This window comes from Gymnoscopelus braueri (genome assembly GCF_963280865.1).
Source record: "Gymnoscopelus braueri genome assembly, chromosome: 14".
Lineage (NCBI taxonomy): Eukaryota > Metazoa > Chordata > Actinopteri > Myctophiformes > Myctophidae > Gymnoscopelus > Gymnoscopelus braueri.
In genome coordinates, this window is record NC_137619.1 from 52,347,942 (window position 1) to 52,405,599 (window position 57,658).

The 57,658-nt window shown below is 40.0% G+C and overlaps 2 protein-coding genes across 4 annotated transcripts; both read right to left on the reverse strand.

Annotated features, from left to right (window-relative positions):
• Positions 1 to 1,713: 1,713 nt before the first annotated feature.
• LOC308100257 (uncharacterized protein) lies at positions 1,714 to 49,762 on the reverse strand. 3 transcript variants are annotated; one of them, XR_013934426.1, is made up of 5 exons: positions 38,599 to 38,644; positions 38,337 to 38,407; positions 4,798 to 5,391; positions 2,698 to 4,241; positions 1,714 to 2,422 (listed from the first exon to the last, which is right to left on the reverse strand). XR_013934426.1 is itself a non-coding variant. In XM_080449230.1 (4 exons), exons 2-4 carry the CDS (start codon positions 38,380 to 38,382, stop codon positions 2,971 to 2,973), a joined length of 1,911 nt encoding a protein of 636 aa, XP_080305356.1. In that variant the 5' UTR covers positions 38,383 to 38,393; positions 49,736 to 49,762; the 3' UTR covers positions 2,449 to 2,970. The 3 variants fall into 3 exon arrangements, 2 of the variants coding, with proteins under 2 accessions (XP_080305356.1, XP_080305355.1); XM_080449230.1 differs by lacking the exons at positions 1,714 to 2,422; positions 38,599 to 38,644 and adding an exon at positions 49,736 to 49,762 and having other exon boundaries at positions 2,449 to 4,241; positions 38,337 to 38,393; XM_080449229.1 differs by lacking the exon at positions 1,714 to 2,422 and having other exon boundaries at positions 2,449 to 4,241.
• LOC308100010 (uncharacterized protein) lies at positions 11,135 to 15,930 on the reverse strand (the record flags this gene model as incomplete). Its single annotated transcript, XM_080448909.1, has 7 exons — positions 11,135 to 11,331; positions 11,913 to 12,100; positions 12,500 to 12,593; positions 12,957 to 13,150; positions 13,576 to 13,823; positions 14,953 to 15,246; positions 15,922 to 15,930. The coding sequence occupies 7 exons, from the start codon at positions 15,928 to 15,930 to the stop codon at positions 11,135 to 11,137; spliced, it is 1,224 nt and encodes a 407-aa protein (XP_080305035.1).
• Positions 49,763 to 57,658: the final 7,896 nt, after the last annotated feature.

Consider the following 57,658-nt stretch of genomic DNA (forward strand, 5'->3'; position numbering starts at 1 on the left):
TCTACCCGGCTACCATCAGAATGTTGACCAGGCCTGAACACAGCCTGCTCTCAGCCTGGAATGAAATACAACCACCCCAAGTATAGAAGTTATACTGTAAACATGCATTAAATGTTGCTTGATAAGTTTTTTTCACATTGATTAGAAACTGACAAAATATCGATTATAACATTGTTAAGTGATGGACAGGGTGGTCATTTGGTTCCATTTGTACACTCACAATAGCACTGTGGATTTCACAATGTAAAGTATAGGGTCCCAGAGATTATTATTATTAATAATAATAATGGTGGTGTGCTTGTGGAAATGTGTTAATTCTATAATTGTCATTTAGTATTCTGTGTGGATTGACATTTAGCAGGTATCATTGCAGAGGTCAGAGGTCAAATGTCTCACACAGAAATCACATTGAAATGCACAGACACCAGGCTGATGCAATGTGGTCTTGTTGCCAGTAGATGGCACTGTAACACTGCAGTTCTGTTCTATATGGCTGCATAGACTAACTGAGAGGCTGAAAGACATTTACAAATATGAGATCATATAGATATATAAAACACCTATTATCTTTAAACCCAATAATTCCCACCAGAAGACCTACGTAGTAGGGACAGCAGGGAAATGATTAATTTAACAGGAGAAATTCAAGAGTTTTATTGTTACATATCATATGAGGGGCGGCATATCATATAGGGCCGGCAGTGGCTCAGGGGTAGAGTGGCCAGGTAGAGTGAACTGGAAACCGCAAGGTTCCCAGTTTGATCCCCGGCTGGGGGGCTCCCAGAGTTAGTGTCGAAGTGTCCTTGAGCAAGACGTTGTACCCCTAATTGCTCCCGAAGAGCAGGTTGGTGCCTTGCATGTTTTCCTCCACCATCGGTGTGTGAATGGGTGAATGTAATGCACAATCTATGTAAAGCGCTTTGGATAAAAGCGCTATATAAATGCACCATTTACCATTTATGATAATATCATCTGTCAGGTGTAAACCTCATATGCACAAAACTGTTACTTTTCAGGATTCAAATTTAAAAATAGCAAAGGTAGCAGATCTACAAGCTCAACACGAGCTTGTAGATCTGCTACTTTTGATGCTTTTGTGTGACGCTGTAGTATGATCAAGTAGGGCGTTAATTTATGAAAAAACAAAAAGTAAAAAATATGGAGAGAAGAGGTTTCTGCCCGACAACAATGATATGTAACAATAAAAGATTCAAATTATGGTTTTCATATATCAGAGTAGCCTAAGCTGCACAATGAATAGAAAAAGGATTTGGTTTTGATTCTTCAACATTGTAGCAATAACCACAATAACAAAGATCATTTAGAATAACAATAGAAGGTAAAGAAAAACAATAATGTATATTATTCATATCACACTTTGAGGATCTTTTAGAAAATTGCAGATCAGCAAGCTCACAATGTGTCGCATCTGAGCTTGAGGATAGTAGAAATGTAGAGTTCAAGAAGTTAAAGTGATTTCGTATCAACTCATTTTGCTGGGGACCCACTGGTACCCCATCAAGGACCTCTGACATAAAGAATGGACTCCCTCCTTCCCAGTACCAAACATAGCCAGTCCACACCGGATAGCAGATCTACAAGCTCACATCCAGTCTACACCAGTTTAAAACCCAGAAGACAAGAACAAACTAATCCAGTCCACAGCAGTTAAAAACCCAGAAGACAAGAACAAACTAATCCAGTCCACAGCAGTTAAAAACCCAAAAGACAAGGATTTATTTTATATTTGTAACAAAGCAGGAGGACATTATTACCTCAGGGTGGGACCATGACCATAAACTATCAAATACAAAAAACGAAATCCTATTCTTACCTATCATGAAGAAAACTGAAAATACAAGTATCTTACCTAGAAAAAGCTGATAAAAACAGAACAAACTGGTAACAAATAAAAGGTCACCCACCCCTACACTACTAAGGCAGTAAGTAGTACATTATCCACAACTTTATCCATGGAAATTCTATCAAAATCAGAGACTGCTGGTGTTTGGAGGCATCACTACTGTATCTTACACATAGATAAGAAAGGACATAATTATGTTAATAATCAATAATACATAGATAAGAAAGGACATAGGCTATGTTAATAATCAATAATACATAGATAAGAAAGGACATAGGCTATGTTAATAATCAATAATACATAGATAAGAAAGGACATAGGCTATGTTAATAATCAATAATACATAGATAAGAAAGGACATAGGCTATGTTAATAATCAATAATACATAGATAAGAAAGGACATAGGCTATGTTAATAATCAATAATACATAGATAAGAAAGTACACAGGCTATGTTAATAATCAATAAAGATGTCAAAGTCAGGAGGAGAGATATCTGTTGACTGGTGATTCAGCTTCATGGTCGATGGAGTCAATCACCAGATAGCCTCGGAAGCCCTGTTTCAAAAGAAAAAAAGGCTGGGAGAACCTTGCAGGAACGCTGGTCTTAGGACCTTGTTATCTCCTAACCAATCAGAGTGCAGAGGGGCGTCGCTCTAAATTTGGTGACGTCAGCGTGCTCCGTGCACAGGGGGGGGGGGGGAGGGGAGGCGGGGACATAGATTGGTGAAGCAATAGGAAGCGGCGCTGGAATCCTGCGCCTGGGTTTGGATCCGCCCTTCAAGACCATCGATTGGGCTCGTTCTTTCAGTCTAATCACCAGATGAGTCCACCTAGTTAAATAGCAGATCTGCAAGTTGTTGTGAGCTTTACATAATCAATACAAAGTTTTACCACATAGTTCAAGATAAAGCTTTACTAATGAACCAGAATAGAGTTCACAGGGACATGGTGACCATCAAGTTACCATAAAAGCCATTGTAGACAGCAAAACAACTGTTAGTCATGGTTTGTACATTACATTTGACATCACTGACTGATGAGTATAATATAATCAGTCACACAGAATGTTGTTATGAATGCTTTTTAAATGTGTATTAATGATCTCAGAGGATGATGCATGTGTCTTTTAACTCCTTCTCGTGTTTTCCTTTGAATTCATTGAATTCCTCTTCCGCTTCTTTTCTGGCCTCGTCTTTGAATTTCTGCTCCAAGTTGGCCACCCACCCACTCAGTTTTCCAAGAAGTCCCGCTTCTTCTTCTTGTCTCTTTTGATCCTCTTCTCTTCTTTTCTTCTCGTGATTTTCCATTTCATTTTCAAACGCTTCCTGAAGGCTTTTTATTTTCATCTCTCTTTCTTCATCGTCCTGGCGTCTCTTATCCCACCATCCTTTTCTTTCGTTCTCCCAAGCCTCTTTTTGTTTTGTCATTTTTTCCTTTTCATCTCTCTCCAAGGTCTCAATTGTTTCTTTCCACTTGTTTCGTTTGATTTCGTCTTCCACCTTCCTTTTTTCGTTCTCCTCTTCTACTTTCTTCCGTTCTTTCTCTTTCTCTTCCAGCGCTTTCTTAAAGGAATCCTCTTTTTCCTTTATCTCTTTTTCAATGTCTTCTTTCTGATTTTCCATCCTTGTTTTCATTGCTTGCATTTCTTCTTCATGTTTTCTGTTCAGGTCCTCCACCTCTCTCTTCTTCTCGTCTTCTTTCTCTTTTAGGATCTTCTCCATTTGTTTTTTAATGGCTTCTTCAGCTTCCTGGAACATCTCAGTGGTGTAGCATCCCCCTCCGTTCTCCTTCACCATCTTCTGAACCTTCGCCAGCAGATCTCTGACTTGTTTTGGGTCGTCTTGAACGTGGTTGTTGAAGACGTGGTACCTTCCTCCACAGTCAGCAATCAGCTTCTTGAATGAATCATCACAACCCTTACTGATGTAGTCCTCAATGGACTGTTCGTCATGCTCTAAATTGTCTCCTCCTGAGAAAAGAATGATGGTGAAATTCTTGGAATTCTTTCCAAAGGCTTCCCGGATCAGCTTCAATGACTCTTCATCCTCTGATGTGAGTCGGCCAATTGGAACCACCAACAGGAACACATGAGGCCCTGGGGCCAGCATACTGATGCATTTTGTGATCTCCTGACAAACCTCTTCCTGGGACAGACTTGTATCAAACAAACCAGGTGTGTCGACCACAACAACGGGACGGCCGTCTACCTCGCCGTGTGCTTTTTCGCACCACTTGGTGACAGACTTTTGATAGCCTATCGATTTAAACATCTTCTTCTGACCCAGAATAGTGTTTCCTGAGGCACTTTTTCCATTGCCAGTCTTCCCCACCAGCACCATCCTGAGGCAGTCGCTGCTCTGATTGTCATCATCACCTGAAATTTCAAGAGATATTGAATTACTAGTACAATTGTTACATTGTTAAAAATGCTCAACTGAATTATGTATTTGTATGTGTCCTTTATTTTTTGCCAGGACAGTGCCATTTGATTCAAACCAAGAAAAGGTTAAAAGGAACAATGACAGGTTTTTTTTTTGGTGGTTTGTAAAACACCTTTACATTTATGCAAAGGTGATTCTTAAAGTAATGATACTCTGCAGCTCATTGTATGTTCAAGCTGCACAGACAGAGAAAGCAGTTTTGATCTAGCACAGAGTGTACCAGAGTTTACTTAGGATCCTTTTACTAGTGGTACTTGTACAGTAGTTGCTGGATAATCAGACTGACTGGAGAGGGAAGGTGCAAAACAATGCCTATTAAATAATGTGCATTTTTCTCATACGGTATCCAAGAGATTTGGATGTAGTGCAGTGGTCTCACTTTTTTTTTCTGTCTCACTTTTTAAAAGCAGATATTTTTTTTCAACAGAGTATTAATATGCACAAGAGATGCATGATGACACACAAAAGCCAAAAAAACGAAATACTCACTGGTGCTGCTTTTTTTAAACTTTTTAAGCTCGGTGATGAGTTTTATCTGGGCCTTAAACAACATTTCTGTTGTGAAGCAGGGTGGTCTATCCTCCTGGGGTCTCATATTTTCTACAGCATCCAACAACTTCCAAGGAACTTGTGTGCTGTTCTTAATGTTGAAGACAAAGGACTGGTTTCCACGGGTCTGAATGTCTGTGTCTTCAGCTTCTGGAGTGGCTGAATCAGACTCTACAGTATGCAGAACCATGGTGAAGTCATTGACCTCAGAGCCGACTACATCCTGGATGCTCTGTAACTCTGTCTTGTCTTCATCGGTGAGGGGACCCAGAGGAACGGCCAGAAGGAAGGCATGGACGCCCTCAGGATCACAGAGAGAGACACATCTCCATGCATTGTACATAAATGTGTCCATAGATGTTTCACACAAGGCAGGCAGGTCCACCAGGTTCACCCAGCGCCCACACACCTCCTCCTGTCTCTGCACACACTCTGTAGAGGGGCCAGACCCCGGGCTGTCTTTGGTTTGACCCAGAATGGCGTTGGCTGCGGAAGTCTTCTCAGCTCCTCGTCTGCCACACAGCACCAGGTTCACTGGGACAAATACAATGTTATGATTGGGAGGAAAATCATAGATTCAGGGAGCTTGTCCAGATTGGTCTGGACTAGCTCTGGTCCCTATAGCGTTAGAAGGAGTTCTCCTTAACGCAATGTGACTTTTTGGGCATTGCCCGCATACGCCCGGTAGCACAGCCTCTCGACTGTAGTAAAAATAGCGAACTTAGATAGCATGTTATGTACTAGACAGATGCCAGGTCATTGTTGACCTGGCACCCTATGGTGTGTATAGTTTCAATGTACAGGCTGATGATAGGTTCTTGGTTTACTTTTGTATTAGTTTATTATCAGATTCTTGGTTTACTTATGTATTTCTCTCTCTCTCTCTCTCTCTCTCTCTCTCTCTCTCTCTCTCTCTCTCTCTCTCTCTCAAAGTTGCTGATGCAACTCTCTGTGAGCTTAAATCCTTTGAAAAATCATATTAATGAAGATGACCACTGCACAGCAGGGGCCTAAGGTACATACAGTAGGCACAGTGGTAAATACTTTAGAACTAAACTCTATTTACACTATTTTGGGTTTTCATATCGGTCTTATTTAATGTTAAAACATAAACAGGGCGTGCCGGCTGTGCACACACAGCCATCATGAAATTTTGTTCTAATGATGAGCAATTTATTATGAATGGCTTTGGGCATGTAATGAGCTTTGGCTTCTGCGAAGTAATCCAACTTTATATCACTTTTCTAGTGATAACATAGGCAGTCTATCTGCAGGTAGTGTACGTCCTGGCAGTTGGAATTTCTTATGCAAACCACAAACAGAAATCCGCCCGTTGCGTTCATTTTTCATTTTTCATTTTTCATTTAGGGTCGCGTCGGTTCTTTCGCTCCCGTTCGCTCCCGTGTTTCATTTTTCATTTTTCATTTTAAAACAAGTTACGTTAGTTTCGCTCCCGTCTTTAATTTTTCATTCTTCAATAAAAAATAAAAAATGAAACATAAGTAAACAGGGTTTTGATTTTTCATTCTTTCATTTCTCGATCTTAATCAAAGATACTGTAAAGACAAGACCAGAAGCGGAAGTAGATTTAGTACTTAAAAATAAAAGTGTATATATATATATATTAAATATAAATTTATTATACCGTAGGCTACATGATTATAACATTACTATGGCTACATCAATGTTAGACAGATGGACATATATATAGATAGATAGATAGATAGATAGATAGATAGATAAAGATAGATAGATAATAGAAATATATTATACTGTAGGCTACACGGTTATAACATAAACATAATTATGATAGGCTATATTATTATATTAGGCTATTAACATTATGCAAGCTAATTATATTTACCATGGTTACGTCAATAAGAAGACAGACAGATCTATATCTGTCTGTCTGTCTGTCTGTCTGTCTGTCTGTCGGACGGACGGACGGAGGGACGGACGGGCAGATATAGGCCTACGTGATTCTCTTCTTTTCATTTAGACATTTTCATCCAAAATGTGTGTTATATTTATATTATTTAGTTGCAGCATGATTAATTAATAGCAATATTACGGAATAGGAAAACAGAAACAAATCTACCTATATAATTCGAACTTGGAAAGTTGGGTTGAGACTTGAGAGCTATAGGCGTCGCTACTCATTGAACCATCGAAATTACATCTCTGCTGACGTTTTAATCGGATACAGCATAGGTGGGCACTAGGGACATCTGGGGGTCACCAGGAAGAGTGGGTACTATGTGCACTGCCTGTGAGATTGAATTATTTATTAACAATGATTATTAACACCAGTTTTCCCGGTGCCCAGTCTTCCTGGTGCCCAGATTTCCCTAGCGCCCACTCTTCTCCACCCCTAAGTGCCCACTCTTCCAAGTGCCCACATGTCCCTAATGCCCACTCGTCCAAGGTGCCGCCCGTAGAAAGCACTGCCGTGACGTCTGCAACGATGAAGCAGCCTTATAAAGCTCAGCAGGTCGTCACCATACGTGCGCTCCCGGTGCTATCTATCTATCTATCTATCTATCTAATGCAGTCAGTAACCTAAAACAATTTTTTTTAAATGAAGCCACTCATTGTCATCAAGTGTTTCAGAATCGGTATAAACAAAACGTGAATACTATCAATACAAAAGATACAATGCAACTTTGGACTGGTACATCAGAGCTTATCAATATTCGGTGTCTGTCTGTCTGTCTGGATGGACAGACGGACGGACGGACTTATACGACAGATTGATAAGTGGACTTGATTATAGCCAATATATTATTTTATTTTCATTTACACATGCGCCTTTTCACCCAAAATGTGTGTTATATTATTTACTTGTAGCATGGTTAATTAATAGTCCCTGTTTGCGTAGCCCCCAAATCGGGCTCCCCAAGTTTTGCTCACTGTGTGAACTGTTCAAAGACGCAAGCAGCTCCATACTAGCACTCGGTGGTACTGGTGCGTCTCTGACCGCTGTCTGTCTGTCTGTCTGTCTGTCTGTCTGTCTACTCTGTCTACAGTAGGCCTACATAGAAGGATATAGACCTAGGAAATCCAGGTGTCCAAATGTAACAATGTTGATATTGCAGTAGTAATTTTAAATCGAGTCTTACAACTGGCTGGAAATGAACTTGGATGTATAATACGCTACAATATTCAGACCCTGCCCTATGGCACACAGTGCCCGTGGTGGGATCATTCCTTACAAATGGTTACATACGGTTGTAGCCTATGTTTGTCATAATTGTAATACTTTTGGAATAATCACATGAACGATCGCGCTCAATCTCTCCCCTCCATTGCGCACTGGAGTCTGGACGTTTGGTTGTTCATTGATTACAAGTTACACAAACACAAATAACCTCTTGCATTATATGGTCAATAACGCCAAAAAAAGAGGGGAATTGTTAAACCAGTAGAGAACAAATAGGGCTCTAATCATTATGATTAGAGCTCTGGTTAAATATCTCCCTCTTTTTTGGCATTATTTGTGTAAAAAATAATAAAGTAGGCTAATGCAAAATCCAGAGCTGATGTGCATACCCACGGGCCACGGCAATGTGCAGGATGTCATTTTACAGGTTTTGAATTCATTCAATACATTTTACATATTCTACTGGTGAGAATCAATAGCGTTGCGCCTCGACAACCTGTGGGTTTCAAACGGTAGAAGCATGCGCAGTGGCGTTTTAAATGTAGAACTATTGCAATCCCAGATTTGACCACCAGGCGATGGCCGCTTCAATGTTCTACCGTGGCTCTTCTGGTGCCACCTCCTACCAATACAATATCAACTACCTCCCACAGTTAAGAGGTTCACATCTCACTCTGGGCAGATCTGTTCTTTTCGGTTTCCTCGATTGCCATGGCTGGTACACACTGTATGACTTAAAGTCGTCAGGTTGTATTACTATTAATCATACTGCAACTAAAGCCAACACATTTTGGATGAAAAAGCTGATGTCTAAATTAAATAGATTGGCTAAAGTACATGTATGCCTCTTGATATATCTGATTCCTAATAGTGTTGCAAGGAGAAAAACAACCTTTGTAACTGCTGGGGATTTCAAAAACAGTCATTATACAGTTGGGTTAAAAATGTTCAGTTGGCCATTAGTGGGCCTATTTGAAAGCAGACATCGTTAGTTGGTGCTATAATCTAACACAGTTGAGACTGGTAGGCCCTTATGTGTCTGTAACTCTGAATGTACAAATGGAATCAAATGGGTCCAGGGTCCATTTGTATGCTCTCAGAGTTAAATTAACCCTGATGGTATAGATTGGGGGTCCAAGAGATCAAAATTGTATCAAATGGGGGTCCGTGGCCTGATGCATATCAAACTGGGGGTCCTTGGTATTCAAATGGTTGAGAATCACTGCTGTAGGCTGCACGATTATAACATAAATATTAGTATGGCTAATGTTAGACAGATGGACAGATGTATCTATCCTATCTGTATCTATATCAATAAAACAGGTTAAAAAGTCAATGCCTGCCCCGCCAAACTGTTTACTGTACATATGTCTTTGATTTCTAAGCTGTTTATATGTTTAGTATTGTATATTTGTCTGTCATTAAATGTTTCGATGAATTCAGTACAAAGGACCCCAATGGGAAACAAGCCATAGGCTTTCTATTGGCTTTAAAATCCCCTTTGCAGACGTTGTATTGAACTGCATTTATATATGTCTGAGATAGATCTGATAGACTTGATTAAACATAGCCACTCTATTGTCCTTTTAATTTAGACATGGGTTACATTATGTAGGCTAGTTGCAGCTGCTTCCCACTGTTAGGTGTCGTAGGGCTACTACTGACCATAGTTTATATTTGACCTAAGCCAACCCAAGGTGTATGACTACCACCAACACACACTTTCCACTGTAAAATTTGTGTGTGTGGACAGTGTTTTAGTTAGCTGAATTTCTCTTGCAAATACTTGTTCTATTTTACAAACCCATATACATCATGTAGTTGAGACTGGTACTACACAATCATAATATTGGTGAAAGAATAGAACACAGATTATAAAATGTATACAGATTATACAATGATAATACATTAATTAAACATTTTACCACAGAGAGAAGAGTCAACCTTTTTTTTTAACGTTTTATTTTTCAGACACAGCTGATGGCACCACATGCCATTATCAGCATTATCAGCTCATGCTGATTATTTGAGTGATCGATTAACTAAAACACTGTTCAGGACCACCTGCTGAATATTATATCATAAACACAGATAACAAGCAGCATAACATGACGGCACAGAGGTAAACGAACATGACAGCACTTTAAAACACTGTTCAGTACCATAAAACATTTTTTTAAAATGCATATTACAAAAACAAAACACTTGCCAATAAAGAATTGGGTTAAAACAACTCTTTTGTAAATGACTAGAATACCCAAGTCTAGACAAACATTTAGGGAAAGAACATCTCTTGAGTAAAGTCAAACTGTGGCCTCAGCACACAAACCACAATACCAGCCGGGCCAGCCACACAGGGCGATCTGTTTACTTTCTTCACTGGCGTTTTTTTACACATTTGTTTCCCCAATACATTTAATTATATCACAATTCTACCAAATTTAGTCATTCTGCCAATTCTCCCAAATTTAGTCATTCTGCCAATTCCCCAAATTGTTGCGTGTGTCGTTCAACCCCCACCTCCCCATGCCATTCACACTGCCGACCCGGCCGGCCAGGCAGGCCAGATCCAGCCATGGCTGGCACCCACGAAACTGGCCTACCCGACCAGCCCAGCCAGCCCCACAAAATAGCCACACAATACCAGCCGGGCCAGCCACACAGGGCGATCCGTATACTTTCTTCACTGGCGTTTTTTACACATCTGGTTCCCCAATACATTTAATTATATCCCAATTCTGCCAAATGTAGTTATTCTGCCAATTCCCCAAATTGTTGCATCTGTTCAACCCCCCACCTCCCCATTTTCTTTTTTAAGAACCCCCCCCCCCCATGCCATTCACACTGCCGACCCGGCCGGCCGGGCAGGCCAGATCCAGCCATGGCTGGCACCCACGAAACTGGCCTACCCGACCAGCCCTGCCAGCCCCATTCTCCAAATTGTTGCATCTGTTGTTCAACCCCCACCTCCCCATTTTCTTTTTTAAGACCCCCCCCCCCCATGCCATTCACACTGCCGACCCGGCCGGCCGGGCAGGCCAGATCCAGCCATGGCTGGCACCCACGAAACTGGCCTACCCGACCAGCCCTGCCAGCCCCACAAAAAGAAACCCAACACTAATCCTGGATTATGTTCCTAAAAGCATTGATAACCTCTTCCAGTCCAGTCATCTCAAAAAACCTGTCCCTGAATGTGCCGTCCCGGCAGTCCTCGTTCGGGCACCCGTCCTCCCTGGTCAGCCACTGCTGCACACACCTGCGGCAACCTACGATACTGCGGCAGCACGGGGTGGCAACTGGGATCTCCATTGCCTCTGAAATATTCAAAATAATTGTCGATTAGAACATGAAATTGATCAGTACCTTGTCCATTTGCACCTCAATACTACAAAATAGTGTAGAACAGAGCTCAATAGCCACAGAGCAATCAAAGCCACTCAAGACTTGGTGTTGCTATATTATGCGTTTTTTCATTTTTTATTATGTTGGACTTTTGTAAGTCCAATATAATTAATCATCATTGAATCTTTTTCTGTAAAAAGTACTGTAAATATGGTGTACTGCCCCATAAAGTAGGTTGTGTGAAAAAGGCCTACTTGCTAGACAATGTTCGGGTGAACCTTGTAAACCTGCAAAAGTACATTCTTAACATGAGCAAATGACTACATGCATAGTTAAAAGATAAAGAAAAAAGTTTGAGTTTGGATCTTTAGCAATGAAAATGGTAATGACCCTGAAAGTGTAGCTCATTATAATCAAATAATGTATGAGTGCATAAAGTAACCTTAATATGTAGGGTGGGGCGGGCGTGATTAACATGTTACCACATGAGTAATATAACTGTATTTGTGTATTAAATGCAATTGTGCACATATGTAACATGTAGCATACAAACCTGTGCACATGGAACACTTGAAGAAATTCTTGATTGCAATTATGTGTGCCTCGGTCAAAGCCACAGTTGACCCACGATTACCCTGGACATATTGTGTGAGGTCCTGGATCGCTTGTGAGATGGCAGGGAGCTCTCCAGCCGCAAGGACAAGTTCCTCCACTCTGTCTCTTGTTTCTTCTTCTCCAAGTCTGGGGAAAGAAAGAAAACAAATGGATTGAGACATCTTTCTCCCCAATGTAGGTGCCATGCAAATTCTCAGTCCACCCCCTTGGCCTTTCTTGGGAGAATAAAGAACCAAGTGTCTCCTCCGATGATGAAGTCACCAGCCATGAGTTTAGGGTTAAACTGTGAATGCGTGACGCATGCAGACCACCACACTACATCCATCCCAATTTTGCTCCCTGCTGAAAAAGTGCCCTGACAAACTTTTAGTAGTCACTAGTTTAGGATAGCAAACCCAACTTGATACATTCTTGGGCTACTGAGAAGTGTATTATTGTCTTATTGTCTTCTGTGGATGACCTTACTAGTCCAAACTAATCACATTCAAAGACAATAGATGTTCTCTGCATTGAGGAAATGCTTACGTTGACCTCCTCCTCTTGCGCGCCTGCATGTCACTGTAGGAGCTCTCCCGCAGTGCGACAATCTTGGACGCGTTCTTCTTCCAAAATGCTGGGGCTACAGAAGTAAGAATGTAACAGTAATCAATAAGCATTTTGTATCCAAGAGACTAATCTTTTTTTTTTTTTTCAAATTAGTTTTTAATTGTAATGAATGTCATTGGCTATCAATCCTTACACTCAACGCTTAGCCTAGAGTTTTGACCTTAACACCCCCCCCCCCCCCCCATAGGATTTTTAAGCAAAGGTAATTATTACATTTATACATAATTGTACAGATGTTCCGTTCATTTCGTCAAACCTTTAACGGTTTAAATAAAAATCCAGAGTTACATTTCAAACCCCAAAAGGTTCTGAACTACAAACAAAGCATTCAACCAAGCCATAGTCATGGTCCAACTTCGTAAATACTATAACTTACTTCTGCAAGCGCTCGAATCAATTATCTTTTGCCCCGACGGGTGACAGAGGACCACGTCTTCCTCCAAACTCAGTTCTTCGCGGACCTTGGCAGACACGATGTCTATGGAGAGATCCTGTTCTGGCAACAAGATATGAAGGGAGCCACCATCGGTGAAGAGCCGTCCTCTCTCCACTCTGCCGATAATTATGCTCCTTTCACAGAAAAAGACAGTGTGGGTGTTACTCACAGATCAACTTACCGTATATTCGTAAGAGCAGAGCGCAAAATCCCCCCCCCCCCCCATTACTAAACAAACTCATTATGGTAGACCAAAATGTTCTCCATTATTGGGTGTTTTTAGTGTTTCCTATCATCTAAAATTAGGGTGGGGTGAATAGGCCAACATACAAGGACAAACTTATCAGAAATGTTCAGATTGGTGGTATTGAACCATTTGAAATTCTTCATATTGAAATACAATATATTAAATGTTTCAGAAAAAGTAATTTTGGCATGTTTGAAATTACACATTTTTGGATATCCAGCTACATGATGGGTCAATTTCTCAGGGCATGTATACTGTACTGACAAACATGTAATTCATATGGTCAAGTCTTTATATTATTTGGTTTCATACTTGGTAAAGGTTTTTGGCTGGCGTGGGAGTGGCTGTGCATCTCCTCCAGCAGGCCTTTGGAATAGGCGCCGATGAGGCGCAGATGGTGGTGGTGGAGCTGCTGCTGCAGCAGCAGCCAGCTGGTTTTCAGGAGCCTCCTCGCCACACACTTCGTACCTTCTTTCTGGACTCACATCCATGTACCCAGTGGTTCCTGACACAACCACGTCGCCATTTTCAGCCGTAAGATAAATGGTTGTTGAAGCCAACTGAAAATGGAGGGATGAAAAGGATTTAAAATTTCACATTTTACTTTCATTCTCTTAGTCCCCGTCTCAAATAGGTCTTTCACTCCTGTACAAACCGAATAGTGGAGAAAAATGGGGTAGTATGAGCAAGTTAGTGCTAGCTAAACTGCTTTACAGTGTAAATACTAAATAGTCTGATGCATTTTGTGAGTCTGTTGCAAGTGCAGAGCAGTGCAGTTATATATACACACACATATCAGAGTACACTACTCTGATGCAGTACTACTGCATATGCAATGTTTGTGGTTCAAAATATTACTGCTCGAAGTCTAATGTTACATAATGTACCAAGTCAGTGGTTCTCAAAGTGGGGTTCCAGGGAGTCCCCACCTAAATGTGTTAATATAGCATCAGTTAAAAACAATTAAACCCATTTTATACATCGGCCCATCTACAAGTAAGCACGGTAAAACTACAAATGCAGAGACTTTAGCGCCTCAGTAGGTAAATCAAGAACTACCATCAGTCTAAACACAATATCCAAACATAAAACCACAATTATTTTATAGGGGTCCCTGGCACAAGATATTTATTATATGCGGGTCCACAGCCAAATGCATATTAATTTGGGGGTCCTCTACATATAAGTTTGAGAACCAGTGTAAATGAAGTTATGGAATCACTTCATTAATCAAATGAAAAGTCACATCGGGCCGGCCGCCCAACACGTGGGTTGACCACGCTAGCATTAATTATCCATGTGTTTAGTCGAATATAATTCAACTTACTTTATTACACAAGTAGATTCCTAATCTATTCCTATATGTATATATACATATATATATATATATGAGTGGGTTCTAAAGTTATTTTAGTTTAGCTGATCCTTTTCTTTTAACATGACATGTCCATTTTTGACAAGGCATTATGGGCAAAAATGTCCAAATCTCTACACATTAAAGAAATGCTAAATTAGCATGCCTAAAAACGGTCACAAGACGCTTGTAGACCGGCTTTCTTGCATGCTGTAGTAAGCAGCTAAGCTACTAAAGCGTGGCAGAAAAGGGCTAGGCCCTGCTGGGCCATAGCTTAATGGGCTTCATAGTTAGTGCTAGAATGTTCCATTACGGTCATATAAAAAAGAACAAACCTTAAATACAGTTGCCAGAGTCTGAACATTGAAGTCTGCTAGACGGATGTTCACCGTCCGGTTTCCCCGTGAGACATTTATTTTGTTTAGATGGGCTTGAGAAGCGGCGGAGAAAACAGAGCACATGGTGAAGTAAGATGGCGGTGCGGTGCGATGCGGCCGGTGGGACTTCAGAGAGGTGGAAGCAGGGAAGGCGGAAATGCTGTCGGTCTGCCTTTTATACCCTCCCAAAATGCGCGAAACCAGGTGATCAGTTCCTGGTGAAAGGTCACCTGACCTGTTGCTAGGTAGGAACTAAAACAAGAAACAAAAAGTTGCATTAATAATTAGGCTATGTTCGACATTATTTGTATCGCTATCATTTTACTTATTCAATTAGTAGTATATACATATTCACTCTTATGGAGAAATGTGTCATCTGTTCATTTGCCACACACACACACACACACACACACACACACACACACACACACACACACACACACACACACACACACACACACACACACACACACACACACACACACACACACACACACACACACACACACACACACACACACACACACACACACACACACACACACACACACACACACACACACACACACACACACACACACACACACACACACACACACACACACACACACACACACACACACACACACACACACACACACACACACACACACACACACACACACACACGGTAATGGCCTAAATAATAACCGCAAAAAAGTGTTAATTACTAGGCCAATAATATATTGATAACCAGTTAATTTAATTGCCTTTTGACCTTAGAGAACAGATTCATTACAGTTTTTACAATTTGTATAAACAAAGATATTTTTGTACACAAGCCGGGATGTAAAATACCCCTACCGAATATATTCTCGATTTATTTATTTATTGCATAACTAAAATAAGTGTCACACCAACACATTATATTAAGCTGGTGCACCATACCTCACCCATTTTGAAAGGAATGCAATGATAAAGTTCACATTTCGACTACTTTCATTTCCAAATAGCCTATTTAGGCAATAGGGTTAAAGTGGTTAAATATATACACAATTTAGCTGAACCCCCTCAAGGACCCCATTGAGAACCACTGCCTATAAAGTAGGGTATTGTTCAAAGTAAAAAGTTTAAAAAAAAATAATATATATATATATATATATATATATATATATATATATATATATATATATATATATATATATATATATATATATATATATATATATTTATATTTCTTCAAAAAAGCATCAAACCATGACGTGAATTTTGTGAACCCTTGCACCCCTAACGTATAACTGCTGTTTCAGTATTGAGGAAAAACAGGCTGCTCTGTTACAAGTAAAAGTCCGGAATTCAAAATGTACTTAGTACAAAAGTATTGGTATCCAAATGTACCTAAAGTAAAAGTACTAAAATGTTTGAAAATAGCCTAGGGCTGAAGTGGTTAATGTATGCTTTATAATGTAATCATTTATATCTGCAAAATAACTGTAGCTAAAGTTTTCAAATAATAGTGGAGTAGAAGTAAAAGTATAGACGATTGGAAATAAAGTACTTGAGTAAATGTACTTCGTTACTTTACACCACTGGCATCATGACGCTCGCAAAACAAACAATTAGCCTATGCAAACAAGTGAAACACAGGATAGTGAACTGAACAAAAACAATGGTATCAAGCTAATAAGAGACAAACTCACTTTTAGACACATTATGGGGATTGGGGACACAGTTCTGGTTGGTGGCAGCGCAAACAGACGACTGGATTGTGCTTGCTGTTATAGGGACTCCATTCATGGCAGATTGAGTTCACCTGCGGCTGCGTGTAGGCTACTGCAGGTGCAGGGTGGGACCAATTGCCCTTCCCTGGTCATCATGGCAGACTCTCATAGCGGCTATATAATGAGATAATTCGTTCTCACAATTTTGTTAATTTGTGGCCATAAGATACTACTAATTTGTTCACAAATTGTAATTAATATGAAGCATCAAGAAGTGTATAAAGAGCCAGTGCAACAGACCACGTAGGCCTACTGCATACATATGCCATCCTTGAGACTTTCATTAACATATTTTCTTTTAGTGTTTTATTTTACAGAAATATCACATTAATACATTGTCTAATAAAAACTGTGCATATATTTTAAATACATGCCCAGATTTTCTGTAAATTTGTTCTTAACTGATTCATCAAAGTTAAGTCTTATTTTTACTTTTCTCTTAAGAACACATATTTTAAGAGTGGGAGAGCACTCACTGAGATAAGAGAAAACAGTCCACATATTTTGTTTGTCCAATGCTAGAAAAGTTTTAACTTGGAGAATGAAAACTTGTGAATATAATTTAATACGTAATTTCATAGAATTATTAAATTCATGGGCTAAAAAATACTATTGGTCAATTGATCACAATTATAACTAACCTGGATGATATAGCATGCGTTCAGACCCTTTTTCATTTCAGTTATGTGCCCTCTAAAAAGCCTGAATTATACTTCAGTGCCCAATGGTGTTGAGCAGTGAAAATTGCTCAGTTGCTCAGTAGATCGCAATTTTCGGTTTAATGTAGGTTTAAGAAAGCATTTACAGCATCACAAATGTGATTGCCATTGCTGTTTTTTTTATGAGTGAATGAGGCCAAGATGCGCGGATGGCCTCTCATGGTCATCCGAATCCGCGGTACAAATTAATTATCCATCTGTTATCCAACCGCAATAATTATATTATCCAATTTTAATATCCGCATCCGCACCAACCGTTTTTCCCGTATGTCAAAATATTAATATTTTCTGGTATTCCCCGTTAGTTAGTTTTAGTATTAGTTGTGCGATGCGATCAGAAAATGCATTGATTTAGGCTATGGAATGTCGGTGCGGCTCAGTTGGATGCCCATACATACAGAGCGCACTGCTCTTCAGCGCAGCACAGCAGCACCGGTTAAAAAAAAAGAAAAAAGACGCACCGAAATTCCATATGCTAAATCAATGCATTTTCTGATCGCATCACACAGAGGCTGCTCTACACACTCACACAGACACAAGCACGCAGATATTTAGCTATTTTATGGATAGATATATTAGATGTCATTAATTTATTTACCGCAATATTTCACCCGCAGTTTATCCGATATGAATTAATAATTATATTTGATTGACCCAAATCCACCCAAAGTGTGGTTAACTGCAGCAACCACGGCTAAAACCGCGATCCGCGCATCTCTTGTCTGGCCTACATACAACAAAACATTAGAAGGCATAAGATCAGAGTGAATAAATGCAAATCTATAAAAAATATAAATGTAGTTTACATGAGCAGAACAATGATCAAAGTCATTCCTCACCTCCACACACAAAGTCCAGTAACTTTACATATTCTTTAACCCAATTTTCCTAAACGTAATGAACCCATCCCTCTGAAGCCAGATCCTTTCCATTCATGTCTCCTTGCCTGGAAATTGGCATGTCTTAAAAATAAGGAAAATTCAAAGGCCATATCTATATGCATTACTATTTATTACTCTATGAAAGTCAGCCCAGAAAGGCTTTTTCATTGGGCTCTCCGAAAGCACCAGTGAATGGCTTCCAGAGAAACACTTTCTTAAACATTTTGCATCCCCCCTCCAGACAAATGAGTCTTCCACTTCTGCCCACACATGGGAATCGACACACGTCCATTGGAATTTACACATCTTAAATGAATCCTCATTTGACATAGAGAAATCACCGTCTCTCCCCCCCACTTCTCTCGAATGTATTCCGTCCATCTTTATTTATAACTAAGTAAACATGATTGTACATTATTAGACAAGATTAACTGTCTCCCTTTAGTGTTTATTTTTTCATGTGTTATTTTAATTACCCCAGTTCCATTTACAGTTACTCTGCATTTCTGCAAGTCTATCACATTTGTTCTCATAGAGGTTCTCAAATACTGTAAGCTCTACGGTCTTCATGGCATGTCAGATAAAGTGTCATCAGTGTGTAAACAGAATAAAGTTGCTATGGGACAGACCAGAGGTTTCAGTCAGCTTCTAAAATTTGTGTTAGGTGGACACCGATTAGGAATGAGCTACTCAACAGTCTGTCATTGTGACAGAGTTTTTTAGTTCTATGAACAAGATTTCATCATGCAAGCATCAAATTCCAAAAATTGACCATTGTTAATTACTAACTTGCCTTTACACAGACAATGGTGCTTTATTGTTTAAGTCAAATTGCATAGTTTACTTTTTGAAAACATAAAACATCAGTACAGGTCACAAAATGTAGTCTTGGAATTCTTGGAACATCCTAATCATTGTAGAACAGCAGCTATGACTCCTACACATTCCTTCTGGTTATGTTGACCAGGTCAAGCAAACAATCCTGGAATGGTCTGTATTGCCTGTTAACAGTACAGTTAAACAGAGCTGGCAGGTCACGGTGACGCAAACTGAACGCTGTTTCTGCCCTAATCTTGTCCTCTTCAGTACGAAATGGGTCGGTGCCAAAAACAGACAGTCTGGTCAAAGAATTCCCTGTTTCTTGTCGGTAACGGTCAGCAGCTGCAGATGATCCAGGCAATAGGTCTTCAGGGAGTCTTTTCTGGCAACCACCTTGTGCAAGAACATTGGGAATGCCTTTCCCTAAAAAAAAAAGAAAAAAGGGAAAAAAAAGGCAAAAACAGATAATGCGTGAAATCACAAGCCTAACCCTAGATTAAATTGCCATGTCTCTTTTCCTGACATTACTTCTAATGTCTGGAGATGCAGTTAGAGCCAAGTGTGCAGGAATACAATCTGGGCTTAAATATAACATAGGTTTGGGCATATCATACAAACCAGGCAGTGCTGATTAACATTTCAAGTACCTGGAATACGATGAGCATTCCAAGCATCCACTGCTCTCTGCATCCCAATGCTGCTGATCTGACAGGTTAGATTGGATGTGCAATATTTGGTTAATTCATCATCCATGTCCAGTATCTCTTGGTCTACCATATTAACCAGAGCACTTTTGATGGGAAAGTTGACCCTCTGGTTTATTTCAACCCACATCCTCTCCACTACATGGTTCTGTTGAAGAAAAAGATCCATGACAATAAGTATTACTGAACTAGTACAGGATGTCAACTGTCCCTGACAGTCCACATTAATGTGTATGTTACATACAACATAGCTTAATATTCGACATGGATTACATTTAAGTGCAGTGATGGTGGTTGAAGGATTTGATTGTACCCGTCTGGAAAATATTTGACCAGTGAAATCCTATATGGCTGACCGGAGTCCCTCAGGGCTCTATACTAGTTTATTTATTTGTTTCCGCTCTACATTAAACATCTTTGCTGAAAGTAGCAGATCTACAAGCTCACAACGCATTGTGAGCTTTCAGATCTGCTATTTTCAGCAACATGTTGCGTGCTTGTAGATCTGCATTTTCAGCTAAAGTTTCCCCCAAAATACTGATGCAGGGGTTTAAGTGGTAAAAGCTAATTCATTTCCATTTAAAATTCATAAATGTAATCTCACCTTTGTTGATGTTGTCTGGACGTAGGGCTGTCTCTGAAGGTTGTGTCTGTGCTCAGCCAACTCTTCCTGCATGAACAGGCTGAGGTAGAACTCTGTTCCATGGTCCACTCTGACCTGGTAAACAAAAGGGAGGAGGGCGCACACCAGTATTGGTGAGGTGCTGCTGACCTTAAGTAAATAAGTAAATATGAAAATAAAGAAAGAGGCCGCACACACCCGTTTCCAAATAAATCCTGCATCGTGGCGACGAGTGTTCTGCCACTCTCACCTGGTCCCATATCCCATAAGTAAGGACTGCATGTCTGAGAAACACACAAGACATACAGAAAGACGAGAAGCAACATAAATATAACAATAAAAAGGTCAGTTATGTAATGGCTCACCCATACCTTGTGAATTCTGAAAATAAATACATCAAGCATCAGATGTTTCTTAGCTGGAGCATATTCTCAGAATTTCACATAACAGGGCCAATAATAAGCACCTCTGGCATGGCATAGCATTAGACACCAAACATATACAGTACTATGTATATTAACAAAATACATCAGTATCTGATCAAATATACATTTAAAAAACAAATAATAATTTACTGACATTACTGCAGTAATCTGCTTAATTATCAATGCAAAAAAAAATTGTTAGTCTTACCGGTACACCTCCTCATAAATTGTTAGATTATTTTTGATGGGCATTGTTGAGTGTGCAACCATTTTTTTGCTGAACCCATCAACCGCTATCACATGGGTAACACCATACATTGCCAGTTTTTCATTCTGATCCATGTGAAGCTTGTGACCAAAGTACTCTGCTTCATAAGGCTGAGAGTTCAGGTTTCTTGCACCCTAAATAGGAACAATTTTACAATTTACATTTCTGTGGCCAGTGGCCACACAATACAGTATTTCACAAATAAAAACACTGTTGATTAGATTTGTTAAATGTGTCAGCCTGAAAAATATCCTAGTAAACATGAACATGTGATTCAATAACCATGTTTTGCTATATGACTGATGACAAGACCTTTTACATGCAACTTCAGCCTACCTGTTGGCGTTCTACATGATAGGGTGCATGCATCTTTGCCAAAGTCCTCCCCACTCGACCTTCAGATGCATGGACACCCTGTGCAGCTAAATGACCGGTCATCATTTTGCGTCCATAGCTTGGTCCAGTCTATTATTTAAAGAGTTTGGGGGGAAAACATAAACATGTCAAGTAAATGCTGGGATGAGGACTGACAATGTTATTTAGGAAAGTCATTATTTGAGAATTTGGGTATACACAGCATATTGGGAATAAATTGGGCCTCTTCCTTACTTCCTTCACAGGTTTTACCAATGATACTAATGAAGGTTCTGTTCCATTTCATGCAGCACAGTGGTTCTCAAACCTTTTAATTTCAAGGACCCCCATAACTCAAATGTACAAATGGAACCGTTACACACCTTTTAAGGGGCCATTTGGAACCCCCTCAGGGAACCATGAGGGTCCCTGGACCACACTTTGAGACCCACTGGTGTGGCAGTGTTTCCAGTGAGACAAAATGCACAATATCAGCACCCTGGCTCCATTTGACCAGAATGGAACAGAGCCTTCATTAGCATCATTGGCAATACCCGTGAAGGAAATAAGAAGAGGCCAAATTTCTCTCCAAATGGTTGCTGTGCATAGAGCCTAAAAAGCAACAGTCAACATAGGTAATGGTACTGAGTTTGTGAGACAATGAATTGGTATAAAGTGATACATTTATGATTGTTGTATATCCTAGTGCAAAACTATGGCATAAGTATCACTGCAGGGCCCTGCAAGATTAAAAGTTATAACAGGACATACAAATATAGTTTATTTTCAAGCTCCCATGCCAGCAGCCAAATCCACCTGCTTGCACCTCCAGTCTGACTTGACAATGATTCCCTTCCCCCCACACGTCATAGAGAGCGTTGGTCATTGTGGCTAAAAGAATGTTGTGTAACCTTTTCATTTAACAAATGTGTTAACATTTTCTCGAAACACTATTTTTGTCTGCCCCAGAAACTCGCCCCAAAATGTCGCAGGCATTGATTGGAAATGCAATGGCAATGCCGTAGCAGTAGCTAATCAATAAGCACGAATGACGATTTGTGAAAACATGAGCCACATACCTGATCTATGGCCTCTGCAACGGCCACTTCAAGGCTTTGGTCAGAGATACACTTTCTGACAAGTCCCCTGTCAGTCCGGAACTGCCTAACATTTCTTTCTGAAGCTCCCCTCTGCACCCCCATCTCGAAGACAAGATGGTCAGAAATGTGCTGGTCCGAATACCCATTTCCCACCATTTGGAGAATGGTGTCTTCATAAGACTCCAAGACAGACATGATCAACTTTGTCTTATGTTCAGTACATGTGCAGCTGCCAACAACAACAACCATCAGCCCAGCTGTGTTCCGCTAGCAATGTTCCTCTTGGTTTTATGACGGTATACCCTCGAGGGTATACCGCCACCTACTGTGCAAACTATTGTGTCCATCCCAAGTGATTCCATTCCAGTGCACGGTGCGTGCGCCGGTCGCGCGACTTGGCAGATTCCTTGCTCCATATGCGTGCTGATCAAAACCATTTCTGTACTATATTTAACACTGGAGGAATATCAACATTGCTACCAATGTTATCAATGTAAAAAATAATGCAAATGACAGATTTTCAATAATCAATATAAGGTCTACTATGGATAGGCTGTATCCATCTATACAGACAGACAGTCTTTATGACGGTTTACAAAAATAATAGCTTACACAAACAAGCGTGTCCACCTGTGCTGAATTGATGCTGCCCTCAGAAAGCATTCTTATGACTATAGTCACATCTGCCTCCCTCAATGGCTGTGTGTGTGTGTGTGTGTGTGTGTGTGTGTGTGTGTGTGTGTGTGTGTGTGTGTGTGTGTGTGTGTGTGTGTGTGTGTGTGTGTGTGTGTGTGTGTGTGTGTGTGTGTGTGTGTGTGTGTGCGCGCGCGTGTGCGTGTGCGTGTACGGTTAAACGCACTAAAAAATGTCTGCTTATAAATATATAAAAAGCCCCCACTAAACCACAAAATAAGTTGGTTTGTATACAATAAAACAATAAACCTAAACCAAATAATCAAATAATACGAAAAATAATAAGGACAAAAACAGCAGAGGCAAGGAGCTTCTCCTAACAAAATGAATAACTGATCAATGACTTAAAACGCATTGAAGGAGTAAAAATAGGACGAGGAGCACACATTAGCAATGTATGCTGATGACGTCATTATGTATATAACATCACCAGAAACCTCACTACCAGCGTTAAAGGAAACAATAAAATAATATAGTGAATTAGCAGGATATAAAATAAATGAAACGAAATGCGAATCAATAACAATTGGCAACGAATTAACACAGACAGCGAAAAACAATTCAAACTAAAAAGGAATCAGGATCAAATAAAATACCTAAGCATTTTCATCCATAAAGACTTGGACAAAATGTATGAGGCTAACTATCAACCGATAAGATTAAGCGTCAATTGAGTACGTGGAAAATTATACTAAATCCATCTTTTAGACACAATCAAAATGATGATTCTCCCACAATTCCTCTTCTTGTTTCAGGCATTAACAATTAAAATCCCTATAACATATTTTAAACGATGGAACGGCTTAATATACATTTGATATGGAATTACAAAAGAAAACGAATACAAATTAGTAAACGAACTAAAGCAAAGGACTGTGGAGGCTTACACGTTCCTAATTTACCGAACTATTTCAATGCAACACAAATAAACACAATAATGACATGGTCAAATGACAGAACAGAAGTAAATTGGGTAGAGAGGAGATTAAGAAAGAATCTATACCAATATCCATAAAAACGTTAACCTATATTGATAAAAATGACTTCCTATACAAATCAAAAGGCTAAACACATACAACACATTAAAAACATGGAAATGTATGCAAACATCTGAAAATAAACTAATTTAAATTATTAATATCCAGATACAGGATATAAAGGATTTTTTATAAATATTTGCAAGTATAAGGACATATTTTTCAAGATGTTTAAGAACGCAAGTGAAGAAAATTAAATGCACCCTTTAATTAATTTTCTGATTAAAAACCATCAGACAGTACCTGAAAACACCTTGTCAAAAATATATAAAATCCTCCAGAATAATACTAACACAAATGATAGTGTATGCAATTAAAATAGAACGCTGAAATAGGAGACTAAATGAAGAAGAATGGAAACAAGTATGCAGAGAAATTCATAAAACAATAACTAATAAATGTTTTATTACACCAAATGTCCTCCCCAAAAATGTTGAATCTGCTACATCGGCAAAAGTAGAGACAACCAACATAGAGGACACACACATCCCCCCCCCCCTTTTATTTTAATTTTAATTTGTTAAGTTAGCATTATTAATATCACTAGTATTATCATTATTATAATTTAGCAATTGTATCGTATTAGGATCATTTGCATTGATTGACGTGTTAGCGAGACCTGATAGAATAGGTTTCATTGTGCGCATACTGGTTGCACGCATACTGGTTATTATCAGTGTGACGTTGTCTGTTAAGGGGTCTATATATAGGCGCGTTCATTAATTCATTAATAGTGCGTGCTAAAAATAAGGCATTTCGTACCATAAACAGCACCGTCCGCATTGATATATTGTAGGCCTACAACAGGTGTGTGGGTCAATGTATCCCACTGACGACGAGCACCTGCAGAGCCAGGACTACACTCGGGGTTTTGCTTAGCCTAATTTATAAGAAAATAAACAGTTAATAAAGCAGTAGGCCTATACCTTCAATGAAATGCTCCCGCACAACACACCACCATGAAGAAAGAACAAGCCAGCTAACTGGCGGCTGCGTAAGGCTTTGAATTTGTTTATGCAGTTATTTTTGTCAATAGCTGACAAGCATGCTCCAGATAGAAAACAAACTAACCTGTATAAGAGCACCTTGGATTGGAAATTAAGAACTGCATGGCTTTAGAAACACTGCAAAGCAAAAGGCAAGTGAATCTGTCAGTCTGGATGACTGGCAGATCTACTGTAAATTAAGGAATAATGTGACAAAAATGAATAGAAATAATGTATTGAGCCAATGATAGATGGCCCTCTGTTTCATGGTAATTACCTAGTACTACACGTCACAGCCTTAAGGTAGCGACAATCAGTGGTGATTGGGGTTGGCTCTGGGTATATGGACTATTAGACATATTGCAAAATATATACAAAATAGTAAAACCATATAATGCCATATCAAGATAAAGTTAAAGCAGTGTACATATAGAAATAAGGGACGGAAAATATTAGGCCAATACCAAAACATGTTCGATCTTTTTAAGACACAATGCAAAAAAGAGAACATTTTCAAAAATGAAAGGCACCAAAAACACAAAATACACATGAAAGCCTCAGGGACCGTCTACAGGAAGCAAGAAAGGCTCTGCTCTTCGTTTAGACCATGGGTGTCAAGGTTGTGGATCTATAGTACTTCTCTGAGAAGCAATTTATTAATGATGTCACGGTTGTCACCACCCCGTGATGAGGCTGCAAGATTTTCTCTATTTCCCAGAATTTAAGGGATGCTGGGGAGCCATGCTTTGCTTGTTGATAGTGCCTGCCATGGCCATGGGATATTCAGGGTTGTTAGTGTGAATAGCAGTTTTGTGCTCACCAATACGAGTTTAAGTGGTATTTTAGTTTGACCAATGTATGCCAGTACACAGAGACATTTAAGCATGTATACCACATGGGTTGAGTTACAATTTATAAATGAGGATATTTTATATTTTTTACCAGGTGGATGGGTAAAACATTTGGTATTTGATGAATTAGAGCACTGTGCACAGTTGCCACATTTATAAAAGCTCTGTGGGGGATTGGGAAGCCAGGTGGGGGGTGTTCATATTGGTGTGACATATTTACAAATGACATGCCACTGGTCTTAGACAGGGCCAATAGACCAATTATTTGTTTACAAACATTGAGACTGGACGCACAGGTGACTGTTTCATGTAATCAATTCCCAACAGATCCCCAAACCTGTTGTTTTGGGGTGAGCTTGTTTCAGTTCATTCAACCTCCTCTGTGTGTAGGCTAGTGGAGTGCGCCCTGCAACACATATATACTCCATCGCGTAACGGTATTGCGCACGAGAACAGCTGACATAGCTCACAACCGCGTCACGGATGCGACCGCTGTGAGCTTGGAGATCTGCTATTCTCGGCCGTTCTCTGTGCGCGACACCTTCGCGGGACGGAGCATAAATTAGTCTTGACGGGCTGCTGCTGCGCGAGCCAAGCAGGTTCTGGTGCCATGAGCGCTCATTTTTGTTTTGTTTTTGAGGACAACTGCTTTGAATTGTTATTATTGTTTACACACAACAGAAACCAAGGATTATATATTTCAAGAGCGAGAGATCACAGTAAAAATCCTAAGCATTCTTCCTCCACACTGGGAGAGAAACAGAATCTGAAAGTTTGATGGGATGCATTTTTACACATGAGACTGTGACCACTTTTACATTGCATCTTATGAGCGGTGGGGTTATTTTGCTGCCGACCTGCGCGCGCATACTGTTTCGTATCAGTGTGACGTCGTCTGTTAAGGCGTCTATAGCCATGTATTCTGACGACACAAATTTGTCTGCTACTATGTGGAAGACCTGTTGTCTGTAGCTCTTAACAAGGAACCAATACATATCAGAGTGGGTGGTGGTCCTGAACATTTCAAAGACAAAATCCATTGTATTTGAATCACAGTATATGTTTTTGAATTTGAATTTAAGGGATTTAGGAATTGAGCAGGTATAGATGAAACAAAACTACTTTGTATTCCATTAGACAGTCATCTAACATGGTCTCGCATTGAAAACATAACTAAGAAAATGATCATTATAGTCCATGATCAAGAGTGTTTAACTCCAACATCTGCTGTGCAGCCTGTGCAGGTTATCCACTAGGCACTAGTGATATCCGGTCTTTACAGTCCAGTTGTGTGGTCCAATGCTGCTAAAAAGGACCTGCTTAAATTACAAATTGCCCAGAATAAGGCCATAAAGCTCGTCTTGCCCTTAAGTGCATTAGATCTAATACACTATTAATCCATCATAATCTGTCATGGAGCTGTTGGTGGAGCAGAAATTATCTGCCAGTCTGGCTGTATTTTTTGGGGAATATTTGTTTAATTAAAAAAAAAGAAATGTTTATATAAAAATATTCATAGACACATAATTAATACCAGACATGTAGCGATGAGTTGATTTACAGTGACTATAGGCCAAGAACTGATGCAATAAAGAATACAGTCATGACAGTCTGAATATAGACATAGCTATGACGTGCGTGCGTGCGTGTGTGTGTGTGTGTGTGTGTGTGTGTGTGTGTGTGTGTGTGTGTGTGTATAGTATAGTATATGAATAGGTGTTTTTTTCCCCATTCCAATCACTTGCAAATGAACAGAAATTACAAATTTCTCCATAAGTTAATCTCATTTAATACATAAATAAGTAAAAAATAGTTATACAAATAATGTCTAACATACCCTAAATAATCAAACTTAATCCAACCAAAAAAAATTTCTTTCCATAGCAACAGGTCAGGTGACCTTTCACCAGGAACTGATCACCTGGTTTCACGCATTTTGGGAGGGTATAAAAGGCAGACCGACTACATTTCCGTCTTTCCTGCTTCCACCTCTCTTTGAAGTCCTACCTGCCGCATGGCACCGCCATCTTCCTTCACCATGTCTGTTTTCTCAGCTGCTTCGCTAGACCTAGAAGACAGAATTAATGTCTCACGGGGAAACCGGACGGTGAACATACGTCTGGTGGACTTCAATGTTCAGACTCTGGCAACTGTATTTAAGGTTTGTTCTTTTTTATCATAACCGTAATGGAACATTCTAGCACTAACTACGAAGCCCATTAAGCTATGGCCCAGCAGGGCCTAGCCCTTTTCTGCCACGCTTTAGTAGCTTAGCCGCTTGCTACAGCATGCAAGAAAGCCGGTCTACAAGCGTCTTGTGACCGTTTTTAGTCATGCTAATTTAGCATTTCTTTAATGTGTTGAGATTTGGACATTTTTGCCCATAATGCCTTGTCAAAAATGGACATGTCATGTTAAAAGTAAAGGATCAGCTAAACTAAAATCACTTCAGAACCCACTCATATATATATATATGTATATATACATATAGGAATAGATTAGGAATCTACTTGTGTAATAAAGTAAGTTGAATTATATTCGACTAACACATGGATAATTAATGCTAGCGTGGTCAACCCACGTGTTGGGCGGCCGGCCCGATGTGACTTTTCATTTGATTAATGAAGTGATTCCATAACTTCATTTACACTGGTTCTCAAACTTATATGTAGAGGACCCCAAATTAATATGCATTTGGCTGCAGACCCGCATATAATAAATATCTTGTGCCAGGGACCCCATAAAAGAATTGTGGTTTTATGTACACTTTATTTTTGGATTGTGTTTAGACTGATGGTAGTTCTTGATTTACCTACTGAGGCACTACAGTCTCTGCATTTGTAGTTTTACCGTGCTTACTTGTAGATGGGCGATGTATAAAATGGGATTTAATAGTTTTTAACTGATGCTATATTAACACATTTAGGTGGGGACTCCCTGGAACCACACTTTGAGAACCACTGACTATGTACATTATGTAACATTAGACTTCGAGCAGTTTTGAATATTTTATTAGGCAAAAAATTTAAAACAGCACAGTTGCATTTAAAATACATTGTCTAACAGGTCCTTTCATAAAAGTCCTTGTGGACTTGTTTCCAATGAGGGCCTTGGTATTCAGTTCATAGACATATATATATATAGTGGCACCAGTTAGAAAAAAATGTACAACAACAAAAAATTAAAAGTGGGGAAAAAGATATGTACAAGAACGGGGGGGGGGTCGGCTGTCTAACGGGAAAATGGTACTACTTCCTCTTTTGGCCTCCTGAAAGGACTCACAAAATGCATCAGACTATTTAGTATTTACTGTGAAGCAGTTTAGCTAGCACTAACTTGCTCATACTAAATTTTTCTCCACTATTCGGTTTGTACAGGAGTGAAGGACAGTAAGATATTTGAGACCGGGACTATAAGAATGAAAGTAAAATGTGAATTTTAAAATCCTTTTCATCCCTCCATTTTCAGTTGGCTTCAACAACCATTTACCTTACGGCTGAAAATGGCGACGTGGTTGTGTCAGGAAATACTGGGTACATGGATGTGAGTCCAGAAATAAGGTACGAAGTGGGTGGCGAGGAGGCTCCCACAAACCAACTGCCAGCTGCTGCAGCTCCACCAACATCTGTGCCTCATCAGCGCCTATTCCTCCAAAGGCCTGCTGGAGGAAATGCACAGCCACTCCCACGCCAGCCAAAAACCTTTACCAAGTATGAAACCAAATAATATGTAATTAATATAGTCAATGTATTCTTTGTCTGTAAATACAGTATGCATGCTTATCCAACAATGTGTCATTTCAAACAATGCATGCCAACATTACTTTTAATGGATTGTATTTGAATATTAAGCATTTCAAATGGTTGACTACCACCAATCTGTAAATTTCGTATAATTTTGGCCTTTTATGTTGGCCTATTCCACCCCTAATGTTAGATAATGGAAAGTGCTCAAAACACCCAAATGAATATATGTTAATCTGTGAGTAACACCCACCCTGTCTTTTTCTGTGTTGAAAGGAGCATAATTGTCGGGAGAGTGGTGAGAGGACAGCTCTTCACCGATGATGGCTCCCTTCATATCTTGTTGCCAGAACAGGATCTCTCCATAGACATCGTGTCCGCCAAGGTCCGCGAAGAATTGAGTTTGGAGGAAGACGTGGTCCTCTGTCACCCGTCGGGGCAAAAGATAATTGACTCGAGCGCTTGCAGAAGTAAGTTATAGTATTTACCAAGTTGGTCAATCACTCTGGCTTGGTTGAATGCTTTGTAATTCAGAACCTTTGTTTGAAACTTAATTCAGACTTAGATTTTTATTATAACAGTTAAAGGTTAATGAAACAACCAAACATATTATTTATACATATGTAACTGGTGGGGTGGTGGTAAGGTCAAAACTCTGGGCTAAGCTTGAGTGTAGGGACTTAATTCATAAGTAAATATTATTTTTAGAATGAGAATTGGCTGAAATGGTGTTATATTTTGGGATATGGTAGATTGAGAGCTGTAACTACAAGGTCTATATATTGGTAAAGATGCAAAGCAGAGATAAGTCACTTGGAAACCAAATGGTAATTATGTTACATTCTCTTTTCTGTAGATGCAGCATTTTGGAAGAAGAGTGGTTCAAAGATCGTCGCACTGCGGGAGAGCTCCTACAGTCAGATGCAGGCGCACAAGAAGAGGAGGAGGTCAACGTAAGAATTTCCTGAATGCAGAGAACATCCACTGTTTGAATGGGATTAGTTTGGACTACTAAGGTTATCCACAGAAGACATTAAGACAATAATACACTTCTCAGTAGCCCAAAAATGTATCAAGTTGGTTTTGATATCTTAAACTAGTGACTACTACAGGTTTGTCAGGGCACCTTTTCAGCAGGGAGCAAAATCGGGATGGATAGTGTAGTGTTCTGCATGCGTTACGCCTTCCCAGTATATCCCTTAACTCACGGCTGGTGACTTAATCACCGGAGGAGACATTTGTTTGTCTATCCTCCAAAAAAGGCCAAATGGGGTGGACTGACACTTTGTATATAGCACCTAAATTGGGGGGGGAAACAAGATGTCTCAATTTTTTTTTTCTTTCCCCAGACTTGGAGAAGAAGCAAGGGACAGAGTGGAAGAATTTGTCCTTGCCTCTGAAGAGCTCCCTGCCATCTCACAAGGCCTGCGAAACATCACCGACTATGTCCAGGGTAATCGGGTGTCAACTGTTGCTTTGACGGAGGCACAGAGAAAAGCCCTGAAAGACCTCTTCCAGTGTTTCATGTGCACAGGTGTGTATGTTACATGTGTGCATTAAACATAAATATAAATGCATGCACAAAATGCATGCACAAATACATTTGTTAGTCTTATGGTAACAAGTTAACTTTATGGACTCATACAATATTTGATACTGAGCTATACACTTTCAGGTTCATTACTGTTTCGCACAAGGATCCAAACTCTGAATCATACTTAGTTAGGACTATGCATGTTTCCTCATGTAAAGAATGTACCTTTACTGGTTTATAAAGTTCACATAAACTTTTTCTTGTAACTGTATAGGGCCTAAGTCACACAACCATGGTACAAATGGAGATGAAGGTACTGATCAAATTCATGTTCTAATCAACAATTATCTTTAATCTTCCAGAGGCAATTAGGATTCCAATTGCCACCCCGTGCTGTCGCTGTATCGTTGGGTGCCGCAGGTGTGTGCAGAAGTGGCTGGCAGATCACAACATGTGCCCGAAATGCCGGAACCGCACATTCAAAGACAGGTTCTTTGAGATGACTGGAATGGAAGAGGTGATCAATATCTTTCAGGACATAATTGAATAGTGTAATTTGTTGGGGGGGGGGGGGGTACAAAATTAGGGAATTGGCATCGATGTGGGCAATAAATTGGGACAATGAGGGATAATTGGATGGATTTTTAGAATAAAATGGGGAGGTGGGGTTTGAACAACAGTGTAGAGACTACATCAATGTGACTAAATTGGCAACTCTAAATTTATATTAAAACAGAAAATGGCAAAAAAATTAACTGCTGTGAAAATATTATTGATGGCGTAACCCTAGATCAGTTTGAGTCCTCAAATGAGGTATCCTGATTGTATCAGGTGGTTAGTTTCAGAGATTGTTGGAAAAGGCTGCTATTGTTAGAGAAGATGTTATGCTTGGTGCTGTCAGACATTAAATGTTGGGTTAATGATCGTTGCTTTTTTTCATATATTGACAGAATTAATTGGGACAATGAGGGATAATTGGCAACTAAATGTATCATAAAAAGTGAAGGAAAATGTGTCTCATGTCAGAAGTTTTACATTCCAGTAGTTATACATGACGTGGCCTCCGGGTCGCACTTGTGCCCTTGCTCTGCCCAGGAGCAGCGGGCGTTGCGGTTGGCTGGGCTGGTGTCTGGTAGGCCAGATTTGTGGGTGCCAGTCCAGATTTGCGGACACCAGCCCAGCCAACCGCACCAACAGCTGCTCCTGGATTTGGATCTGGACTCCAGATTTGTGGGCTAGTCCACAAACCAGTAAAAAAGAAATTGGGGAGGTGGGGTTTGAACATCAGAAAATATCAAATTGGGGATGAAAATTAGCAACTGCATTTGTGTTAGCAAAATGGATCATTAACCCAAAAAAAATGTTGGCATCAGGGAAACAAATGTGTAAAAAACGCCAGTGAAGAAAGTATACGGATCGCCCTGTGTGGCTGGCCCGGCTGGTTTTGGGTGGCTATTTTGTGGGGCTGGCTGGGCTGGTCGGGTAGGCCAGTTTCGTGGGTGCCAGCCATGGCTGGATCTGGCCTGCCCGGCCGGCCGGGTCGGCAGTGTGAATGGCATGGGGGGGAGAGTTCTTAAAAAAGAAAATGGGGAGGTGGGGGTTGAACAACGGATGCAACAATTTGGGGAATTGGCAGAATGACTAAATTTGGGAGAATTGGGATATAATTAAATATATTGGGGGGAAAAAATTGTAAAAAACCCCAGTGAAGAAAGTATACAGATCGCCCTGTGTGGCTGGCCCGGCTGGTATTGTGTTTTGTGTGTGCTGAGGCCAGTTTGAGTTTACTCAAGAGATGTTCCTATGTTCTTTCCCTAAATGTTTGCCTAGAATTGGGTATTCTAGTCTTTTTAAAAAGTTCTGTTTTGTTTTAACCCAATTCTTTATTGGCAAGTGTTTTGTTTTTGTAATCTGCATTTAAAAAAAATGTTTTATGGTACTTAACAGTTTTAAGTGTTTTAGGCCGATTCTACAAATGCCTTCTAAGTCAGTAGTGCGCAAAGTTTTTCTTTTCAAGGACCAACATTTATATGCATTTCAATGCAGCCCCCCCTTTTGAAAATGTTTGTGCCAGGGACCCCAGAACGGAAGGTTTTTTAAAATGTTAAAGTCTAAATTATCCAAGATTCTTCAAACCCTTCTGCGATTTTTCTAAAATGTTCAAAAACAGCATATGTAAGCTTATAGATCTGCTATTTTTGAGAACCACTCTTAACCAATGTTTTGAAAAACTTATGTTGCTGTACTGTATATCTAGCTAAAATGACACAAATGCTTTCCTGGTCTTAATGGTTAATCTGTATAACTGAATTATGATTATCAGCATAACTGTGGTGCCGTCATGTTATCCTGCCAGAAAAATAAAACTTAAAAAAAAAAAAGTGACACTTCTCTTGATTGTGGGAAAATGTTCTATCTGTTTATATTTTCTAATTGTGTATATATTGCTAATCTGATAGTGTCCTACCAGTCTCAACTGTGTTAGATTATAGCACCAACTAACGATGTCTGCTTTCAAATAGGCCCAGTGCCCACTAATGGCCAACTGAACATTTTTAACCCAACTGTATAATGACTGTTTTTGAAATCCCCAGCAGTTACAAAGGTTTTTCTCCTTGCAACACTATTAGGAATCGGATGTATCAAAATGCATACATGTACTTTAGCCAATCTATTTAGTTTAGACATCAGCTTTTTCATCCAAAATGTGTTGGCTTTAGTTGCAGTATGATTAATAGTAATACAACCTGACGACTTTAAGTCATACAGTGTGTACCAGCCATGGCAATCGAGGAAACCGAAAAGAACAGATCTGCCCAGAGTGAGATGTGAACCTCTTAACTGTGGGAGGTAGTTGATATTGTATTGGTAGGAGGTGGCACCAGAAGAGCCACGGTAGAACATTGAAGCGGCCATCGCCTGGTGGTCAAATCTGGGATTGCAATAGTTCTACATTTAAAACGCCACTGCGCATGCTTCTACCGTTTGAAACCCACAGGTTGTCGAGGCGCAACGCTATTGATTCTCACCAGTAGAATATGTAAAATGTATTGAATGAATTCAAAACCTGTAAAATGACATCCTGCACATTGCCGTGGCCCGTGGGTATGCACATCAGCTCTGGATTTTGCATTAGCCTACTTTATTATTTTTACACAAATAATGCCAAAAAAGAGGGAGATATTTAACCAGAGCTCTAATCATAATGATTAGAGCCCTATTTGTTCTCTACTGGTTTAACAATTCCCCTCTTTTTTTTGGCGTTATTGACCATATAATGCAAGAGGTTATTTGTGTTTGTGTAACTTGTAATCAATGAACAACCAAACGTCCAGACTCCAGTGCGCAATGGAGGGGAGAGATTGAGCGCGATCGTTCATGGTGATTATTCCAAAAGTATTACAATTATGACAAACATAGGCTACAACCGTATGTAACCATTTGTAAGGAATGATCCCACCACGGGCACTGTGTGCCATAGGGCAGGGTCTGAATATTGTAGCGTATTATACATCCAAGTTCATTTCCAGCCAGTTGTAAAGACTCGATTTGAAATTACTACTGCAATATCAACATTGTTACATTTGGACACCTGGATTTCCTAGGTCTATATCCTTCTATGTAGGCCTACTGTAGACAGAGTAGACAGACAGACAGACAGACAGCGGTCAGAGACGCACCAGTACCACCGAGTGCTAGTATGGAGCTGCTTGCGTCTTTGAACAGTTCACACAGTGAGCAAAACTTGGGGAGCCCGATTTGGGGGCTACGCAAACAGGGACTATTAATTAACCATGCTACAAGTAAATAATATAACACACATTTTGGGTGAAAAGGCGCATGTGTAAATGAAAATAAAATAATATATTGGCTATAATCAAGTCCACTTATCAATCTGTCCGTATAAGTCCGTCCGTTCGTCTGTCCATCCAGACAGACAGACAGACACCGAATATTGATAAGCTCTGATGTACCAGTCCAAAGTTGCATTGTATCTTTTGTATTGATAGTATTCACGTTTTGTTTATACCGATTCTGAAACACTTGAGATAGATAGCACCGGGAGCGCACGTATGGTACCCTCAGTCTGTCCAGTCTGAGTGTGTCCCTTTGCCTGTGTGACTGAGTGTCTATGCTGCACCACAGCATAGAAAAGGACGCTGCAACCACTGTCTGATAGAACATCTGCAGATGTTTATTATTGTGTATTGAGGAAATCTAACATGCTGTAGTAGGTCTATAACATGACCTGCTGAGCTTTATAAGGCTGCTTCATCGTTGCAGACGTCACGGCAGTGCTTTCTACGGGCGGCACCTTGGACGAGTGGGCATTAGGGACATGTGGGCACCGGGAAAACTGGTGTTAATAATCATTGTTAATAAATAATTCAATCTCACAGGCAGTGCACATAGTACCCACTCTTCCTGGTGACCCCCAGATGTCCCCAGTGCCCACCTATGCTGTATCCGATTAAAACGTCAGCAGAGATGTAATTTCGATGGTTCAATGAGTAGCGACGCCTATAGCTCTCAAGTCTCAACCCAACTTTCCAAGTTCGAATTATATAGGTAGATTTGTTTCTGTTTTCCTATTCCGTAATATTGCTATTAATTAATCATGCTGCAACTAAATAATATAAATATAACACACATTTTGGATGAAAATGTCTAAATGAAAAGAAGAGAATCACGTAGGCCTATATCTGCCCGTCCGTCCGTCCGTCCGTCCGTCCGTCCGTCCGACAGACAGACAGACAGACAGACAGACAGACAGACAGATATAGATCTGTCTGTCTTCTTATTGACGTAACCATGGTAAATATAATTAGCTTGCATAATGTTAATAGCCTAATATAATAATATAGCCTATCATAATTATGTTTATGTTATAACCGTGTAGCCTACAGTATAATATATTTATATTATCTATCTATCTATCTATCTATCTTTATCTATCTATCTATCTATCTATCTATCTATCTATCTATCTATCTATCTATATATCTATATATCTATCTATATGTCCATCTGTCTAACATTGATGTAGCCATAGTAATGTTATAATCATGTAGCCTACGGTATAATACATTTATATTTAATATATATATATATATATATATATATATATATACACTTTTATTTTTAAGTACTAAATCTACTTCCGCTTCTGGTCTTGTCTTTACAGTATATTTGATTAAGATCGAGAAATGAAAGAATGAAAAATCAAAACCCTGTTTTCTTACGTTTCATTTTTTTATTTTTTATTGAAGAATGAAAAATGAAAGACGGGAGCGAAACGAACGTAACTTGTTTTAAAATGAAGAATGAAAAATGAAACACGGGAGCAAACGGGAGCGAAAGAACCGACATGACCCTAAATGAAAAATGAAAAATGAAAAATGAACGCAACGGGCGGATTTCTGTTTGTGGTTCCCATAAGAAATTCCGACTGCCAGAAAGTACACGGACCCTAACAAGAGGCCAATGTCTATAGTAGTCAGGACAAGGCAGTTTGGTGGGTTTAGGGGCCTTAAATCCTACAAAGAAATCTGAAGGAATCGTGCAATCTCAGCTCCCCGCCATTGTCTTGTCCTTAGGTCATTTAGGACCACAGGATTTTATGAAAGACATCTTGACAGTTTTATAATTTGAGACGTCTTAATAAATATGTTATGATTAATACATCCTGCATTCTGAGAAAAGCTTTACTATGAGTATTTAGTACCCACTGAGCATTTTTCGGGCTATTAGACGTCTAAAATACGTCTAAGGGCTAGGCTAAAATAAGGTTATAATTGGTTTAACAGTGAACGTTTTTTAGACGATTAGCTGTTTTTTAAGCGTCTATTTATAGACCGTCTATATTATAGCCGTTGAAATGACGTCCATAATATAGACGTCTATAAACAGACGCTTAAAAAACAGCTAATCAACAAAAAACTTTCACTGTTAGACCAGTTATAACCCTGTTTTAGACGGAGGTCTAATAGCCGACTATGGCTCACAGGGTAACGCCTTACAGTAGTAGACGATCTATTCATAACTGTAACGTCATCAAAACAGGATTACATTACACAGTGATCCAACTATGAAACAACTGTTGCCTGAACTTCCCACTTTTGTCACTAGAGGGGGGCCCTACCCTACAGGATAAACTAGTGCACAGCCATTTACCATCAAATACTTCTTGGCTTCACTAACCTGTTGGTAACTTTCCTTGTGGTCACTGTTGCCATTGTAGCTGTTTTTTATAAAACAAATAGCTAGATTCACTGATGTGTTTACCAATAAGACATATACTGTCTACACTTCTTTTGTAGCATACTGCCTTGAATATCCGTGTTGTTGCTTCTATGTGGGAGAACAACAACAAGGACATTTTAAGACTCAGTGAGCACAATCCTACCACAAGCAGTGCTTCTTGGATTTGTGTTTTTATATATACAGTAGGCTACACCTCCTGTTCCACTATAGATCTACTATAGATGACCTTGCAGTCTTATGCAAAGGTTAAAATGTCAGATAGCATGTTATGTAGACAGATGCCAGGTTCATTTGTAGACCTGGCATCCTACTGTATAGTGTGTATAGTTTCAATGTACAGATTTTTTAATTTTATATTATTGTGTTTAAAAACTGATTATGGCTTCTTGGTTTACCGATGATCCTAGATTACTATTTCTATACATTTGATGTATTACCTCGTGTTTACCTGCTCTGGATAAAGAGCGTCTGTATCAGAATACATTTTTAAAACTATAAGCTAAGCGGTCATTTCTAATATTCCTGTAGGTGATGCAAACATATCAAATCTTTACAAATAGAACACCAAAACGTTTTACTCACTTCTATGAGGCAAGTCCATGCTTCTGGCCCGTTTCAGAGGTTCCATAGCTTGACCCTCTAAGCATATAAAACTAAGAAAAATACAGTTCAATCAAAATTCCAAAGCACACACGCACACACGCACACACACACACACACACACACACACACACACACACACACACACACACACACACACACACACACACACACACACACACACACACACACACACACACACACACACACACACACACACACACACACACACACACACACACACACAGCCATAATGTCACTCTGCTGGTCACCCAGGAAACATGCATCCAACTGTTGGATGGATGCACAGCCACCAAGCACGGCCACCAAGGTATGGAATAGCCTAACCCCATCCCTCAAAAAATGCAGTTCGTTGGGCTCATTCAAAACAGCTTTCTGGAGGCCAAAAGAGGAGGTAGTACCAGTTTCCCTGTAGACAGATGACCCCCCTCCCCATTTTTTTGGTATATATTTTTTTGTATATATACATTTTTTTCTTCTTTTTTTCATGATGCTTTTTTTGTACATAGTGGTATTTTTGAACTGTTTGGTTGCTACTATACGTCTATGAAATTAATTCAAGGACCCCAACGGAAACAAGTCCGCAAGGACTTTTTTGGTCGGACCTTTTAGACAAGAGTATTATAAATGTAACTCTGTTGTTTTACATTCTTTTGCCTAATAAAATCAATCAATGTTCTGTCTGTTTATGTTGGGGAGAAATACATAATATTTGGTAACATTACATTGTCTTAATTTATTTGAAGCATTACACTGTTCTCTCTGCACTCTACAAGGTATGTGATTATACCTTGTTTATTGACTAGAGTTCATGCTTACTCTTCTTATTCTGATCTCACACTGCTACAGTAAGTAGCTCTGGATAAGAGCATGTGATAAATGCATACATTATAAATTGTAATAAACAGTGTTTGTCTGTTGCTGCTGTGACTCAACGTGTATTACACAGTATGTTGTCTTTCAAGTGAATGTCTTCTGGTGTTTGAGGCTGTGGGTTTATTAAAAAATAATAATTAGTTCCTCAAAAGCCACGTGTAATTTGAACACTGTGTGCATCCATCCATCCATCCATCCATCCATCTACATGATGATAGAAATATGTCAGGGCACATTGAACATTGTTCTAATGATTCAGGAAATTCCAGAGATGTCTGAGTATTTATTTATTAAAAACAATTACATTTAGCAAAAACTGTACAACTTATTGCAAATATCAACTCTCAACTCTAAGCTCTTCAGGGGAGGCTAAGTTTTGTACATTTACTCTATGATCTCATCTTTCACTGATTGTGTGAGTGGCTGTCAGAGATGGGCTAGTTGTGGCCCAAAGGTCAGTGGGAGGGTTGCCAGATCTGCTTATTATAATTTCCCCGCAATATTTTATTTGAAAATAGCCGATCTACAAGCTCACAACGTGTCGCATTGCGACGCGTTGTGAGCTTGTACATCTGCTATTTTCAAATAGCTGATGTATATGTTAAAGTGCTCATATGGCCTATAGTCGTTTCTTTTGGGCTGGTTTTCCTAGACCTGGTTGCTTGTTTCTCTCACAGAATCTGGCAACACTGGTCAGTGGGGGCCTCGTCAACATTGGGCCTAGGCCTGGAATTGCAGAAGCTGAATAAAAAAGGCCCCACATACAGAGTTACATTTTATGAACAGGCAAAGTTAGGCAACTACCTGTGGCCCAGAGTAATAAGGGGCCCCTGAGGGCCAGAATGGCCCCATGGGATGTTCTGCTCAGGGCCCCAACAGACTCAGGAATAGCCTAATGCTCACAAAATGCTAAATATGTATGCTGTCATCTCTGGTTGCCCACAGCGCCTGGACTTTCTGTATGCTCTAGGTCTAGAACAGGGGTGAGCAAACCTTTTGGGCATGAGATCAATTATCAGTTGTTGTTTTTTTTCCTTCTTTTTTCTACATACAGGGAAAATCACCACCGCTTTTACGTCTTATTATAGGCTGCTAATTCAAATAATGCAAAGAGAATAAGTAAATAATATCAATTAAAAAGGCTAGATAAAAAAAATGTGACAGGACTAGATGAATTCTATGATGTCTTATTGACAAACAGTAGCAGTCTATAAAGTAATAAGACACTACTACTGCCATTCCTATGTTAATTCAGACTGTGCCACCAGTGGTAGAAAAAGTACTCAATTTATTTACGGAAGTGCAAGTATCAACACTGCAATGTAGGAAATGCAGTATTTAGAACTGTCACACATGGCCTGCATGTCTAACATGATCATTTGGACTGTTCTTATTTATGTTCCTTGTTGTATGTAATTGTATGTTTTTACCATGAGTCTGCAATACAGACATTCATTCATTCATTCATTGTCTCCGCCAGGCCGTAAGGCATGGCGAGAGAGTATGTTTTGCACCCCGTCCGTCCGTCCGTCCGTCCGTCCGTCCGTCCGTCCGTCCGTCCGTCCGTCTGTCCGTCCATCTGTGACCAGCTAATCTCTGGCACCGTTGGCTTGATCGCAGCCAAACTGTGCACACACACTCCCTGGATGCCAATTCAGAACCTCTGCCCCAATTTTTCTACATGGGCCTGTTATAGCGCCACCAGGAGGCCGCTTTTTGCAAAACACATTTTTTGACAGTACTCCTACAGATTGGGTCCAAACGTCACGTAAATCGGTAAACAGTATCTCTATAGTCATTAAACGAAACAGGTATTTCAGATTTTTCATATTCCATCCTGATTGGCTAAGAATAGCTTCCAAATCAGCCTCATGGTGGCGCTATAACAGGCCGATTCGTGTTTTTACCTATAATTGCACCGATCTGTGTAAAACTTTGTATGTGCACTCCCTAAAGGCCAAGGAAACACGTTTGCCCTGCATTTTTCACATCTGCCTTTTATAGCGCCACCAGGAGGCTGACTTATGTAGAAACACATTTTTGGATATTACTCCTTCAGATTGTATCCAAATCTCACTCAAATCGGTGCACATGATCTCTATAGTCATGTGATCACGGTGGATCTGCTAGATGTTTTCATATTCCATCCTGATTGGCTAAGATTGACATCTAAAGCTTGCAGGAGTGGCCCGTTTTCAACAAAATGCTGCAAATCATCGCCGGGTCCGATTGTGGTGAAAGTGTGCTCACACATTTGCACTACAATGAGGAAGAAATGCCACCCTTCCACATTGCCCTGTTATAGTGCCACCAGCAGGTCTAATTTAACAAAACACATTTTTGGAACAAAATGCCTCAAATCATGAATGCAGCGTCCAATTGCCATCAAAGGTCTAAGAAGAAATGCCACTCTTTTCACATTATAGCGCCACCAGGGGGCCACAATAACCTACCTGACCTGGCGGAGACCTGTGCTCCGAGGAGTACTTTTTCTAGTTCACCACTGAAGGATGCAAGAAAAGAGGAAGGTAAAATGATGAGACACCAGCCCTATATGTAGACTGTGTTCTAAAGATCTGTATGTCACTGTCACGGATTTGCTAAAGCTACAAACATATCTGTTTTCCTTGTCCCCGAAAATGTTTTATTTTTTACAATCATGATCCTAGTCGTGCAAGGTTTTGCAACCTCCTCTTCTATAATGCCTCAAAGATATACATACATATCTTTGAATTTGTCAAATCATTCAATACCTTATTTTATGAATAATGATAATATATTATTTAGCTGATCTTATTTGATCCCACAGACAGTACTGATGTTGTGAAGATGTGGAGATGTTGTGTTTCTCAATTAGTAGTTCAGAGACAAAAATCTATTGTATAAGTCATGGGGACCTTTCTTGCCGTTATTTCATAACAAACTAGAAAAAGTGCTCCTCGGAGCTATGTTATCACACTAGTTTATTTTGATAGGCCGTGCCCTAGGCTATAGTCATTCATTTGTGAAAGACAGACATGACTGGCATGAGCAAAAACATTATTAAGTACTACTCTCTTTTTTTTTCACAGGTCTCCGCCAGGTCAGGTTATTGTGGCCTCCTGGTGGCGCTATAATAGGCCAATGTGAAAAGGGTGCCATTTCCTCTTAGGCCTTTCACAGCAATCGGACACTTCATTCATGATTTGAGGCATTTTGTTCCAAAAATGTGTTTTGCTAAATTAGACCAGCTGGTGGCGCTATAACAGGGCAATGTGAAAAGGGGGGCATTTATTCCTTGGCCTAGTGGGAATGTGCGCAGTGGTGGAAAAAAATACTATTTTTTTTTACTTAAGTAAAAGTATCAACACTGCAATGTAGACATACTCTGGTACAAGTAAAAGTGTAATTGAGTAAAAGTACAAAAGTATTGTTATCAAAATGTACTTAAAGTACCAAAAGTAAAAGTACTCATTAAGTTTTCAAATGTATAAAATGTATACAAATCTTTTGAAAATAACAGATCTACAAGCTCACAATGTGTCGCATTGCAACACATTGTGAGCTTGTAGATCGGCTATTTTCAAATTGACGAAATGTATATAGGGCTGAAGTGAAGTAACTAGTAACTAAAGTTTTAAAATAATTGTAGTGGAATAAAAGTACAATATTTGCCAGAGATGTAGTCGAGTAGAAGTAAAAGTATTGTAAAGTAAAGTAAACTCCAGTAAAGTACAAATACCTCAAAAAAGTACAGTACTTAAAAAAGTACAGTACTTAAGTAAATGTACTTTACACCACTGGGGGAAGGGAGGGATAGATAGATATGGGGTTTTATATGGGGTTTCATATTTGTAATGGCTGCCCTTTTTAAGTTACCTTTGCAAACAATGAGATCTGAGACGCTATTGTGTGTGCTTGCCCCTAAGATTGTTGACACTAAAAATGTGAATACAAATATTTTTGAAAATAAAGAAATGACAGTTTAAAATTAGAGCAGTGCATGTTGGTGGTAGATATTAAAGTGGAGCTACAGCTCTGTGTGCAGGGTGTAGAGAACAGGATGTGGTTACAGAGACCACTGTAGATCATGTTTAGCACTGACAACCAGGCTATGTACAGTAGACAGGATGTAGTGTAGTCTACTCCTCTTCTATAATACCTCAAAGATATGCGTATCAAGGGGTGGATCCCGACCTTACGGGCTCCTGGGCCTGAGACCGATCACACACACACACACACACACACACACACACACACACACACACACACACACACACACACACACACACACACACACACACACACACACACACACACACACACACACAGTACCACAGCCACTCGACACTGTGTGCCCACTGCGCACATCGAACATTGTGAGCAGTGCAAATACATCATCCTAAATATACCAACATTTAGCACTAACCCTGAAAAAAACCCAGTAACTCTGTCTGCAAAGTACTTAAGCCAATAAAACAATTAACCAGAAGCAGACATTCACAAAGTACACTAAACAAACAATGTACTGTAACAAATAATGCATATTTCCATGGCATAGCTTACTTGCACGTCCTTCACGCACAAGTCAGAGGTGATTGACAGGCATTATTATTGTACTTTGAATGATTTTCACGGGAGGAAAAAAAAAACTATGCTCGTTCACTCACTGTTTTTTTTCCCCAGGTGGTGCTACACCAAAAAATACGGCAATAACATGTACTATGTTATCACACTAGTTTATTTTTGATAGGCCCTGCCCTAGGCTATAGTCATTCATTTGTGAAAGACATGACTGGCATGAGCAAAAAATGATTAAGTACTACTTTTTGTACTTACAGTATAGGCTAATAATAAAATGCTGTTGTAGCCTATTATACTATCCATATTCACTACAATAATAACAACAGTCAAAAAGTTGTTTCTATTCATAAGTTAGGCTCTATTATGTTTACAAACTACGTAAGCATTTTGGTATGAAAACCAGCATTCTTAATCCTGTATCATACAAACCAAACAGCGTGTAAATCGGTTGAGAACTCAGCGAGTTGTGGTGCTTTTCATGCCTAAATAGGCTCGGTTTATACTTCGACGCACGACGGTATCTTGCGTAAAAAAAATCGCTGTATATCTGGCATTCCCTGGTTGCCAGATATACAGTATGTAGGCCTAGTTACATAGCTTCTAGCATGTTGTTAATAGTAGCACTGTATTCCCCATCCTTGAACATACATGGTTTAGCCACAGGAATCAAGATCCTACAGTAGGTGGTCTAGAACCTGAGTTACTGGTAAAATAGGAGCAGGTGGTGGACATTTTGGAAAATGGCTGCCATGGTTACCACGGAACAAATGTGCGATGGCCCTATAGCCAAACAATGTTACTCAGGGCATGCTCTAAAAGTGTGCCAAATGACATGCTTTTATCGTAAAGTAGACAATTCCATCAACATATTGCACTTAGCCGCCGGACTCAGTGTTTAACACTTAATGGCCATAACTCTGTGACCATGACCATTGCTCTGTTCAGCATAATATAAGACTAGATGTGAAAGCTGCATAGCTAAGCTATGTAGTCTTGTAGAGGGTTTTTCAGAAAACTGTTAGATTTAGAAGGCCTCAGGTCTAAATGGGTTAGAAATATAAAAGCTATATAAACTTTCTTTCTCATTTCAAAATGTGTTGGATTTCATTCCTGCTGGTGAATGAAAAACGTACTGTAAGGGCCCTGATGCAGTCTGAGGCCCAGGGGCCCATGGACTCAGGATCTGGCCCTGGTGGCTGTGTCTACATACGTGATTGTCAGCCACACATATTATAGTCTATGGTTCCCTGCAGTATGTTGTTAATGCTACGTGTTCCATTTGGAATATTCAGAATCTAGTGAAGCATCAGGATGTTATCTCTTGTGAAAAGTGGCTTGAAGTTCTTGCCCGGAACTGTACTCCGACCTTCATCTCATATTGTTTTCCTAATTCATGCATCCCTGAACACATGCATTCAATTGATTTATGCCTGTACAGTGTGGTGTAGAAATTACGAGCAGATGCAGACCTCGCTGAGGGCGAGGTCTGCATCAGTCGAGACCCTCCTCTGAGAGGACCCACTGCCACCAGTGGCCCCCCATCAAGCATTTTGCCTAAACAAACAGCACATGTAGTGCCTAGCAAGAGGAAGCTCCCAGATGATGCAATGCCCCACCATAGCCAGCTTCAGTGTACAGAAAGCAGAAGTTCAGTATTGCCTCACATTGACACAGGCCCCAGAGCTCAAGTGCACTGTTGCCCAATATTGACAGGCCAAGGCCAAGTTCAGCAGACAGTATGCCCAGAGCTATGATGCTAAAATCTGTTAGCATCAGCACGCTGATGCTAACAGATGAAGAGATAATAGAAAATGTGGTGGCTTCCATACAGGCTGTAAATGCAATCGCCGCCCTTAATGCAGAAAGAGCAAATGTAGAAAGACATATTGAGGAACTAGGAGAAACAATTGCTACTCTCAATGCAGAAAGGGATAATGTGGAGAGAAATATTGAGGAGTTAGGAGGAACAATGAGAGAAAGAGAGCGTCAGGGGGCAGTGATAGAAATAAGTGACGATGAAGGAGAGGAGGTAGAGGAGTTGCAGCAGGAGAGAAACGAGCACAGTGAGGGGGAATTATAGGAGCAGGGTTCAGATTTGGATGAGATGGACCTGGACGACCTGACCCTTCGACAGCGACAGATAATACGAATAATGAGGCAGATTGGATCACCAGATAGAGCCCATCATTCCCCTGTCGGCATAAGAGAAGAGTATGAGGTGACCACCCCAGAACTGGGAAGTACCTCCCCCTTCCCCCTCTATGACCCCACAACAACCCCGGAAGAATGGGATGAGAGCAGAGACCAGAGGCTTTTTATGAAATGATTGATCAAGTGTTTGTTATTTTCCATATCAATGATAGATGAAGATCTATTAAGGCATGTAAACTTGAAACTGGTTCAGTAAACAGTATTTCAAAGTAAACTCAAACTGGAGACTGGAGGGTTAATAGTATGACTTGCAGTAGGAGAGTTGGAGAGTGAAAGTTGCGTCAGTATTGAGAAAGTACCCAGCAGTACAGTATGAGGAACTAGTAGAGCGAACAACAGGAAATTACAAGACAGGGCGTTTTGCTGAGCAGAGAGTAAGCCCAAGCAGAGAGCAAGGCTGTGAGAACCAGGAGTAGAAATACTTAAAGTTGTACAATGCAAAATCACAACTAACGATTTTTAGCAACCTCTGCTGGTCACTACCGTCACTGCATAGAATTTCCGTAATCCTCGATTACCCAGAATTCCATTCGTTTTCACCGGAAGCCGGAAGCGTTTCAAAAAGCGATCTTTTAATTGTTTTATACTATCTACGGATCGTTTCTCTTAGCCAGTGGAGCATTAGTTACCATGAGCTGTGCTTTCTTTTTCTGTTCTTTTTCGATCTTCTAATCCTACATTCTCTTAAAATCAGCGTGAGGTTCCTTTTCGTTTTTAGCGCGATAGTTCCTGGCCAAACAGGAAACCGTTGCGGTAGTTCCTGGCCAAACAGGAAACCAGTGCATTTCCACCTCCGTTTTCCGGCCAGATGACGTCATTTCCCCGGGAAAGTCCCCCCAGTCCACGTTCAATATAAAATATATAAATAAAAAGCTTCCGGGGGTGAAATTCATGGAGTGGGTGTTGTGAAACTTTTGCCACTCACAAAAGATATACAATTTAACTTTAGTTTTGTTGAAAACGTTACCTAGTATGCCTTTAAGCTGAAGTAGAAATACGTTTGAACATAATATTATTAGGTTTGAACATAATATTATTAGGTTGAACATAATATTATTAGGTTTGAACATAATATTATTAGGTTTGAACATAATATTATTAGGTTGAACATAAGTGGAGGAACATTCATTGTGATTAATTATAGTGCTAATAATTGTCTAAGAGATGAGATAATCATTGAAACAGAAAGGAAAGTTGTGTTAGGGAGGAAAGTATAAAGATAGAAGGTAACGTAGTATTACAAGGCCTTACTAGACAGACTGGGTGTAGCACAGGAATACGCTGACGAGTAATAATAATTAATAAAGGTAAACATCCAGGTTAAAGAGATGTAATAAGTTTAATACACTGATTAGACGATAGTGGGGTAAAGAGTAAATGCTTTATACTTAAAAAATAGTTTATTTGGGTTAGTTAGCTGACGATAAGTAAACTGAGATAAATAGTATAGATAGGAAAATAATGGTCACGACTAGTGTATAGGGTAATAGCTACTGAGACTATGGAAACATAATTTCCCTAAGGGTATTGATTATGGTGAAATAGTGTGTAAGAATAGGGAAGAGGTGATATGTCCCAGACATAGATTAAAAAGGGTCATGACGCATCAAGCACAGTCACGCTGACCATGGGGTAATAAACGGGATATGGTCAAGAGAGCGTGGGGGGTAGGAAAAATAGGATGGGCCAAAATTCCCTTTATAAACAATGTTCAGAGAGCAAGTTGTTGAGAGACTTTGCGCGCTGTCGTTAGAGACCTGGGGTATAGAGTAATCTCACCATATCACCCGAGTTGGGGAATTAGCCTCTGATTTGTGCGAATATGGAATTTATGGGGTGATGGGGATGGGGTAGAAAAATCAGCCAAAAACATAGTGCGTGTATTAGACTAAAAGATCTCCCAATTTGATGATGGGTCTTATAAGGGGCCTCACCCTTTATAGCCTATTATTAGGTTGTAGTCAGGCGAGGGAAAGATTGTACGCCTTATACCTCGCTCTGCTTTAAAATAGACAACAGGTACTGTAGAAAGAAGGAATCTGGATTATTGGAAGGAACTACCAGAAGGTGAAATTTTAGTTATGTCTTGTTTTATCACAGCATGGGAGGGTAAGAGTACCTATGTATTTGAGATCTATTTGGATAGAACTTTAATATTCTCATGTACGTGATATGGATTAATTTGTAACAGCTTAATTGAACATTGTATTCAATTCTACTTACTCTTACCTGAATTTTCTGCTTAAAGCTGTAAGCAATACTATAATAAATTTTACATTTCCTGCATTTAAAAGAGAAGTTTCATAGAGTTATTTTACACACTTTGGGCATAATTCCCCTTATTTGGTTTATCTCCTTCAAAGAGTAAAAATAGATATGTGCATATATATATATATATATAAGAATGTTATGGGTTACCTCTAACCCCACCTTGGGTATTGATTAAAAGGGTTTAGTCATTATTCAACCCTGGATTTAGACATTGTTAATAAATTCAGAATAATCAAACCAGTAATCACAATAACTTGCACGCGATTAGTAGGATAGCCAATAGTAATTAAGGTGATAATAGGCATCGAGGGATTAATGGGTTGTTCCTGGTCGATGCCTATAGCTGAAAAAGGGTGTGGCCTTAAGATGGAGATTGGTTAACGAACTGGAGTGAATATCCTACGCCATAGGCTTAAGTGCTTTCTATGAGTGAATTGAAGGGTTAGTTCATTAGAATAGAAAATTACCTGTTAGTCAGAGAAGCCTATACGGGACGGACGTACCTCCGTAAACCGCCCGGCGACAATCGAACATGATTTATTTAATTTAAATGGTAATGGTAATGTGCTAATGTAATGTACTTTTCTTTGAAATTACAAATGTGCAAAAAAACAACAAAAAAACTTCAATATCAATGTCAATATCAAACTCAACAGTTACTTTTCTTTTAAATGAAAGCACTTGATATAATGTATAGCACAATAAAACCAAATGGTGTATGTTCCACAGATGTGTTAATTTTACAGCAAAACTTCAATATCAATATCACAATCAACAATTACTTTTGTTTGAAATAAAAAATGTTTATAATGTTGTTGGATCTTAATTCATCTCTGCCAGTGCACCTCAAAACAATCGAGGAATAATAAACCAAACGCACCCTTTCCAAGCACGTCTGTCTTGCTGTAATCTATTTACTGCTCAGTGATCTGCTCTGGTGTAGAGCCCGCCTACTGTATCCGGTAATGTGTGCACACACACACACATAGACACGCACACACACATAGGCACTCACACAGACCGTTTCCGTATCCGCTCTAGCCATCCCCTGGTTCTTTTTTTGAATGACGCCTTTCTCCCACCCTCTCTCTGTCTGTCTGTCTCTCTCTCTCTCTCATACACACCCACGCACTCACACATGCACTCACACGTGCACGCATGAACGCACGTCGCCCACAAGTGTTTCTACATTGCATCATAAGACCTTAAAATACATTCAAAGTCCAAAAGTATCATAAAATATAACATTAATAATCTAAAATAAAGAAGTGAAAGAACGTTGCCGTTCACACAAATGGTTAAGAATATCAACAAGACATTAATTTAAACGATAAATAACATTCCCAATTCAAATATTATTGCTCAAACATGTACAGTACAGTATGTCTATTAAAAGGTATTATGTTAACTTTTAACCTGTTTTCAGTTGTCTTACTTACCAACAGATGCTTCCTGCGCCACTGAAGGATGCAAGACAAGAGGAAGGTAAAATGATGATAACCAGCCCTGTATGTAGACGTGCAGGATGTGGTCTAGAGATCTGTATGTCACTGTCACGTATTTGCTAAAGCTACAAACATATCTGTTTTCCTTGCACTGTATTGTACTGTGATCCTTGTCTCAGAAAATATTGTGTTTTGTATAATCATGATCTTGCAAGGTTTTGCAATCTCCTCTTATATAATGCCTCAAAGATATACATGTACATACATATCTTGAATTTGTCAAATCATTCAATACCTTATTTTATTAATAATAATAATAATAACAATGTATTACTTAGCTGATCTTATTTGATCCCACAGACAGTACATAAAATTGTTATATTTTAATATTTCCGGTTAGGACTGGGACAAAAATTCAGCCCTGGCATTTTTTTTGTTTTTGTTTATCCCGCAATTTTTGTAACCCATTTTTTTCACCCGGTGCCAATTTCCTAAGTGATCCTGGGCGCTACATCTGCCCTACACCAGCGCTACACCAGTCCCCTTCATCCTAGGGAGGCCAGGGCCGAGCTCATGCTTCCTTCAATGCATGAGAGCCAACTGACCTTCTTGTCACCTGACAGGGGGGAGTTTCCCTGGTAGGACGTAGCGCGTGGAAGGAACACGTTATTCCAACCAGTTCCCTTCCCCTCCATCAGGCGCCCCGGCTGTCATGGGGGAGGTGGTATAGCGACCAGGATTACTACATGTTTTTGTGAAGGTATTAACTACCCTAGGAGACACGGGGAGAACATGCAAACTCCACACAGAGTAGGCCCTTTCACCAACCCCATCTAGGGTATGGGCGCTGATGACGCGGAGGAGAAGACACGCCCCCAGCGCCCACAGCGTCCCCGGCGGTAATCGAACCCAGGACCTTCTAGCTGTGAGGCGACAGCGCTACCGACTGCGTCACCGTGCCCCTGAGCCCTGGTATTTAATGCCTTGACCGGCCTACTTCTCATCCTATATAAAAAATGCTTTGAGGGTGGGAGGGTGGATGGACCGACAGTGGACCGACGGTGGACGTCACAAACGTAACATTCAGACTTGCAAGGCACACACACTTGTCAGATCGAAAATGCACACATGTGAGTCTCTACAGCAGTGTTACAGCAGTGCTTAACACTTCAAATGGACATAACTCAGTGACCATTGCTCTGTTCAGTTTTGAAGGCTGCACAGCAGCCTGAATGTACAGAACGTTGAAACATTCTACAAGTCACAGGGACCTTTCTTGGCGTTATTTCACAACACACAACACGTAACGTGTTGTGCATCCTAGTTATGTCCATGACACCAAACTGCAACTGAATTTACTTAGTTGATTTTTCTTTCTAATTCATGTCTCATCTGCTTTGTTGTCTCCGCCAGGCCGAAAGGCGTGGCGAGAGTATGTTTTGCACCCTGTCCGTCCGTTCGTGTGTGTGTGTGTGTCTGTCCATCTGTGTGTGTGTGTGTGTGTGTGTGTGTGTGTGTGTGTGTGTGTGTGTGTGTGTGTGTGTGTGTGTGTGTGTGTGTGTGTCCAGCTAATCTCCCGGCTCCCGCACCGTTGGCTTGATCGCAGTGAAACTGCGCGCACACACACTCCCTGGATGCCAATTCAGAACCTCTGCCCCAAATGTTTCTACGTCACACACACACACACACACACACACACGCACGTGTTATGCGTGTGTGTGTGTGTGTGTGTGTGTGTGTGTGTGTGTGTGTGTGTGTGTGTGTGTCTCTCTCTCTCTCTCTCTCTCTCTCTCACACACACACACGCACAGCGCTTGTTTCTTCTCCACGCACCTTGCTAAAATAATGGCCTATTTCTAGCCGCAAGCAACTCTTTAGGCAAAAATATCATTTCCCAAAAATAATGATGTATTTTAGGAAGGTGACGGTATAACCTTAAAGACAAAAAAAGAAAAACAATAAACATAGTTTCTTTTTTCAAAAAACTAAAACGATGTAAAAAAATCGTATGTTTAATTTAAGCCTTAAGCATTGTCGCCGGGCGGTTTACGGAGGTACGTCCGTCCCGTATAGGCTTCTCTGACTAACAGGTAATTTTCTATTCTAGTGAACTAACCCTTCAATTCACTCATAGAAAGCACTTAAGCCTATGGCGTAGGATATTCACTCCAGTTCGTTAACCAATCTCCATCTTAAGGCCACACCCTTTTTCAGCTATAGGCATCGACCAGGAACAACCCATTAATCCCTCGATGCCTATAATCACCTTAATTACTATTGGCTATCCTACTAATCGTGTGCAAGTTATTGTGATTACTGGTTTGATTATTCTGAATTTATTAACAATGTCTAAATCCAGGGTGTTGTTTCTTTTAATCTATACCCAAGGTGGGGTTAGAGGTAACCCATAAAATCCTTATATATATATATATATATATATATATATATATATATATATATATGTATATATATATATATATATATATATATATATTTTTTTTTTTTACTCTTTGAAGGAGATAAACCAAATAAGAGGAAAGTGTGTAAAATAACTCATATGAAACTTCTCTTTTAAATGCAGGAAATGTCAAATTTATTATAGTATTGCTTACAGCTTTAAGCAGAAAATTCAGGTAAAAGTATAGATTGAATACAATGTTCAATTAAGCTGTTACAAATTACATACATGAGAATATTAAAGTTCTATCCAAATAGATCTCAAATACATAGGTACTCTTACCCTCCCATGCTGTGATAAAACAAGACATAACTAAAATATCACCTTCTAGTAGTTCCTTCCAATAATCCAGATTCCTTCTTTCTACCTGTTGTCTATTTTAAAGCAGAGCGAGGTATAAGGCGTACAATCTTTCCCTCGCCTGACTACAACCTAATAATAGGCTATAAAGGGTGAGGCCCCTTATAAGACCCATCATCAAATTGGGAGATCTTTTAGTCTAATACACGCACTATGTTTTTGGCTGATTTTTTTACCCATCTATTATTAAGCATCTAAATTCCATATTCGCACAAGTCAGAGGCCAATTCCCCAACTCGGGTGATATGGTGAGATTACTCTATACCCCCAGGTCTCTAACGACAGCGCGCAAAGTCTCTCAACAACTTGCTCTCTGAACACTGTTTATAAAGGGCATTTTGGCCCATCCGATTTTTCCTACCCCCCACGCTCTCTTGACCATATCCCGTTTATTACCCCATGGTAAGCGTGACTGTGCTTGATGCGTCATGACCCTTTTAATCTATGTTTGGGACATATCACCTCTTCCCTATTCTTACACACTATTTCACCATATGCAATACCCTTAGGGAAATTATGTTTCCATAGTCTCATTAGCTATTACCCTATACACTAGTCGTGACCATTATTTATTTTGTGTAATTGACTGTACAGAAAGTGTTTTGCAGAAAGCAAAAAATCTGGACTCAATAACTGAATCTGACAGTCACTACTACTACACACACACACACACACACACACACACACACACACACACACACACACACACACACACACACACAGAGGAGAAGACGACAGCCTCCACGTGGCCTCCTCCGCAAGTAACAAGAAATGGTGAGAGACCAACTTGTGAAACTAATGTCACCAACCAAACGTCGAGCTGCCAGGCTTAGGATCGGCGGACGGGCAGTCATCCCGACCGTCGAAAACCGAGGCCTGTCAGTGCTTCAACTACCCTGAGCAGACCGCCGACCATATAACCACCATCTGCCCCTTATGAGGACAAAGAAACCGTCCCTTCTTCTTGCTCTCTCTGTTCTGTTCCGGCCACACCATGTAGCAGCAAGGCTGACTCCTGTGCTCTGTACTCTGTTTTATCCAATAAATCGACTTGGGGAACATTACTGGTCTGGACCTTTCTACTTCCTTTCAAGTATATTGTCACACTTGTGCAAAATACACTACAGTGGTAATAAAAAGCACAAGGAAAAGGAAAAAAGGGAACAAGCAAATGCTAAACTTCCCAAATTAGATATTTTGTTCGACCTACTCGTCCACCTGTAGATGAGCCTGACCCTGACATCATTTCATCTGGCCCGATACCGGCATCCGGGTCAGGGGAACACAGGAGCCAGATTAACAGGTATGACTGTCGATGTCACTCACTGTCTACAAGAAACTGAGTTATTAAATTGTTTATGGTTCTTATAGTAGCCGCCGAGCCCTACTTAAGAGTCCTTCTCTCTGTCTCTTAGTGACGATGATGATGATAGGGACTCAGCAGCTGCCAGCTGCTCCTTAGGAGAGGATGCAGGCCCGGCGTTGGACCAGCAGCTCCCCCTCCCCTCACCCACACTGCAAGTGGAAGAAGTGGACACTGGGAGTGAAAGCAGCAGATCTTCTCCTCATGCCATGGGTGATATTGAGACCACAGGTGATGACAACACTCCACTGGAGTGCTTTCCGACTGATCGGGACATTTCTGTGAACATATAGAGATGAAGATATAAAGATATATCCTTAAAATGGGCCCATGCAAACCCAAGGGTCCATTCCCCACCGATACGGACAGTCGTTCTTTTTCGGAGAGTTATTACACCTCCACCACTAAAGTTGGGATAAAATTGCCACGCAGTTGGTTGTGCTATTCACCAAAATCAGTCCACTGTTACTGTGAGCCCTGCTGGCTTTTTGCCAAGCGAAATGCACCCTACTATAATAACGCATGGGTAAACGGAATAAACACCTGGAAGAATCTCTCCAACAAAATTGAGAAGCATGAACTTTCTCAAATACATATTGATGCATGCGTAGTACACGAGCAATGGAAATGCAACAGTACAATAGATTCTGACATGGAGAGGTCTGTGCGTAATGCAGGCCTGTTTTGGAGACAGGTCTTAGAGCGCATTGTAAATGTAACACTGACTCTTGCTTCATGCAACTTGGCATTCAGGGGGCATCATCCTACAATCTACAAGCTTGTGAGCTTGTAGATCTGCTATTTTCAAACATTTTAGTACTTTTACTTTTGGTACTTTAAGTACCTTTTGATACCGATACTTTTGTACTTTTACTCAAGTACTCAGACCTGCCAGCACTCTCCCCTCAGTGCTCCATATTCTTTTTCTTATAGGCTCGGCTTTCCATCCACACACCTACACTACACCATGTTCCACACATCCATAGTATACACATTCATACACCACTGATTTACTGACTCCACACCTCACAGTATCCTTATCTCATCTGTTCAGTTATGCCATCCATTTATATCGTAGTGGATTATGTTAGGTTAATTCTTTAATAAACACGTGTTATTGATTCTACACCTGATGTTCCTTCCCTTATTTGTCATGGATTTGAGCCAGCCATGACACTGGGGACACCCTGCCCCCCTGGATTTGCAAATTTATCTGTGCCAGATTACATTATCTGCCATTATGTTTTTCTTCAAAATATACTAGGGTCATGTGATCAAGATGTATGACTCAGACCCCATTCCAATTGGCTATGACTGGCTTCCAAAGGGCCCTGGGTAGGCAACCCGGCCTGGCGGAGACCTGTGCTCTGAGGAGCACACTTTTCTAGTTTACATATTATCTCAACATGTGAAGGCTGACATAATTGGTGAAATAAATGAAGCCCCATTTTATTCCGTTATCATGGACACAACGCAAGATGTGTCCAAGATAGACCAGTTGAGCCAGGTTTACCGCCACGTGACCGTTGTTGGAAATGACATGGATGTAGCTACCGATACAGATCAATGAAGTGTTTTGGGGGTTTGAAGTGACTGTAGGCTCATCAGCTGCAGAGCTTGAGAGCAAAATCCTTGCCTCTATAGAGAAAAACAGATTAAGTCTGTCTAAATGCCGTGGACAGGGATATGATGGGGCTGCTAATATGAGTGGTGTGTATTCAGGCGTACAAGCAAGAATAGCAGAGAAAGAACCACTTGCCCGGTATGTTCATTGCGCTGCTCATAATCTTGTTTCAAATCTTTTTTTATTGTGAAGCACAGGGTAGGATTATACATTTCTGTTCATATACATGGATTTCTTCCTTTTTTTTCAAAAACAAACAGACATATACACAAAATAGACAGGTAACATGAAAAGAATACACTCAAGCTTAAGCAAAAAACAAAGGGGCCTCCCTTCTCCCTCCCCAGAAGTGCTGCCCCAAATCACGGGTCATCCACAAGGATTAGCCTTTCAACCTTTAAGAAAGGAGACTAAAGGCTTCCAAATCTTTTCAAAATCTTTCAGTTTGTCTTTGAGTATAAATCTGATTCTTTCTAAATGTAAAGATTCTGTCATCTCGTTGAGCCAGAGTTTGATTGTGGGGGCCTCTTTCTTCTTCCAAAATAACAGTATCAATGCGCTGCTCATAATCTCAATCTCAGGGCGAGAAAAGTTAAACGTTTCTTTGATGAACTTTCTGAAGACAGTCGCCTTACTGAGGCAGAAAGCAACTTTCAGGTCAACATTTTCAATGCCTGTCTTGATATCATCATACAGCAACTTTCCCAGAGATTCACCAGCTTACATGGAACTGCAAATATTTTCGAGGCAATTCACCCCAACACACTGTTGGAAGCTCAGGATGAGGAGTTATACCAAGCTGCCCGACGGCTTAGTGAGCACTACAGTCGCGACATACAGCCCCCAGCTTCCCTGGCCAGCTGCTTTCTTTTAGAACGAGTTTCAGAGACCAGATACCTAAACAAAAGTCTCTTGTGGATCTAGCTAAAATGCTCATTGTAAACCACCCAGCAGTGACCTCTACATTCAGTGAGGTTTGCACAGCCTTCATATTATTTCTGACTCTTCCTGTCACTGTAGTAACCGCCGAGCGCTCATTCTCCAAATTGAAACTGATTAAAAACTACTTGAGAAGCACAATGGGACAGGAGAGACTCACTGGACTGGCCATGTTGTCAATAGAGAGTGAACGGTCAAAGAAACTGGAAATACAAAAGATAGTGGATGAGTTTGCAGAGCGCAAGGCTCCGATGGGCCTTGAGTCACCTTCAAATAGTGGTGAGTAGACCTAGAAGGCTACGTGAAATTGTATTCTTGTTGTAGGCTACTTGAGCTCATGGGCCATTGTGCCAATTTTTCCTAAGCAGTTCACCATTCTTATATTTGTTTTATTTAATATTTATATTATTTTAACTACAGTGAGTGTTGTTCATTCAGTAGTCCTTTTTTGAAGTGGGTTCCAGCACGTCTTTTCCTTTCAAAAGATTCCTTGGAACTGATTCATATCTACTTAAGTCACTCACAGGTCAGGTGACGATCAAGTATGTTGGACTTTTTGTCACCGTTTCTTACTTTTAGCTACACTCTCTGGATTACTTGTATCTCAATCTGGGAACCCATGTTTAAAATAAAAAAGGAAAAACAGCGCCCTCTGCCCTCTGTTCTTGAGAAATTACTTGTATCTAAATCACAGTGGTCTCAACCTGTGGGTCCCATGGAGTTATAATATATGGTGGGTCCCCACATGATTTTGGGTTCAAATATGATTATTCTGGGGGGTCCCCAGTTCAAATATGATTATTCTGGGCCTGGGGGGTTCCCAGTTCAAATATGATTATATTGAGAACCACAGATCTAAGACATGATGTTGAAACGGTTCTCCATTTATATATATAAAAGCAAGTGATTAGAAAACAACCTGTGATAGTGTAATATTTTCAATCTGTTAATTTGTTTTTTTTACTGAAAGATGTTAGTTACTATAGTATTCCAGAAGGTGTCGCTCTTGGGTTGCTCATCAACTTCACATTCTCTACATTTAATGTCTAGATTTTAAGAACTTCAATTAATCTTATAAAATGTATAAGATGTTAATAATAAACAAGAACTTCGAAAACGTGTTAAAAATATTATTACTGGCACATTTCCCCCTGAAACCCAGTGGTAAAAAAG

Coding starts and splice junctions, on each gene's coding strand:
- LOC308100257 (XM_080449229.1), bottom strand. Junction 5,392..38,336: donor CATGGACTTGCCTCATAGAA/GTGAGTAAAACG, acceptor TATTTGTCCCAG/TGAACCTGGTGCTGTGTGGC. Junction 4,242..4,797: donor GTTTAAAAAAAGCAGCACCA/GTGAGTATTTCG, acceptor TTGAAATTTCAG/GTGATGATGACAATCAGAGC.